This window comes from Oncorhynchus kisutch, linkage group LG21, assembly GCF_002021735.2.
Source record: "Oncorhynchus kisutch isolate 150728-3 linkage group LG21, Okis_V2, whole genome shotgun sequence".
NCBI lineage: Eukaryota > Metazoa > Chordata > Actinopteri > Salmoniformes > Salmonidae > Oncorhynchus > Oncorhynchus kisutch.
The window spans coordinates 8,798,020-8,870,108 of NC_034194.2; the positions used below are offsets into that span (position 1 = coordinate 8,798,020).

Consider the following 72,089-nt stretch of genomic DNA (forward strand, 5'->3'; position numbering starts at 1 on the left):
TCATGACTGACCACGAGAATCCAAATAGATCAGGTTTGCAATGAATAACTTCAATCAGACCACCTCTCACCCGTAGAGGGTGAAGCAAATAACTAGCACTTTGTCTTGATGGGTTCAGATTTTGAAACTTTAAATATTGTTAATCATCAGTTATAGTAGAGACATGAGGGCTGCCATAGTCTAGGGTCTACACCAGAAGTTAATGGTAGGACGAATGTATATGGTGGATACAATTAAGCTTGGAATGTGCTGAGTGAAGGAAAGATAATCACGTGGCAGGCACTGATAAGGATGGAGAGCTCTGGGTTAGTGAGGAAGAGGATCGAGGTCAGGTCAGGTCACATTAAGGGAGAAGGAACAGTTGATTGCCCGCGTCACTTAATTTCCTGCCTAGCAATAGAGATGTAATGTTTAGAGAAGAAGGACGTCACCCAAATTGGAGTATATATACTACCACTGGTGGAAATATGTCTTTGTCTGATCAGCTGGTTTGATCCTTTGGGTGAATAAATAATAATAATAATACATTTGGTTGGAGCTTTCATAGTGTCCGTCAATTTCTTACTGTTACAGACCTATCCATCCTGCCCTGCCTATCTAAAGTCTTTGAAAGCCAAGTTAATAAACAGATCACTGACCATTTAGAATCCCACCGTACCTTCTCCGCTGTGCAATCCGGTTTCCGAGCCGGTCACGGGTGCACCTCAGCCACGCTCAAGGTACTAAACGATATCATAACCACCATCGATAAAAGACTGTACTGTGCAGCCGTCTTCATCGACCTGGCCAAGGCTTTCGACTCTGTCAATTACCGTATTCTTATCGGCAGACTCAATAGCCTTGGTTTCTCTAATGACTGCCTCGCCAGGTTCACCAACTACTTTGCAGACAGAGTTCAGTGTGTGAAATCGGAGGGCATGTTGTCCGGACCTCTGGCAGTCTCTATGGGGGTGCCACAGCGTTCAATTCTCGGGCTGACTATTTTCTCTGTATATATCAATGATGTCGCTCTTGCTGCGGGCGATTCCCTGATCCACCTCTACGCAGACGACACCATTCTGTAAACTTCTGGCCCTTCCTTGGACACTCTGCTAACTAACCTCCAAACGAGCTTCAATGCCATACAACACTCCTTCCGTGGCCTCCAACTGCTCTTAAATGCTAGTAAAACCAAATGCATGCTTTTCAACCGTTCGCTGCCCGCACCCGCCCGCACGACTAGCATCACCACCCTAGACGGTTCCGACCTAGAATATGTTGACAACTATAAATACCTAGGTGTCTGGCTAGACTGTAAACTCTCCTTCCAGACTCATATTAAACATCTCCAATCCAAAAATCAAATCTAGAATTGGATTTCTATTTCACAACAAAGCCTCCTTTACTCACGCCGCCTAACTTACCCTAGTAAAACTGACTATCCTACCGATCCTCGACGATGTCATCTACAAAATAGCTTGCAATACTCTACTCAGCAAACTGGATGCAGTCTATCACAGTGCCATCCGTTTGTTACCAAATCACCTTATACCACCCACCACTGCGACCTGTACGCTGTAGTCGGATAGCCCTCGCTACATATTTGTCGCCAGACTCACTGGCTCCAGGTCATCTATAAGTCTATGCTAGGTAAAGCTCCGCCTTATCTCAGTTCACTGGTCACGATAACACACGTTCCAGCAGGTATATCTCACTGATCATCCCTAAAGCCAACACCTCATTTGGCCGCCTTTCATTCCAGTTCTCTGCTGCCAGTGACTGGAACGAATTGCAAAAATCGCTGAAGTTGGAGACTTTTATTTCCCTCACCAACTTTAAACATCAGCTATCTGAGCAGCTAACCAATCGCAGCACTATATTCCAGCACATCATTAGCCTTTTATCAATTAGATTTGCTCGCCTCCTTTTGAAAAAGGTCAAAGGTCAAAGGTAATCGAGGAGGGTCAGCGACGAGAGTGAACCAAGGGACCAGGGTTCCGGTCGAGAAGCAATGTTTTGGCTCCTCCTACAGTTTTGAATTCAAAACTCTTCCACGGTAGGTTACACATGCGTGTCCTCGGTGAAAGGTCCCTGTCGAGGAGGGGAGGACATTCTTCCGTTTGCCTACTAACGAAATGTCACAACCACTGGACCACTTATCTGAGTCAAGCCTCACGTTATCTCTGGCCAATCAAGTAGAATATATTAATGATTGGTACCATGATTCGTCCTATGAAATGTCAACCTAGACTCTCATCGAATAAGACAACGTGCTAGGCAATACATGCCTACAGCCGTCTCGTTTTGATTATTTTTGTAGTGGCTGTGAGTGGGTGCGTGTATGTTGTCATTATTTTATCAACCATGTAGACGTCGGTTCATATGAACCTATTGCTGTATAATTGTGATGTAAAAAACGATTTCATGTGGATTATGCTTTTGTTCAATGTAGGACTTAATCTGGCAGATCCTGACAATAGCTAACCGGTAGCTACACAGCGAATATAACGTGAACTAAATGAGCCGTGTTAGCAAGCTAGATGCGTTAGCTAGCTGGGAGTGGGAGCCAGGGATCTGCGTCTGTTGAAGTGCAGTGCTTGCTATAGCAAGTCGTATTTCCACAAGGATTCTAAAGAAGTCTACTAATACGGAGCTGGCAACATCAGTCAAGTTAACTAGGTAGCGTTACCTAACTATGATAGCCATTTTAGATGGCAAACTAAATCAAAGATAGTGGATAAATGATAATTGAATCAGGTATTTTAACAATTGTCAGTTCCGGTCTACTTAACTGGGCGTGTCTCCCATACACTAATTCAACAGCAGTGGGGTCTGGTCTACTTAAAGTTTATTGACTTTCATTGAACCAGAAAAAAACTGTGAGTGGAGTGTCTCGCTTCCTCTTCCGTCTTTGGCTAAATTATAAACCAATGATTGGGCCTTGGTACACTAGCTCTGCCTGGAAAGGAGCACTAATTATCTAGTTTATTCTGAATGAATGTCTAAAATAAGTGGTCAGGTAGCAAGTCCTATCAAGTGTTGTGAGCCAAATCAGTTTCAGCCCTGTTGAAGCAACATAGCTAGCTAAATTCAACTTGATTTGAGAGCGAACCTCAGTCATTGAAATGTAAAAATATCCGTGGTGGCAATGAAATGCTTTGTTGTGTGTATGTAACCGTATAGCTTCCGTCCCTCTCCTCGCCCCAGGGACCCTCTGCACACAGACAACAGCCACCCTCGAAGCATCGTTACCCATCGGGAACAACTACTTCAAGGTCTCAGAGTGAGTGACGTCACCGATTGTAACGCTATTAGTGCGCACCCCGCTAACTAGCTCCCCGTTTCACATCCGTTACATGTACAATACATTTTAGTCACCTGGCAATAATGCATGAAGCCTTTGAGTCTACAATTTGTCTGTCTTTGCAGCAGGCAGCAAAGTCTGACATGATGTCAGAGGGAGAGGGGAAGCAGGCATTGAACCCTGTCCAGGAGAGGAAACCAGAGTCTATGGTCTCTGCCTCCAACGAGCAGAGTGTGTCCCCTCCAGTATCAACTGTGACACACCCCCCTGCCACAACGCCAAGAGGATGAGGAAGAGGAGAGCGAAGATGAGTGAGATTCTGGAGGAGAGCCCATGTGGACGCTGGCAGAAACGGAGAGAAGAGGTATGCAATGAACATGAGCTGGAGACAGGAAAATGGCTTACTGCCCCCAAAATATTTAACTTGATGTATTTTGAATCCGATGGAGATTATTTGTTTAATTTGACACTTTCTTTCTCGTTTTAGGTGAACCAGCGTAATGTCCCTGGAATTGACAATGCCTACTTGGCCAGGGACACCGAGGAGGGCGTGGAGGTGGTGTGGAATGAGGTCATGTTCTCAGAGCGGAAGAACTTCAAACTGCAGGAGGTGGGTTGGGTTCTCAGCCAGGGCTGAGCTACAACAGCACCTTGTGATGTCATAATAATCAGTTAGACTCCTTGACACCTCACAATGGACACATTGACAGCTCACAATGGAAAGGATGCTGTTTGTGATTACATAATGATCGATCATCACAGTTTGACAGCTCACAATGGTAGGGCATTATGTGATGTATAATTACAGGCCATTATGATAGTTTTCTATGTAAAAACTGACACTGGCATTTTCCAGCCCTAACACCAGGTTTGGCAATTTACCTTTCTATCATCTGCTCGCTTGCACTAAGTTGAGAAGAGTGGCAATATGTGTCCTTAAAAACACGCGCAAAAGTGACTCATGCAGAGCTAATGGGATGTTTTAAGACTGACAAAAAGGTATTAACGGTAATGCAGTTGATAATGGCATGGATTGAGTGTGGAAACGCAGCCTATCCAGCCTATAACTAATTGTTCCCATTGAACGACAGATGCGCCTGTGAATCTTGTATTTAGAAACATAAGAAATATTGTGCCCCAGATTACCAGAGACCTGTTCCTCCAAACTATTAAATCACCCTATAATGCCATATCAACAGCAGATTTATGGGAGAATTTGCCTCCCACCTAGGCAATGATGCATTTTAACGAATGCGAATGTTATACGTAAACACAATTAAGCCTACGTATGTACACGGTGCCATGGAACAAGATAATCCATTTATAATACCATGCTTCTGACTAGGGCTGTTATGGTGACCGAATTACCGCCACACTGTCTGTCACAAGTCATGACTGCGTTCAAATTCCATGTGACTGTTTAGTCAGGTAATTAGGCTACTTCTAGCTCTGATGCTGCTGATGGTCATTGGTTGCCTACCAAACTTGCTAACTGCCTGGTACTCAGCAATCCGTTGTCCCTCTGATCACTCTGACATCTATGCAAATGTTTGAAAATCTAATCACACTTAATGAGAGCCCATAAGCTCATGTTGCGCAACATTTCTATAGCCTATTCAATTGCGTGAGAGATCCGAGTTATGGCCTCTACTTAAAAGAGGATCCCATCAACCTTCTATAGACTAGGCTTACTATTTATTAACTTTCCTAATATTAAGCACATTGCTTCTCTTTATAAAAGGAGTATAGGCTACCTGGCTGGCATGAAAATGAACCATGGGAATAGCGTCCTCCATTAATTTTTTTCATTGAACCTTTATCCCGAGTGGCATAGCGGCCTGGTTCGAATCTAGGCTGCATCACATCCGGCCGTGATTGGGAGTCCCATAGGGCGGCGCACAATTGGCCTAGTGTCGTCCGGGGTAGGCCGTCATTGTAAATAAGAACTGACTTGCCAGGTTAAAATTGACATAGACTAGTGCTTTTGCTGTTCGTTAGGCTTACTCATCTTGTTTGCTGACAAAAAGTAAATGTGGATAGTTCTTCCAACATCTTCCGTATGTGGTTCGGAATTCGATAAGGACACGCACAGTTGAGTCCCCGACATGTCTGTCATCACTTGTAGCCAGTGAGGACCTGATCACATGATGGGCATTGGCTAATAAGAATTGACATCTGAGAGAGCTATTTGAGTAGGGTTGCACATTTTGGGGAATATTCATAGGTGGAAACCTTCTGTGGGAATTAACAGGAATATATGTGAATTAATGGAAATATATGCAAATTAATATTAATACCATTTAAATATAGATGTTTTTTGCATTGGATATATTTACCAAGCCATATGGAGACAGAAACATAAACCTTTTACCTTATCATAAGTAGACATAATTGCAAATTATTAAATCCTTCCAATAGAAATAGAAAAACAATTTAGTTACAAATTGAACTTTAATTATTTGAGTTGACTTTTCACATGGGATGATTTCACTTAACAACAAAAAGGGAATATTGAATGATGCCCAATGATCCATCGCCTCTCCCAAATCTGTACAATGATAGTCTAGAAACTAAAGCTTTGGTTGTCTTCCTCTCAAGCTGCCATGTCTTTTCCCTGGACCTCCTCAATATCCACTCTGAGGCCTCAACTTCACTGTCACTTTCCAACCTTATTGAGGATGGCTTGTTGTCAGGCTCAAAAAGTCTCAAATTTGCCCGGATAGGTCAGCCCATTTGCGTGCTTTGTGTGTGTTCCCAAAAGAGGACCAGTTGCGCTCTGAGGTGGCTGATGTTGGTGGGATTTGGAGGATGATGGCGGCAACAGGGGAAAAAGCCTCAGATTCACTCTCTTGTTTAGTGTATCCATTGTTTTCAGTGCCACGATGTCCTTGAGGAGTAGATTCAATGCATGAGCAGCACAGCCAATGGGTGTGACGTGAGGGTAGGACTCCACTTTAGACCAAGCAGCCTTCATGTTCACAGCATCGTCTGTCACCAGTGCAAATACCTTCTGTGGTCCAAGGTCATTGATGACTGCCTTCAGCTCATCTGCAATGTAGAGACCGGTGTGTCTGTTGTCCCCTGTGTCTGTGCTTTTGTAGAATACTGGTTGAGGGGTGGAGATGATATAGTTAATTATTCCTTGCCCACGAACATTCGACCACCCATCAGAGAGGATTGCAACACAGTCTACTTTCTTTATGATTTGCTTGACCTTGACTTTGAATTTGCACCTGTCTAGGACTGGCCGTTCTGCTAGTGGAACCCCTCGCCAACAGCCAATGAAATTGCAGGGCGCCAAATTCAATCAACAGAAATCTCATAATTCAAATTTCTCGAACATACAAGTTTTAGACACCATTTTAAAGATAAAATTCTCCTTAATCCAACCACAGTGTCCGATATAAAAAAAGCTTTTTGGCGAAAGCAGAATATATCATTATGTTAGGTCAGCAACTAGTCACAGAAAGCATCCAGCGATTCTATAACCAAAGAGAGGAGTCACAAAAAGCAGAAATGGAGAGAAAATGAATCACTAACCTTTGATATTCTTCATCAGATGACACTCCCGGGACAACATGTTACACAATACATGTACGTTTTGTTCGATCAAGTTCATATTTATATCCAAAAACCTCAGTTTACATTTGGCGTTGCCTCCAAAACATCCTGTGAATTTGCACAGAGCCACATATATTTACAGAAATACTCATAATACACATTTATAAAAGATACAAGTGTTATTCACAGATTTAAAGATATACTTCTCAATGCAACCGCTGTGTCAGATTGCAACCGCTGTGTCAGAAAAACTTAATGGAAAAAGCTAACCATGAAATAATCTGAGTACGGCGCTCAGAGACCAACACAACACCAAAAGATATCCGCCATGTTGGAGTCAACATAGCATTATAAATATTCACTTATCTTTGATCTTCATCAGAATGCATTCCCAGGAATCCCAGTTCCACAATAAATGTTTGATTTGTTCCATAAAGTCCATAATTTGTCAAAATAACTCCTTTTGGTTCGCGTGTTCAGTACACAATCTAAACTCACGATGCGCGGGCAGGTCCAGGCAAAAGTTCAGTCATATTACAGTCCGTAGAAACATGTCAAACAAAGTTATAGAATCAATCTTTAGGATGTTTTTAACATAAATCTTCAATAATGTTCCAACCAGAGAATTCCTTTGTCTTCAGAAAAGCAATGGAACGCGAGCTACCTCTCATGTGAATGCGCGTGACCGGCTCGTGGCACTCTGCCAGACCACTGACTCAAAGAGTCCCTCCTTTATAGTAGAAGCCTCAAACAAGTTTCTAAATACTGTTTACATACAGTGGAAGCCTTAGCAAGTGCCAAATTACCCCATAGTCAGTGTATTCGATAGGCCAAGAGTTCAAAAACTACAAACCTCAAATCAAACCAGGAAGTGGGAAATCTTTCTCAGGTTTTCACCTGCCATATGAGTTCTGTTTATAACTGACAGACATCATTCAAACAGTTTTATAAACTTCAGAGTTTTCTATCCAAATCTACTAATAATATGCATATATTAGCAACTGGGACTGAGTAGTTGGCAGTTTACTCTGGGCATGCTTTTCATCCAAATGTGAAAATGCTGCCCCCTAGCCATAAGAAGTTAACTCTGTTGAACTCTGCATCCAGCAAATGAGTAGATAAAACATGTCTGGTTGGAGGGGTGTGTGCTGGGCGAAGAACATTCAGAAATCTCTTCCAATACACATTGCCTGTGAGCATCAGGGGTGAACTAGTTGCATACACAGCTCGAACAAGACATTCATCAGCATTTCTGACTACGTTCCTCCATTGAGTCAAAAGAACTTCTGATTCCAGGAGGACCATGAGCTGTTGCTATCGATAAGGTGTCTGATTCATAATTATCACCTCGAATAGTAGAGGGACTTTTGTCAGAGGTTGCTTGTTGTGAGTGCTGAGGGAACTTGCCAGATGATTCTGCATCTTTGTTGCATTCTTCACACATGATTTGGTGTAGTATTTGCAAATGTACACAGCTTTTTCTTCTACATTAGCTGCAGTGAAATGTCTCATCAAATGGCACATCAGATAGTGCCCGTGGCATTTTCCTGTAAAGATCAGAAAAAATGAGTAAAACGTTTAAAATATATATTAAAAAAATACAATTCCATGTACAGATAAATAGTTAAGCAGTTAGATTATACAACTCCTTTGTAATCTATATGTTTTAAAATGAAACATGTATGGAAACAGGTGAATTAACACTCCTAAAATAACAACCCAATGTTTATATCCCAGGACAAATTTGCTAACAACTGCAAGCTAGCTAAAATGGCAATGAGTGTCATGCATTTCGACCTGTCCCCAAATGAATATAATTGGTTCAGGGTTAGTTTTGGTAGTTCAACATGCGTGTCCTGACCGCCTCTGGTGTGGATGGACAAAATCAACTAGACCATGCCCGGTTGAAACAGACATGGCAGGGAGAGCTGTTCTGCTAATTACCGTCCTTCACAGAAATGTATGTTAGACTGTTAAAGATGAATAGGACTATGTCAATTGATCAGTTCTTGATCTGTCTTCTTGGTGTAGCTGTATGTCAACAGGAGCTCAAATAGGCCTAGTTGTTTCATATTCCAAATAGCCTACTAGACTACTACATTGCATCCAGTAATTGATTTACTCAGAATTTTCTCCCTAAACAAAATTAAGAAGCCAGTTACATTTTCACAAGGCTATCCACATAAAAACACATATTAATTAGAATAATCATTACCCCTAAATTTAACCGAGAGAAATGTGAATGTCATTAAGACCACTTAAAATAATTTAGGATCAAACAATACTTCTGTGTTGGCTACATTGTTTGATATATTTTAAGAGACTGGGCTCGATTTTCAGCTGCCGTTAAGGCGGCGCTAGTGTCAAACGCACGTTAGTTTCCAATTTCATCATGTAAAAACTGTCCCACTGGCATTTTCCAGCCCTAACGCCAGATTCTGCAATTCACTGGTCTTATCAGCTCACTTGCGGTCAGATGGGCAGGGTGGAAATATTTGAGGTGTGTCCATAACATGATTCCTAGTGCTAATTTCAGACGGCGCTAATAGGGATATTTAAGACCAACCAAAAGCTGGTTTAAGCATGAATTTTGATAGCGGAAACGCCAGACATTTCGCACAATGCCCAAATGCGCATGGAACAAGAGTAGCCTAATAGTAGGCTCATGTGCATTTGGTGCCTGTATATGTTGTATTTAGAAATGTTTTTTGTTTGCTTAAAAACCAAGCATAGCCTCCCCTCCTCAAAGGTTTAAAAAAATGTTTTTTTAATTGACTGCCCAATGCAATCGCAAAGACGGTTGATAAAGGGTTTGGCTCTTGAAACCGCCAGGAAATAAATCGTAATCACCAATGCTTTACTAAAAAATCAAGTTTGAGAGGTGTAAAACAGTGAGCTGACATACACCTTTGTCTATGCATTGTAGGCAGGCCCAAATTATTTTAGCCTTGCAGGTCCTGTTTTGGACATATGTAAAACCCCCTTCATGATGTAGGCTACATGTCCATGCCTATCGTGAAACGAGAGATGATTACCTCGGCGAATATCGGTGAAACCCGTAGTTAGAAGTTATCTGTAACTTGTAAAAATGGCTTGTTTTCCGTTTCATATGTTCAAAACACAAGCCCTCCCTTAGGCCTAATATACGAAAGCTGGTTCAACCGCAATGCTTGTCATTTTTTTACGACATTTTACATGTAGTTATTGTTTAAAAATAAATGATTGCTTATTTTTTATTTTATTAGAACCTAACTCATTAGAATGATTCACCTTCCTGGTTTTCTGATGACAATGTCCATGGCGCACTTGCAATGCAACTTCTGGAGATGGTTCTGATTATGTTCATAAAACACAGGCCTATTTGGGAGCAGTGTAACAGTGAGTGGACATTCTCCCTTTTCTATTTACCTTCTTTGTCCAGCTACTGTGAAACATTTGGATGTGCATAAAACCCTCCAGTCTGCAGTGTTTTAATATTATATGTCCACGGGGAGAAACTGTGGTGCCTGTAAGTGTGGCATAGCCTATTTAAAACAAGTAGTTTTGATCATTATTTATCTTTTTTTGGGCCTTATCAATAATTTTAATTGAATCTTGCTTATTGACAATGTTTGGCATGTCCATGCTCAGCCATAATGTAATTTACAGTAGGCCTAGCCCCTATATCAGTGAGAATGCTATTGAAGCTATGCAATACTTAGAACAATATGGACTGCAAATGGGTTCAATTTAAAATATTTAGCAAAAGTAGGTCTACATTTTATTTAGTTTCTGTAAGCCATTTAACAAACTGTAACGGACTAACATTGGAATTGGAGTTGATTCCAAAGCAATACATAAAATACACATCTTGAAGCAACCACATTATTTTGCCATGGAGCATGTTCTGATTGGCCAGAGAAAGGCCACGCCTCACACGCCCACAACTTGTTTATTTATCAAAACCACTGCCAGCGCCAGGAAGTGCGCCGATGATTGTGAAAATAGCTGTTCTCAACCCTCTAGAGACAGGAGCGGTAGAGATACTCTGAAGCCAACTGACATATATTTTATCTTCAAATCAAATTTATTTATATAGCCCTTCGTACATCAGCTGATATCTCAAAGTGCTGTACAGAAACCCAGCCTAAAACCCCAAACAGCAAGCAATGCAGGTGTAGAAGCACGGTGGCTAGGAAAAACTCCCTAGAAAGGCCAATACCTAGGAAGAAACCTAGAGAGGAACCAGGCTATGTGGGGTGGCCAGTCCTCTTCTGGCTGTGCCGGGTGGAGATTATAACAGAACATGGCCAAGATGTTCAAATGTTCATAAATGACCAGCATGGTCGAATAATAATAAGGCAGAACAGTTGAAACTGGAGCAGCAGCACAGTCAGGTGGAAGTTGAAACTGGAGCAGCAGCATGGCCAGGTGGACTGGGGACAGCAAGGAGTCATCATGTCAGGTAGTCGGGCATGGTCCTAGGGCTCAGGTCAGTTGAAACTGGAACAGCAGCATGGTCAGGTGGACTGGGGACAGCAAGGAGTCATCATGTCAGGTAGTCCTGGGGCATGGTCCTAGGGCTCAGGTCCTCCGAGAGAGAGAAAGAAAGAGAGAAGGAGAGAATTAGAGAACGCACACTTAGATTCACACAGGACACCGAATAGGACAGGAGAAGTACTCCAGATATAACAAACTGACCCCAGCCCCCGACACATAAACTACTGCAGCATAAATACTGGAGGCTGAGACATCTTGGCCATGTTCTGTTATAATCTCCACCCGGCACAGCCAGAAGAGGACTGGACACCACTCATAGCCTGGTTCCTCTCTAGGTTTCTTCCTAGGTTATGGCCTTTCTAGGGAGTTTTTCCTAGCCACCATGCTTCTACACCTGCATTGCTTGCTGTTTGGGGTGTTAGGCTGGGTTTCTGTACAGCACTTTGTGACATCAGCTGATGTAAGAAGAGCTTTACAAATACATTTGATTGATAGTGTGTTAGGCTCACACAATGTATTTCTTTGTAGGGTATAGCCTTGAAATATTTGAAATTATAGCCTAAATAATTTTGTTCCTTCTTTCTGACCATACGCTGTGCCTGACAGATAGTGAGTGTAGGTCTACAGTTATCATGTGTTCACCCCCCTTTGATTTTTTTTATTTTGAACCTTTTTTTAGCTCTACTACCGCCTGTGCTTAGATTTAACATTGTGTTAGGGTTGTTCAATTTTGAGCCCTCTAGGTTTCAGGAAATTGCTGTCACAGGTATATTTTTATCTTCCCACTACCCAACCTCAGGCCTACATCAGCACTACCTTGTCAGAAATTCCTAGGTAGAGCCCTGATTTGTATATTTGGGTGATTTTGCAACTACTGGCACTTCCATGTCCTCGTTCACACTGGAATCACCCAATATTTTCTTTAACTCCTCTCTATCAAGTGTTTGAGCTACTTTATACCTCAATTTCACTATTTTGCCCTTGACCCTGACCTAGACTTAAGCTTCTACAATGTTTTTCTATGAGAGAACATTAATTACACATTATATAATGTCATGTACTACAGAAAGAGTCAAATAAATAAAATCTATATCAATATGTATTGTGAGTATGCCCTTTTATTTTGTTTTTTTTACACAAAATATACTTGTCATTTCCACCACAGGAAAAATTCCTTATTAATAAAGTTTTTTCGAGAGAATTTTAATTTAGTTACCATGGAAATATATTGTGACACTGAAGCACATGGCTGCAGTGGACAGTTGTTCCAGATGTGATGTCTCGAGGTAAATATTGCTTGTGTAGAGAATATTTTAATTGTCAGTCATTTCCAAACAGGCTATAATTTCTTTAATTTGTGGTAGAACTTTTGAATTTTTTAAATATTTTATGTATTTAATGTAAACGAGCTGTAATACTATTCAAAGCAATGCTAAGCTGTCTGTCAATTTTCTCCAGAAACTGTAGAAATGTCATTTCCATCAGTCATTTCCATCACAACCTTAAGTGTGGTGGAAATGACACACATCCATTATCTTGTTTGTTTTCACTTTACTTTTTTTTTTTTTACTTAAAAAAAAAAAACTTATTTAATCATGTTTTAAATTAATTTTATCTAGAAAATGCTCCAAGGTGTGCACAAGTTGAAAACTAAGTAGTATTTGTCTTTATTTTTAGAAGATGCCACATAAAACAGCACAGAGGTCACAGACGTATAGAAACAAAATAAAAAATGATCCTATACGATACCAGGAACATCTGCAAAAAGACAGGGAGAGATACTGGAAGGAAAAAGAGAAGGGAGAAGTGAAATCTATCTCTGAGCTTACAGAGCGAGAACAAAGAAACAAGAGATGGAAATGTAACCAATGGAATAGAAGACAGACTTTAAAGAGAACAGTTGCAATGGAGACCTACCTATCAGGCAACACACCACCTCGCTCACCATGACTTGCAGCCAGAACATGAGGCTAATATACCTGCCCCTAACTTACCTGCCCCTGATGCACACCCTGGTACCCCTTTCTCATCGTCTGCAACAAGAATGAGAAGTCGAATACTTGCTGGAAGGAAAAGGGTTGGAAGAGGTCGCTCAAAAGCATACAGAGATCTTAGTATGACAAATGTCAAACTTGATCATGCTTTATGGAAAGCTGAGAAATACAAAAGAAGGTATGATCGACTGATGAACAAAATGAAGAGACAAGATTCCCCAAAGACAAAACAGCAAATGAAGGGAACTCCGAAGAACTTGAAGGATTTTGTTTCAAAATTCCATCATTGCAGAGTTAAAACAAAAGTCAATTTTCCTGTCCACCTGGCCGTGCTGCTGCTCCAGTTTCAACTGTTCTGCCTTATTATTATTCGACCATGCTGGTCATTTATGAACATCTTGGCCATGTTCTGTTATAATCTCCACCCGGCACAACCAGAAGAGGACTGGCCACCCCACATAGCCTGGTTCCTCTCTAGGTTTCTTCCTAGGTTTTGGCCTTTCTAGGGAGTTTTTCCTAGCCACCGTGCTTCTACACCTGCATTGCTTGCTGTTTGGGGTTTTAGGCTGGGTTTCTGTACAGCACTTTGAGATATCAGCTGATGTACGAAGGGCTATATAAATACATTTGATTTTGATTTGTATAAAAGTATGTCTAGTGCCAAACAAGTGGCATCAAAAATGCTCAGAGGCAACATCCTGAGAAAGTATGGCCTGGTCAAAGCCGGAAACAGAGAATTTGGATTTTCAGCAAAAGCAAGGAGGGCAAATGAGAACAGGCCATCAGGTCTTCAATACTCCAGGAAAATATCAGTGTAACAGAATTAGCACTGCCACAGAAGAGAAAATCACTAGATTCTATGAACGTGATGACAACTGCAGAGCAACAACAGGGAAAAAGGACACTAACGAGGAACAATAAGAAAAAGCACTTCTTGAATGGCACAATTCAGAACCTTTATCAGAATTTTGAGGGAATATTCAAATTTCCTACTGTGACTTCTGCAAAAGACACGTTTTTTGGGTTGTCAAGCCAACAGTCCAGCATAGGGACACATGTCTCTGCAAAACCCAGGCCAATCTCCAGTTCATGGCGGACAAACTACAGCATCACAAAGTGATCAGCTGAAGCAACATTGAGAGTTTGAGTCTTTGTGCTGTGAGAACCTTACTGAGTCTTTGTGCTGTGAGAACCTTACTGAGTCTTTGTGCTGTGAGAGCCTGAAGAAAGAGTGCATGTACCCAGAGGTCTCCCTTCGCCAAGCAAAAGAGCTTAAAACATCTGACTTTGATGCTGGTGAGCACCATGTCGGTGGTTTGAGTGGAAAAACAAAGCTGAAGAAAAACAGAGGGAAACATGGTGATGTTCACTGTACATTTGACATTAAAATAAAAGGTATGTGGCACACTGCATATTCTAATGGAGGACTTCAAAGGATTGGAAGAGATGTTGGGGAAACACGTGTACAACATTAGACACCAATACTCCAAACTGAGAATTAAGAGAATCTGGGGAAAGAGGATATCATTGTGCGTATTGACTTTGCAGAGAACTACCTGTGTAAATACACCAGTGAAGTCCAGGCAGTTCACTATGGTGATTCTCACAAGTAGGTGACCCTCCACACCTGTGTTGGATATACCACAAATGCGAGGTTTCACTTTGCTCACTGAGCTCTTCTATGCAGCATGACCCCTCTGCTATCTGGGCCCATCTCTCAAAAACACTGGCCTACTTCCTTGAGCTCTGCCCATCAGCTACTGCTGTAATCTCACAAAAAGGTTGGGTGGAAATGTCTTATTTTTCATGATAAATGTTTTCAGCTGTCACCAAGGCAAGTTTATGCATTCAGGCATCATGTTGAATTATTAATATTAGGAAAACCTTAAATCACTTTAAATAATATTCAATACAAGTTCATGTACAAATGTATAAGAAATCAATTATATGATATTTCATTTTCAACTAAAATGGATGTTTAATGACGTGATGGAAATTACATTTGTCTATGGCTGTCTGGGGAAAAATGACATATATAAATTCCTGAATAGTATGATTGCAGCCATAATCAGATATAGTTTCTAGACAAATCAAAAAACAAGTACCGTACTGGTAAAATGGTGTTTGATTTAAGCTTTAATATCTGAAAGTTGGCACGGCCAAAGTGCCCGAAGTTGCATAATCACCCACTTATTCATCGTCAATTACCAAGCCACTCATAAGTCTATAGGCTATCGTTCCTACTGAGACCGCCTTCTGTCAACATCATTATTAGGCATACATTATTTATTTATTTTACTATTGCCTGTGATTTGAGCAGTGTGGGTGTCGCACGTGCGCTGTCATGGGGTCTGCGGGGACGGGGTGCTGCCGCTGTGCTGAAGTGGTAGTCCTAAAAATTGGTCAAGGTTGGCAGGTCTGAAGTTGGAGCTTTGTGTTGTAGTGCTTTCCAACATAATGTGAAAGAACATTCTTGGCATTCCTTAGAAAGTCAGGATTTTCATCAGTTGTCAAGACATCTAGGCCCTAGTCATTAAACATCTCCTGAGCACCAGGTGATCACAAATATGGCCACAATCAAATAAATCTAGACCTGGTTAGCCAGAAACGTAACTGAAAGCCCATTTGAAAAGAAACAGTGAAGCAGATTACATTAACCCAGGCTAAGGGCTTTAGTTTGTAATAATGAGCTTAATTGGGGTTAATTGTTAAACTGCATCTGTTAATACCTCTCGATTACAAGAGGGAGAATGTCCAAATTTACAATGGTTGAACTCACACGTTATTAGTTGATGATTGAGGTATGATTGATTGTAAAATAAAAAGTATTTGCTTTCTCACTCATGTCTGTCCATCAGGAGAAAGTCAAAGCGGTGTTTGACAACTTGATCCAGTTGGAGCACTTGAAACATTGTCAAGTTTCACAAGTACTGGGCTGACGTGAAGGAAAATAGGGCCAGGGTAAGAGATCTTCTCAATGCAGTAACATAACTACATATTAATATTAAGAAATAAACTGAAAGTATTAATCAGGAATTGAATTATTTGTCTTTTTTACCTTCTCAGGTCATTTTCATCACAGAATACATTTCTTCGGGAAGCCTGAAGCAGTTTCTGAAAAAGACCAAGAAAAACCACAAGACGATGAACGAAAAAGTACGGGATTGATTGCTAGCGGTATTGATATTAAAGGGGCAAACAGTGGTGCTACATACATTTTTAGACTTTAAAATGAATGATAAATACCCATTGTTTCTTTAAGAATATAACGTATAAATAAATGCCTAATGATCTTAGTTCAACAGTCGTACCCCATCAAAACCCCAAATATAATAATATAATATCCTTCAGCTGTTTACCTAAACAGTGGCAGGATGTATGCTTTTTTTTTAAACTGCAGATGTCCCCTTTTCAAGAACTGATCAAAAAAATAAAAATAATACAATTACAACCAGGACAGGCTGAAACTAGACCCACCCAAGTGAAACTATAAGCAGAATGTCTGTTGTACTGCCTTGGTTTCCCAGGGTTCAGTTAAAAAAATACCCATTTTCTGTTGGCTGCAGAGGGAGGAGGGGATTAATTGCAGCCTAATCTGGTCATTTAGGTCAGGGTTTCCCCAAACACGGTCCTGGGGCCTCCGTAGGTGCACCTTTTTGTTTTCCCTAGAACTGCACAGCTGAGTCAAATAAATCAAAGCTTGATGAGTTGGTTATTTGAATCAGCTGTGTAGTGCTAGGGCAAAAAAACTAACCCAGGAGGGGCCCCAAAACCGGATTTGGAAATGCTGATTTAGAGAATTAACACAGAAGAGCATGCATACGATATTCACATTTCAAATAGGTTTGAAAGTCATACATTGTAGCCCAAAGATTTATTAATCTCTGTGCTGTCTGTTGTCCTTCACTTTTGTCAGGCCTGGAAGCGCTGGTGTACACAGATACTGTCTGCTCTCAGGTCAGTCACACACGCACATATCCAGCAGGTTACTTTTATTGTATTTCTCTTTCCAGACTGAGGCCCCTGGAGTCAGTTCTGTGCTCTAAAAACTCACACACGTTTCTCTCCTCTACCCAGTTACCTGCACTCCTGTGACCCTCCCATCATCCATGGCAACCTGACCTGTGACACAATCTTCATCCAGCACAATGGCCTCATCAAGATTGGCTCAGGTGGGCCTCCGATCCATCAATCACACTAAATGTCAACCTTCTCAGAAAAGGGACTTTCTTGTATCTTCAAAACCAAGACCGTGGTCTGTAGGGAAAAAACATTTAGAAACCGGGGAAAGTATTGGCTGAACACAGATTTGTCATTATCTGTTACGAAACATTTTGTGACGTTGGGCCCTACTGAATAGACCCCAGGCCTGTCCCAAGCTGAAAGTTCCACATTCCCTTTGGGCTAATTTGTCACTTGTCTATTTATGCTTGCAAAGCTACCAGTAAATTACTATTTGGGTATTTAACAGGTCATTTATAGCAGTCTATTGCAATTTTGGTAATTTATATTTGAATAACTATTATATATTTTTTTTCATATAGTATATATAATTTTGCACGCCCAATTTTTCAGTTTTTGATTTGTTAAAGTTTGAAATATCCAATAAATGTCGTTCCACTTCATGATTGTGTCCCACTTGTTGTTGATTCTTCACAAAAAAATACAGTTTTATATCTTTATGTTTGAAGCCTGAAATGTGGCAAAAGGTCGCAAAGTTCAAGGGGGCCGAATACTTTCGCAAGGCACTGTATCTACCTAATCCCCATACTGTCTTTATTTATTTTGCTCCTTTTGCACTACAGTATCTCTACTTGCACATCCATCTTTTGCACATCTACCATTCCAGTGTTTAATTGTCATATTGTAATTACTTCGCCACAGAGAGAATAAAGTAGATGTCACGGGTCAAAATTTTGATTGATGACCCTATGTGAACCTATGTGAACTCTATGTGAACCCTATGTAGTGATGACGTGTGCATGTCTTCTGGTCAGGCAAGCCTGGTTAGGTGGGGGCTATGGGGTGAGTAAGGGTCCATTTGACAGGCCGTTAATGATTGATGACCCAAGCCTGATAGGCAAGCCTGGTTAGGTGGGGGCTATGGGGTGAGTAAGGGTCCCTTTGACAGGCCGTTAATGATTGATGACCCAAGCCTGATTTATGACCCTATGTAATGATTTATGACCCTATGTCATGTAGAAGGGTGCATGCCCAGGGTTGAGTAAGTGACCATGTGTCAGGTCAACCTGTTACTGTTTCTCACGGTTTGGGTTGGTTAAGGCCCCTTATAAAGCCGCTGAACAATACCTGTTTAAGACTGTACATGATAACCCCCCCTGAATATTAAACAAAAATGACACCTATGCCAATTTTAGGGATGTTATGCTCGGCTTGTCATGAACCCAGTGACCAAAGCCTTGAAGAAGTTCTGTGTGAAGCTCCAGAATGTTTTAAAGGATTTTTGGGTACGAGTGAGGGCCACATGTCTTACATATTCCACCCGGAGGATTCTACGGTAAAGATATTCACAGACCGTGGACCCAAACCCCTTTATCCTGCAAAACCTGGGAGTTTTCCCCCGGCTCTGGGGATGAGAGAATGGCTAAACATCAGGCTGGCTCTTTGTAAAATTGAACAGGTCCTAAGTGTTACAAATGTGCCAGGATATGCGTTGGAAGAACAGGTCTGCGGCCGCAGTGATCTCAAGGCTCTAAGAATTGCTTCAATGGACTATAGCCCTGACAACAAAGTGACAATTTTAGCCTGTGACCTTTATGATAAGGCTAATGCTACAAAGTCTGTCAATTCTCCGGTAGCTTCCAGAGCACGCAAACATGTAAACTTTTTTATTCCTGTGTTTAGTTTTAAATGGGTGGATTATCCAATTTTCATAACACTTATGAATAAGCTGGACATTCTCTTCCAAAATGGGGAACAGTTAAAGCGCTGGGCGAGGCTTTCCTTGAGACAGAGTCAAGACCAAAAGGCCCGACGGAGGATCTACCCCTGGAGTGAAAACTTACCATGTGTTGATGGACATAGCAAGAGAGCCTTGCCTTTTGAGGGTGAACTCGACACGGACAATGGCGGTTGGTTGCATAAGCTCCCAGGATCTGTAAGAAAGGCATCGTAAAATACCTTAAGAATGTAACGATATAAAATGTATGTACTAAATATTTTGAATGAAATAAATGGTTTTAAAATCAGAATCTCACCACGTTATGAACTCTCGCGTTTGTTCACTCTTAGCGCAGTCTGTCCCTGAGAAAAATCTTGCGGAAAAAGCCATGTGCGCGCGCATGTGCGTGAGGGAGTTTTCTGTAGTGGCTGTGTGTGTGTGTGTGTGTGTGTGTGTGTGTGTGTGTGTGTGTGTGTTTCAAAAACAGAAAAAGGGGGGCGGGTTGTTTGTTAAAAAAATACCATTGCATGCCTGGTGGGTCGTTTGAAACCAAGGTTTACACTAGCCTGCAAAACAGATGCCTACCCCCCAACAATAATATTGTGTCTTACGACTCCTAATCTTAAAGGCCTTTCATAAAACTATTTTTTTTAGGTGGGCTAAAAAAGTCATTCATCCCAGCGATGTCGAGAACAACACACCCCATGCATCTAGGTGCTAGCACCCCGGAGATTTTAGAAGCTCCAAAAGGATCCTAATGTTTAGACACACCCAATACCATGTGTTTGAAATGTGTCAAATATACCATGGGCGGGGGTATAGCCCGAAAAAAACGACAAACCCCAAATGCTATGTAAAAAAATCATTCAGGGGTTTTTCTCTAGGTCGTAGGGTACAAAAGCGCTAGAAACCATGGGCAATGTTAGCAGCGTTTTAGTTCCGATGCAAACAGCACCTCCAGAAACTCCAAGAATCGTTATCGGACTGAAGCGTTAAAAAAGATAATCGGGGAAAAAAGTCTAATGGATCTATCGCAAGGTGAGTTCTTGAAATAAATCTTTATTAGATTTGGTTGTTGTTGGGGAATTGTTTGAAAAGCGTGGGATGTTATAGAAATATTAAACAATCATTAGGATCAGTATGCTTACCGTATAACAAGGCAATATTAGCTAAAGTGATTATAGCTTTAATATTGTCGAATGTTTTATAGATTCTGAAGCATTCACGCAGATACTCCGAGGTATAACTGAGCTCGAACCATCCAATGGGGCTCCGAAACAAAGTGCCGACAAACAAACGCCTGCCCTGAATTGTCAACGTAAGTAAGCTCCAAGAATTCCATACATAAAAATATTTATACCTTAAAAACAAAAAGTGTGGGCATCTTATATTAAAAGTTATTTTATATGTTTACAGAGGACCTAAAGCCTAGAAGGTTAAACGATGCCCTATGGAGCCTGAACGGTTTCTGCGAAGCATATGACTACGAGACAATTCTGCCCTACTCCCAGGATGTATTTACACAAAAGCAGCGAACAGAGACTTTAAACGGCAGGTCAACTCCCCTTGGCCAGGACAACGTTGTCCCCCATATTTCTAAACACCAAAGGATAATTAGTGCTCAGATCCACAGTTCCGCTTCACCCGAACAATTCTACTTGGCCGATATTCACGAGACGTCGTTCCAAGGACTAGGTATGAATCAATTATATATTATTATTTATATATATTATTATTTTAATATTTATATATTTTTTTTATGCCGGAATATGTTAAAACAAGGCCTAATGCTGTTTTTTGTTTGTTTGTTTGTTTTTTTCAGGCTCACCATCTACCGGACCTGCAGATGCTGTAATACAGGTTGAACAAAGACATCAGCCCATGGTTTCAGAGCTTCTTCAGAACAGCCCTCGTCAAAAAAGCCGAGGTATTTAATTAATGTATTGTTAATATATAGGCTTATATCTGAAATGTATTTGGCATTTTTAACATATTTTAGGGTTAATAACCTATTTGTGTATGTATTATTTTTATTTCAGACTCCTCACCGGCTTATGAACACAACGCACAAACATCGGAGGATGCCCAGACAAGCATCCCCGAGGAGGCTCCAAAGACACCAGCGAAACCTGATGATGTCAAAGATTTAAATGACATTTCTGAGGTAGACGATTTGATGTTCTGTGAAGCTGCCAACCTTCTTGAATCGGCCAATTCTGTGGGGGAAACAGCAGATTCTGAAATAGACCAAGAACGTTTTTTCAAAGCGTTTACCCTGGGTTTAAAATCACGAAAGGCTCTACTCCAGAGGCGCATGTGTATTCTACTCGAGCATCAATACAATCAGGATGTGTCATTCTGGCGTAGCGAGCTACCCCGTATGTTAAAAAACATTAGGGCTAAAACAAGCAAATACCGCCGTTAAAAAACACACATGTAAACACACACACACACACACACACATCCTTAATTAGACAGATGGCGCCCCCTATAGACCAAAGTGAGACAATTGAAACCCTCTTAGCCAGGATCCCTACAGAGCTCCAAGATATAGTTAACCATATGAATGATTCGGGGGTAATTGACATAATGACAATAGATGAAAATCTATTATCCCAGATTCCCTCCGAACTCATAGACATTATTACACGTATGAATGAGTCAGGGCCTTCCGAGGAAAACATGTTAACACAGATTCCCGAAACCATCATATCTCTAATTACCCAGCTTAACGCGAGCCCTAGGTTTAATTCGGCCCCACAGACACCTCTAAGACAGCCTTTAACAACATTGTCCGAAGAGTCTGAAAGTCAATATGATGTTTTTGAACAGTTGGACAAATGTCTAGCAAATCTGGAGGGGGGCGGTCTTGAGATCAGTGTACAGAACGAGAGCGCTAGGTTTAATTCGGCACCCCAGACACCTATAAATCAGCCTTTAACACCAATGTCCGAAGAGTCTGAAACCCAATACGATGTTTTTGAACAGTTGGACAATTGCCTAGCAAATCTGGAGGGGGGAGGTCTTGATCGAAGTGTACATGTTTTGCGTCGAAATAAATTCAACAATATTGAGGTTCGCCAGTTTTTCAATTTCGCATGGGGGGGTCAGATTCGGGAATATGCTGTGTTTTACGTAATGCTTATGGACACTTTGAATGAACTGTTAGCGAGGATTAGAGATTATAGCGAACCTAGGGATCTCTTACAGTTGGAAATTTGTGGAGACAGTCTACAGAGCAAGGTATCGCTTATTTTACAGAATGGTGAAGCAGAGCTTGAACAATTTGTTAAACTGCTAGAACGCCTTGTTCAGTCAAATTTAAACGTGCTAGCAGATAGGACCCTCGAACTTGTAGTACAATTAGTACGCCAACCACAAGGGGGCGGGGGTCAGAGACGAAAGCTCGAGAGTTTAATGCAGTCCGAAATCATAAGCAATAAAAGGGCCTATCTCATAAACGTTCACAATCCAGGTAATAAGCTATGTTTTGCCATAGGTTTGGCCCACTTACTCAGCCCAGGATGTACGGATCAAGCCGCGTTACATAAAGCTCGAGAGCTACAAACTGCGGTGGGTCTCGGTATACAGGATGCTGTGGCTTTCTCAGACATAGTCAAATTTGAAAACTTTCTGAACATCAAGATTGTGGTTTTGTACCACAGTAGGGCTAATGACGCTCTCCTCAAGTTCCAAAATATACCCGAACCACATCCTAAGACTATGTACTTTTATGTGCAAAATGAGCATTACTATGCCGTAACTAACATCACAGCCTTTTTAGGCGCGCCATATGTCTGTCCAGCCTGTCATACCGGCTACACACGCATGGGGGGGCACTCGTGCCGTTACAACTGTTCAGTATGTCTGGATAAACATTGCCCTATGCAGCCGCTAAACTTGACCCCCTGTGCGGATTGTCACCGCACATGTCGTTCGGCCTACTGTTACGAAAAACACAAAACTGAAACATGGCATCCCAAGGCATGTAAATCTGTAAGCAGTTGTGACATTAACAAGAAATGTCCAAAATGTCATTGCAATTACAACCTTAAAATAGATAGCCCTAAACCTCATGTTTGTGGAATTATACACTGCCCAATCTGTAAAGGTCCTTTGAAAAGCAGAGACGCGGAAGCGGTTCAAGAAGTAACACATGAGTGTTACATTCAGCCCTTGGCTGAAGATGAACATACAGAGAAATATGTGTTTTATGATTTTGAGACAACTCAGCAATCAGGGGTTCATTTGCCTATTTTTGTGTCAACCATGACTTTCAAGGGTGAAAAATGGTCGGCCGAGGGACCCGATTGTGCCCGACTCTTTCTAAAACATTTTAGAAAAGCCCAGTACAGAAACTTCACGTTTATAGCTCACAATGCTAGGGCCTATGACTCCTATCTGCTTCTGAACCCTTTGATACAGCAAGGCGTGGCACCCAGTGTCATAGCTCAAGGGAGTAAAATATTATGCTTTGTTGACCCCGCCTTCAAACAGAGATACATTGACAGCTTAAGCTTCTTACCCATGAGATTGGCTCAAATGCCAGAGGCCTTGGGTTTTGAAAACTCTGTCAAAGGCTATTTCCCTCATTTCTTCACATCTGAGGAGAATCTACATTATATAGGATCTTATCCAGCCCCCGAAATGTACGGGTGTGATCAAATGTCTCCCAAAGAGCGTGAGAGATTCATGACATGGTACGAGACCGTAAGACATGGCACTTTTGATTTCCATAAAGAGATGGAATCATACTGTGACAATGACGTTGTTATACTTCGTGAAGGATGCCTCAGATTCAGAGAAGAGGTAATCAAAGATGCGGGCATTGACCCCTGGAGCTGTACAACTATTGCATCAGCGTGCATGAAAACCTATCGTACACACTATCTAACTCCTGAATCTATAGCTATCCCATCGCCAGACAACTACCGACGCCAATTCAAGGCCTACTCTAGTGGTTCCATTCAATGGTTGGAGTACTTGGCCCAGGATAAAGATATTTTTATCCAACATGCTTTGAATCGGGGGGAGAAGGCTTTTGGGCCTTACCATGTAGATGGATACACACAGATTGACGGGGTTGAGACAGTGTATGAGTACAACGGTTGTTTCTTCCACGGTTGTAAATTATGCTTTGTCCCCCACACCTTGTGTGTCCTAACCCAAAAGACTTTTGGGGAAATGTACCAAGAGTTTCAAGACAAACTGAATTCTTTAAAGGCTACTTACGGGTTAAAAGTTGTGGTTTTGTGGGAGCACGAATGGACAGCCCTCAAAAAGGCAGATCCTAGTGTTAAGGCCTTCCTTACCCATTATGACCCTCCAGAGCCCCTGGAACCGCGACAGGCCTTGTTTGGAGGCCGGACCAATGCTTTGACATTGCGTTATGTAGCTCAACCCGACGAGACAATAGGCTATGTAGATTTTACATCCCTATATCCTCATGTAATGAGTTCCTCATTCTATCCTATAGGGCATCCTGAAATTATTCACAGCGACTTTGACGAACCCCAAAATTATTTTGGTTTAATCAAAGCGACTGTCTACCCTCCTAGGGGGCTGTTTATACCTGTGTTGCCTTACAAGGGTCCTAAAGGAAAACTTTTCTTTCCCCTTTGTCGCACATGCTGTGAAAACCACAACCAGGAAAACCCCTGTGATCACACAGATCAAGAAAGAGCCCTGACCGGTGTATGGGTCACTGTAGAATTCTCTAAGGCTTTAGAGAAGGGGTATCGTGTGGCCAAAATCTTTGAAGTGTGGAACTTTTCCAGGAAATCAGACACACTTTTTAAAGAGTACATCAAAACCTTCTTGAGATGCAAGCAGATGGCTTCAGGCTATCCTGCATCGGTCACAGATCAAGAAAGTAAAGACCAGTACATTCAAGACTACCATGACAGAGAAGGCATACTTCTTGACCCTGACAGAATAGAGGTCAACAAAACCAAAAGAAATGTGTCGAAATTGTACTTGAACTCCCTTTGGGGGAAATTAGCGCAGAGATGCAATATGCTAACAACTTCGATCATTAAAGACCCCGAAGAATTTTTGGAATTTGTTTTTTCGGACCAATACGAAATTTCACATTTTTCCTTCTTGAGTCAAGACATTGCCTTGGTGCAATGGAGGCGCCACCAAAAGTGGGTTCTACCCCCGGGTAATGTAAATGTGTTTCTTGCAGCATTTACCACAGCCTATGGCCGCCTTGAACTGTACACCCTCATGGAACAGCTTCAGAGGCGGGTTCTTTACCACGACACAGACTCTGTGGTCTATGTAAGCAAACCGGGGGATTGGACCCCCCCACTTAGCAACTATCTTGGGGGTTTAACGAGTGAACTCGAAGAGGGTGACCATATTACAGAATGGTCCTCATGTGGTCCAAAAAGCTATGCTTTTAGGACTAAAGCCAATCACGTGGTGTTGAAAGCCAAAGGCGTGACTCAAAACTATGAAAACGCACCGCGTGTAAACTTGGAATCAATCACGCGCTTGGTCGAGGGGTTCGTAAAGGACAAGAATAGTGACTTGGAGATTTTGAGCTCCTACAACAAAATAGTGAGGGATAAAAAGGGGTTCCATCTAAGAAACGCACCACTCACTAAAAGATTCAGGGTAGTCTATGACAAGAGACAGCTATTGCCTGACGGTACCACATTGCCCTTTGGCTACTGACTTATGCTACAAGCCCCAGTGTGTCTTAAAGCTTAAGATATTATGACTGCTGTCGAGGGTTTTGACCCCCGGCTACAATTGCCTTTTTCAGCATTAATTGCAGGACCTTCAAACAGTGGCAAAACTTTTTTTGTAAAAAGTATTTTAGAGAATTCTGAACATGTGTTATCTCAAAAGCCTGACAATATTGTATGGTGTTATTCATGTTACCAACCTCTGTATGATGAATTATTGAAGACAATAAAAATCAAGTTTGTTGAAGGAATACCCGATTCTCTGTCTGATGATGAACTTCTCCCCCCACATGTAAATAATCTGCTGGTTTTGGACGATATGCTATTTGCTGGTAGCGAACACCCTGAAATTGCACGAGCTTTTACCCAATATACTCATCATAGAAACCTGTCCGTGCTTTACTTGGTCCAGAATGTGTTTCACCAAGGTAAAAATAGTCGGACCATTAGCTTGAATGCCAACTACATGGTATTGTTTAAAAATCCTAGAGACAAACTGCAAATTAGCACTCTAGCTCAGCAGATGTACCCTGGACGGAAATCATACTTTATGGAGAGCTATGAGGACGCTACCAAAGAGCCATTTTCTTATTTAATCGTGGATTTAAAAGCAAATACTCCAGAACACCTTAGGCTACGTACAGGGCTGTTTCCGGGGGAGAGGCCTGCTGCATACCTTCCTAAAAAGTAAACGCTATGTCTCTGCGTTTAAAAAGAAACCTCCCCCTCTTGAGAAGGCTAGTAGGTTCTACAGCTAAAGAACGGAAGGCCATCTTGGGTCGCTGTTCTTCAGATCTCATATTAGCCCTATGTGAGATTGCTTTGAATCTTCTCAAAGGACGCATTCCACTCACCCTGAACCAATTGAAAAAATTAAGGAGACAAAAGACAGCGATCAAACTCTTTGCCAATAAAAGGGCCAGTCTTCAAAAGAAAAGACATAGTATACAACAGTCTGGGGGTTTTCTTCTACCTTTACTCAGTATAGCCGTGCCCTTCATCACCAGCCTTATTGCGGCCAGACGTGGTGGTTGAACACGTGGTGTGATGGCCACTAAAATGTACTTGGTGCCTCAACAAGAGTTGGATAGACTTAAAAAACAAATGCAGGGTCCTGAAGATATCAGACAAACAGCGGAAAATGATTTGGATACGGCCATGAAGGATGTTTTGAACCGAAAAGGATTGAACCCCTATGATAAGATTCAAAAATACACAAACCTAATGCAAAGGTATTTGACTCGGGTAAAGCAAGGGGAGAGAGAGACTAACCATTTAACCCTTTCCCTACCGGACCCTTTAACAGATGTCGAACCTAACGATAGCCATGCCCCTGTAAGGCCTGTACCGTCGATCTTACCTAGTGGAGATAATATGTCGGGTGAAGCTCAAATGCCATTTGAAGATAAAGTTATGCATGACCTACTGACACATGTGCCTTTACGTAACAGGAAGAATGTTAAATACATTATGAACAAGATAAAAGACTCAAAGGGGATAGCTGCTTGGAACGACTCTGGAGAGTTTATCCTTCAGGGCTCTGTGGTTAGGGGGTCCCATATGCAGGACTTGCTTAAAAGTACCACGGCTGCCCACAAGGTTGCTGATGACCGAAGGCCTCCCGGCTGGCGTCAGTTTCTTAAGGCCCTGGCAATCCTCAACATCCCCCTCTCCGGTGTACCCAACCATAAGCTTCGTCAACAGATTCAAGCTTTAAAACAAAAGCCTTCAACGAGATACAGCACCCCTAAAGATGCCCCAACGACACCGGCCCCATATGAAAGCGATGATGCTAACTCATTTACTCCCATGAACGTCTCAGGACCTTTTCCTAAACCCGATCTCTCGGCGTGGTTAGACTTTTGAAAATGACTTTTGAATGACTATGATTAAATTCAATAAATTTTTTATTTGAAAAATAAGCAAGTTAACATTTGTGGCATTCTTGAAACATATGACGTGAGCATACGCCTTGATTACGCGTTCTTAAAGGACACACATTTGAACACTTTTGATATTTTCTAACAAAACAAGATACAAGGTTATCATTACTTCTTAAATCATCCTTATAAAGAGACATAACATCTTCAAAAGAAACTCCCCGGGCTCTTTGGCACAGGTAAAATACACAGTGGTGACCGCATGTAGTGGAAAGGTTATCTTGCACTTGTTTGATGTTGTAGTAGATCTTTGTACCGTTTAGGGTCAAAAAATCTTTAATAGATTTAGGGAAATGTGAAAAACCGGGGGGAAAGCCATAGGAATCAAAAAAAGTTGAGATTTTTCGTCCACCTTCCTGTTCTAATGTCATAGCTAGCCAATGTTCACCAGGCATGTGTTTAGGATGGGTATTGACAATAAACATTGCAGGCCTCTCAGACCATATCTCCATAGGTAATTCATCACAAGCCAACACTCCACAAAATTGTTTTCCAATCAAGCGGCTCATGAGCCCGTCCAACTCTTGGGTATTCATGTCTTTGTTCAAAGGTCCTTAATAATAATCCACTAAGACCTGTCTTCGGGCATTCACTTCCAAGATTGAATCAGAGCATGCGTAAACAATCATGCTAACTGTACAGGCTAAAGGTGTACGGAAACGCATTTCCAGCCTGAGGTTACCTTGGGACACCACAGACAGATTTCCTGAGGTGTCATCATCAGGTGATAAATTGAAAGCATACAATGTGTAACCCTCTGCAAAATCATTTCTGTCAATAGGTAAAGAGAGATCTTTTAGATGTCGCCCTGTAGCCAGGAATAGATTGTAAAATTCTCGCACAGATATGTTGTTATTAAATTGTGGTTGGAAAGCCTTCGCCGGAACCTGACGTCCGTCCTGACAGAGCGCTACATACTCTGCATTGAAGTGCTGAAAATTAAAGGGTTTTTTATCTAAACTGCCCGTATTAGAGGCGTGATCAACCAGACCTATAACCACATATCTAGGTAAAGGGCCTAGAAATAGGTTTTCTTGACTGCAGATTCTACTGCCCACAGGTATGCTAAAGGTTTTCATGGTAATTCTTTGGAGAGGGTAAAGGGCATTTCCTTTCATCAAAGCATGTGAGTGACCCAGGCGCACGGCCGGAGATACAGATACTTTTTTAATAAAAAGGGTTGCCCCCAACACTTTCAAACTAAAATCCCCGTCTTGGGGAGACATCAGGCAAAAATCATCCTTGGCCCTGGTTAATTTTAATCTTAAATCAACCGAATTTAAGAGTAACCGTTCTTGAAAGAAAATGTCAGAGTGTATAGGGCCTAGCAAATGAAACTCTCGAGATTCGGCGCAGTAGCGAGCTCGTGCCGCTAGTCCTTTGTTTGCACCGGTGGAAGGGTCTGTCGATTCCATAGAGGCTCCTGCAGTATCCTTGCTAAACAGCCCGGCGCTAAATTGGGTTTTGAGAGTGTCTTCGGAGTAGTTTAGTAAACACTCCATGATGGCTCTATAAGGGTATGTAGCGCTGCTTTGACTGATTAGGCGTTCACCCAAAGTCACATCAACTTGGGAGAAAATGGTGGCCAAGGGGTAATTAATGAGACTCACTTTGGCATCGTCTGCAATATTAGACCCATCTCTTTTGGTCACTTTTAGACGTAAATGCACCAAGGTGTTGTTGAGGTCCAGATAGTTGTCACCATGGCCTGGTATGAAAAATTCGATAGGCCCGTTATCGGTAATAGCAGAGAGAGGGGCTATCTCCACATAACTGGATCTATCTATTGAATGCTGCGTTAACGGTGCCGTGAAAAGATCAAGTTCTGTCTTTATAGCTTCAGAGGACATTCGATGTAAAAGAGCCATGTCACTTATTCTTTTAGAAAATACTTCCTAGTATTCTTTTAGCCTGTTTTGGTACAGACCTCCTCACTTTACCCCGTCTTTGACTTACTGAGGTTCTTTTAACAGTTAACCGCCGCTTTTTAGGTGCAGGTCTACGCCTTAAACCAGGGGGTCTCTTTTTTGGCCTTCGAGACAATATCATAAGCCCCGAGCCTTCTTGATGCTCCACCTCTGGTGACGCCCTTCGGGTCATAGCATTGGCTACAACCTCACTTACTATATTTTTAGCCGCTGATTTTAAATGTGGTTTGGCTATGCTGAAGCCTCTCTTCATAAACGGTAAAACCATCCTGAAGAGGTTACGGAATATACCTCCTATCCCCGAACCATACATTGTCGGCGCTCCATGATATCCTGGTAGTCCATTACCCACTTGATCCACATAGTATGAAACATAACGGTTAGGGTCGAGCTGATGGTGCTCCATAACCCTTTTATTTGTATTATGTTTATAAATATAATACAGCTATTATATATGTAGAGAGGTTTTGGTGGGTCTAAAGTGGAGTTTTACAATCGTTTTACCATAAGTAAATTCAATGTTTTCGTTCTGATCCGTTTTAAGCTCAACCAGAATGTTTTCAATATAGTTCTTGCTGACATGTACGTAGTGCGGCTTGTCATAATTGACAGTGACGATGTCCCCATCCTTGCCGTCTATATGAACTGTTCGCAGGAGGGGCACACAGCTGTCTCCGACCCTTTGATAGGTTATGATGTCGGTATAGACAAATATGTTGTAAAAGCCTGCATGTATATCCGCAGGGAATGGGAATAATTTATCGTTCACATACGTCCATTTATTGGGACCCATCCCCAACATGTAGGATAAATTACCGCTGGTCTTTATACCTCCGTTAGCAGGCCCTGAGATTTGTATCCTTTTATGGATTGGATTGTAGAATAGGAATATTTCCATCTTGTTCAGGGTTAGGTGTTCATTCAACTCTGAGACGATCCTGTCGACGGTTCTATAGAAACCTTTTTTAAGCTTAATAAGTTTCGCAGGTTCCGAGAACCTTTTGCAATAAAAATCACGGTCCTTAGCTTTGATATTATACCAACTATGGGGGTATGTAATCTCGCTGAGACCTACTTCCCAAGCCTCTGATAACTCTATAGGCTTTGGAAAATTGGTTGTATACTTCGAACTCTGATTATTACGATATATCTGTGCCGACGCATTACTGGGGAGAGTCAGGTAGAAGCCGCTGTGTTCCATGATGCCCAACTGTGTACACGCGAATGATGCGCTAGTTATCATGACTAGGGGTTTAAATTAACCCCCGTTGCCTCCACCACATCCTGCTCCAATACCCAACTGTTGAACTTTTGAGGCCAGTTTTTCCAGCGGACCAGCAACCATTTTTTACCCTTTTCTCTCTTCTGATCTAGAATCTCCTCCACGTGAAAGACTTTGTCTTTACCCAACTGGACCTTCTGTAATTCCTTCTCATAAAAAGATCCCTCTATAAGATCCCCGTCATAATCTTTTAATTTGTAGACCGGCGGAATGCGTGGCAGACATTCGGTAACGGTAAACAACTCCGAGCTAAAGCCTTGTTCGTATTTTTTGTCGAAAACACCCCTCAACTTTGATATACGCACCAAGTCACCCACTAGGAATTTAAAAGTCATTTTTTTCTTACGGCGAAGTGGGAACAAACCATACATATTTTTAAAGACTTGAAAAGAGTTTTCCGAAGAGACCTCCGAGGGCTTCATACGTATAGTCTTATGGTAGCTGTGGTTGTAACCGTTTACTAAATCCTGAACTATGTCTGTATATCGGTTGGTGTTGTGAGCTGTAAAATAGCGCCACATCCGCTCTTTCAAAGTCCTATTAAAGCGTTCCACAACCGAAGCTTTCAAATCAGAGCCTGTAGCAAAATGTACTATATTATACTTATTCATTAGCTTCTGAAATGTTTGATTAAAAAATTCTTTTCCGCCATCCGTCTGCACTTTCTTGGGGGCGCCTCCTGCCTTCAAGATCGATTCAAAGGCCCTGGTCACCTCTGCCCCGCTCTTATTTTTTAACACCCTTACATAGGCTAATTTAGAGAAAATATCTATAACCGTTAGCATGTAGCGATTTCCATCATTTTTATCGGCAAGGGACTGCATGTCACATAGATCCGCCTGAAATTGGGATAATGGATGCGTAGAAAAAACTCTATTTCTTGGAAAATGTTTTCTTACAGGTTTATGTAGAGTGTAGGCATCTTGCTCTGATAACCATTCATTCACTTTAGCATCGCTTAACAGACTACCTGTTTCTTCGACTATAGCTCTCTGTAAACGCTCTTTACCCCCATAAGACCCGGGGTTAGAGGGATTATAATATATGTTTTTCAACAGCTGCTCAGCCATCCTTCTTGCCTCTCTGAGGTACAATAACTGTAATGAGCCACTTTCATATAACGACAACATTTCAGTTTGTGAATTTTTATTTTAAGAATGCAACAATTATTACGTATACAGACAATTCAGGATTTGTTGCAAGATACAAGTCCCCGTTTTCTCAACAATCACAGCCTGCAACACCCTGTATATATTGTTTAGATTTACAGGTTTGTTTCGCTGAATTTTTAAAACACACACGTCTGATATATAAGTATATAAACAACAAATATGATACACATTCACATTAAAGGGTGGTTCAAACAAATAATGTAAAATCTTAGCCAAAGTTATTTCTAGTTCTTCAGAATCCTCAACAAGCCTTGATACCATATGTGACCATTGTAAACTCTCGCCCGTATGTCGGACATGTTTCATGATTTGCTCCATTTTTAACACACGCTCTACAATAACCCCTGTATTGTGGGTTGTGTAGAACTTTACATTGTTCACTTTATTTTCAATAATCTGATGCATAACATTTGTAAGGTCTCTCAAAAGAAAAAATGTATTTATTCGCTCAAACATCGTAGACACATAGTTACCCATAGCTCTAAATAAACAAAATGTCACTCGGTCTCTTGGGATTTATTGAGCCAGAAAAGCATCACATCAGCCATCACAGCTTCCCTGTATTTGTTGTCGTCCACCAGGGTGTGTCGGATTTCTTTGAGTTTCTCATGGATGAAGAGGGCCTCCTTCAGTTCATGTAGGAAGGCTTCGGTTACCCCGTAAACTCTAGGGATAGACGGCGCAATACCCATAGACTCCAGGGCGATGACCAGCGCTGGTATAAAACGGCAGGACCACAGTCTTTTCACCAGCTCCTCAAAATGATTGAAAAAGTAGTATCTAGGAGGGTCGTAGAGGCAAGGATGACGACGCTGGCTGGGATGATTGATCTCACAGCCGATGCATTTTTCTCGTATATATTCGCCAATCACCACGTTTAAAAGTGTAGCTACAGAGGCCTTGATTGTATCCACAAAAACAGTACTGGCCACCCCATCAAACACATCCTCAGGCTGGGTAAATGTCGGGGGTGTCACGGGTCTTGCCAGGGGTGCGTAGAGTGTAGGGCTTCGTGGCATAGAGTCTTTAGTGTCGGGCCCCCATGACGTAGTGGCTTCCTCGTAGATGGTCTGGAGATCCATGGTGTATGCTGAAATGAAGAACTGGCTGCTTTTTTTCTTTTTATTGTAGAACAAGGCCCTTGGGTATCTGGGGGGGCGGGGTTAAAGCATCCGCTTACTTCGTTTTCTTCTGACGCTGTATCTTCTTGAGGCTCTTTTGCATCGTAATCTTTACGATTCGTATATATTATGCACTTCTTTAAATGAACAAGGCTCTGACGCTGTTGGCTCTGTACAAAGAGAGCATCCAACGGTTGCAACATTTTCAATTCCAGTACATCCCAACTGTTAAAAGGAATAAGCAGACGCAGTCGGGTATCCCCAGTCAGGCCACCACCCCTAAGTTTGTGGTTTCGGATTGCCTCGGTGCCGATATAGAACTCCACGCTGCCGCACGGTCGGCCATTCTTTCTTTGTATTTTCACCCTGTGAAATATTTGTCCTGAGGAGTCCGGGGTACCTTCCCAACGGGTCTCGTGGCCCGTGAACACACTATACCCCTTGGTGATAAGGCTCAGTTCAGGACACACAACCTTGCGAAAAACCGACCAGTCTTCAACACCATATTCCAAGCCTACAGTCTGGTCTGTATATTCTTCTCCTTCATCTACCGTATAGAGGGTCACTCTACAGGCCAGGTAATCAAACCGATACCCCCACTGCTGGCCATTAGACATCAACACTTGATCTGTCAGAGCATTTGCTGGCGGTATTTGGGTTCTATACACATTTAAAAAACGTTTTTTTGGCGCATCATATATTGCTGGTTGATACTTTGCCCTTGCTCTATGGGCAACCCGAAGGCCTGTTTCAGTTGTTACAGTCATCACTGCTTTGGTACCGATCCCAAATTCCATGGTTATTCTTAAGATCTTGTGCACTCTTAAACAGGTATTGTTCAGCGGCTTTATAAGGGGCCTTAACCAACCCAAACCGTGAGAAACAGTAACAGGTTGACCTGACACATGGTCACTTACTCAACCCCACCAACCCCCCTGGGCATGCACCCTTCTACATGACATAGGGTCATAAATCATTACATAGGGTCATAAATCAGGCTTGGGTCATCAATCATTAACGGCCTGTCAAAGGGACCCTTACTCACCCCATAGCCCCCACCTAACCAGGCTTGCCTATCAGGCTTGGGTCATCAATCATTAACGGCCTGTCAAATGGACCCTTACTCACCCCATAGCCCCCACCTAACCAGGCTTGCCTGACCAGAAGACATGCACACGTCATCACTACATAGGGTTCACATAGAGTTCACATAGGTTCACATAGGGTCATCAATCAAAATTTTGACCCGTGACATCTACTTTATTCTCTCTCGCCACCGTGGCCTATTTATTGCCTTAACTCCCTTATTTGACCTAATTTGCACTCACTGTATATAGACTTTGTTTTCTTTTTTTTCTACTGTATTATTGACTGTATGTTTTGTTCGTTCCATGTGTAACTCTGTGTTGTGTGTGTCGAACTGTTATGCTTTATCTTGGTCGCAGCCTGGTCGCAGTTGCAAATGAGAACTTGTTCTCAACTAGCTCACCTGGTTAAATAAAGATGGCTGTAAGCAAGTCTGTATACAAGCCTAGTTTATCCTCTCTACATAACACTTACCATTGGCAAACATCTTGTTCTGTTCTCAAATTAGACTAGAAACATTTTAGTTTGATTCTTGTGTGTGATTGATTGGTTTGAGGAATTCTCTTGGTGAACAGTACTGTGCATTGACTTGGAAAATACATACATGTTGACTCAAGCGTCAAACTAAAAGTACACTTTTTTTTACAACTTCATTCAGAGAAGGAAAAAACATGTATCAAGGGCATTATTAGTTTGCAAGATTATGCAACGCCACATGCAGTCACTTTACAAGGACACAGCTATGTGTTGATAAAACGACTTGCTTTGGTATAAAGCTGAGGGAGAGGGGGATGGAGGAATGTAACCCTTCGCAACTGACAGTCCATAAGATCAACCTGATATTTTAACATAGTTGGAGGCAGTACAATGTTTGTTTACCAAGACTCAAATGATATCATGATACAACCTTTGGGGTATGATGTGATACTAAGCTCAGGACACATTTTAAAAGTTAAGTTCTCAAAGAAAACATAGGTATTCATTGAAAATACCGTTGGACAGCAGTAAATATCCCAGATTATGTTAAAAAGGCACAGAGGTGCAATGTTGTTCATTGGCCCAGAGAGGTCAATATTGTACAAGGTGAACTTGTTTGAATTATTTTTAAGAAGTTTCAATGAATTCAAGGAAAACCAAATTGAGTCATTAATGTGTTTTAAATGGTGTGGTTCTTCCTCTATACATTGTACATTTAGTATTGTCAGCCAATCACTATGCTCATAAAATGGCATAGAACATAAGCTTAAAGTATAGCTGTTGGGTGACTTGGTTGAGTGATTCTCTTGGGGGCCATATCCTACTTAGGAATGTATTGCTTTCCTACGCACCTTTCCTATGCACTTCTCAGTATTTGGTATTCAGGCTTACCTTATTATCACATAACGTGCTCTGTAGGTGTAGCTACCTTGGTCGCTCTGAATACATTTTATTCACCGCTGAAAACCCTCCAACTTGCTGGCCAACAGATTTTCTTGCGTAGTTTTCATTCAATATGGGTTTCAGTACATGTATCTCAATCCATCCCTTTAATTAAATACGGTGCACTTTTTTGTTAGATTTTTTTGTCTACAGACTAGAATATATTGAGGAAAATGGGTTCAGAATATTAGCTTTCTTTCATTGATCCCTATCTAAATATATGCATATTTGTTGCTGTTTCAGCACCAATCGGTCTGATCTTGCAGATTTATTTTGGTTTAGGAAAGTATTTTTGAATCATAAAAAGGTTTGGAAGAGCCTTTGCGCACAAAAGGAAAAACGGTGGTTTGATGCATTGTGAAAATGAGTCTTTCTATATTATCAAGCGTTACTAATGATCCTCAGCAACAACCACACATCTGTGATGGCATCTACAGAGGAAGCAAATGAAGGTATACAAAACAATGGGATTACATGGAATGATAATGTAGCCTATACCAACTGAAGAGAACTAATATTAAATTGTCAGTTGAATATCTGTGGTTATTAGGCTTTCTGACAGTCGATACTGATAGTGGCTAATATTTAACAAAGTAGGAGACAGAAATCCAGGGTTACATATAATTAAGACATACAAGATTGCAAGTTTAAATGACGTACAATATAAATTCTGCATAATAGCACAGCATTTCATAAACTTTACCGTGGGGAATGTGGATATGCTTCAGTTTGCTGCCATATGACTGGTTTCACGTTCATCTCCAGCGATTTATAAGGTAAAACAGATCTAAGTCTGATTTATATTTACAATTCCCTTATCCACACGGATTACTCCTTTACCTAGCTCTTATCAAGTTGTAAATTACAGTGCATGGAGAATGGTGTAATTTCTATCGGGAAAAAATAAAGTACATGCTTTTTCCACTTGGAACCATAGGGTCGCTAGACCTTATTCATGGTTTCTTCGCAAGTAAAGATGGTGGAATTAAGGAATATATGGCATATCTGTAGACACACCTTCATTTATTAGATATCCACCCAAAAAGAATAGCGAGTGAATTGCGTGCCATTCAGTTCAAGGTCAGAATAGAGAGAAGTGCATAAAAACTTCCATTCCAATACTTATTTTCCACCATAATTTGCAAATAAATTCATTAAAAATCCTACAATGTGATTTTCTGGATTTTTTTTCTCATTTTGTCTGTCATAGTTGAAGTGTACCTATGATGACAATTACAGGCCTCTCTTTTTAAGTGGGAGAACTTTGGTGGCTGACTAAATACTTTTTTGCCCCACTGTACATGTGAGATGAGTAATGCAAAATATGTCAACATTCTTAAAGTGACCAGTGTTGCATTATTAAAGTGGCCAGTGATTCCAAGTCTGTGTGTGTATATAGGGCAGCAGCCTCTAATGTGCTAGTGATGGCTATTTAACAGAATTTAACAGTCTGATGGCCTTGGGATAGAATATGTTTTTCAATCTCTCGGTCCCATGCACCTGTACTGACCTCACCTTCTGGATGATCAGTGGCTCGGGTAGTTGTTGTCCTTGATCTTTTTGACCTTCTTGTGTCATTGGGTGCTGTATGTGTCCTGGAGGGCAGGTAGTTTGCCCCCAGTGATGTTGGGCAGACTGCACCACCCTCTGGAGACATATTCTATGTGTTATCACAGTCTTTTCCACAAACATTTCGAGGACATGTGGTGGTGATGACGAGGGAATGGTGTATTCCTAGATGTGGCACAATCTTTCGTTTATCTGAAATCTGCATGTGTGGTAAATCCACGTGTCAGCGGGAGCTGAGGGGTGTATATAGTTTAATGTCCAACACACTGAAGACTGTTCTGAAAGCTTCCATGTCCATGTTTAACTTCCTGTTTGCTTTGGGTCTCCTTGTTGTTCTACATGTGCCACCTGGGTGGATGATGTGGAGGACTCTTCAACATAAAGTGGGCTGTTCTGTAGGCCAGGCAGTGCTTTAGCATCAACACAAAACCTATATTTTAAACATCATATATCAACATCTATATTATCATTACATCTAGCCTAAATCAAGTAATGTAACAAAAAATGTTTACTATGGATGAGAATAAAATGATCAGACAAGGAATTTTCGACATTACTAGATCACAAAAACAATACTTTTTCCAATATATAAGATGCACTGAGTGTACAATTAAGTGATTTATGCCTGAGAAGCCGTTGTTTGGAGGATATATTGGCATGTATGTTATATATTGGGGCGGCAGGGTAGCCTAGTGGTTAGAGCGTTGGACTAGTAACCGGAAGTTCAAACCCCCAAGCTGACAAGGTACAAATCTGTCGTTCTGCCCCTGAACAGGCAGTTAACCCACTGTTCCTTGGCCGTCATTGAAAATAAGAATTTGTTCTTAACTGACTTGCCTAGTTAAATAAAGGTAAAATATATTTAAAATAAAAATATCCTCCGAACACCGGCTGAGGGCATTATCACAGGTATCACCACAAGATATAGTCCCGACACATCTAGGGTTGCTAGAGACGCGACCCAGTTCTTCAGTCTTTCTGTTCTGTATCCCACGGACGTAACCCAGTCGTTCTAAATGTTAGCCAACTACGGCTAGCCAACTACAGCTAACTTACGGTCACGTCGAAAAGTGCAGCCAGAATAACAGCAAAGTAGCTGCATTTGCATTTGTTTAAGCCTTTTTCAAGTACCATTTTTTTGGATACATCCATAACTATAAGCTAATGAGGATTAATTTAGCATGGCATAGAAAATGTGCTCACTTGTCAGGCCACTGTTGTAGAGGAATAACAATAGAGTTAGGCAATCAATTCAAACTCAAGCTGGAAAGACTGCAAATTAGCTGCATTTCATTTGACTTTTTTCAATGTACTTTTTTTTGTACATATCCATAAAAATGATGCCAGCTGAATCATGATTTCGACTGGCTGAAAAAACCTGCCTGCCTGGCTCGTCCAGACTCATGACACGTTCATTACTATGGGACAGCAGGATAATTTAAATATTGAAACAATGTTGCAAATGTCAGACAGCAAGGTTTATGCAAATCTCCGCTGTTGAAAACTAAATGCTAGTCTAAAAGAAATTAGATAATGTCTAGATGCTTTTTATTGTGGTGATCAAAGTTTATAAATTGCTTGGCTGAGCTGATGTAACAATGGATGCGCAGTCAACCGGTATACATTGTGGATTATAGACTGGGTGGTTTGAGCCCTGAATGCTGATTGGCTGAAAGCCATGGTACATCAGACCGTATACCATGGGTATGACAAAACATTTATTTTTACTGCTCTAATTACATTGGTAACCAGTTTATATTAGCAATAGGGCACCTCGGGTGTTTGTGGTATATTGCCAATATGCCACGCTAAGGGTTGTATCCAGCAACGCGTTGTGCCTAAAAGCAGCCCTAAGCAGTGATATATTGGCTATATACCACACCCCCTCTGGCTTTATTGCTTAAATAGACCCCAGCTGGAATGTGGTTTTAACCAATCAGCATTCAGGATTAGACCCACCCGTTGTATAAAACATTAAGAACACCTACTCTTTCCATGACAGACTGACCAGATGAAACCTATGACATCTGTTATTTAGTTCAGTCAGTGTGTAGATGAATGGGAGGAGACCAGTTAAGGAAGTATTATTATAAAAAAAAATGCCTTGGGACATGGATTGTGTATGTGTTCAGACAAAATATTTATAGCTGCAATATGTAACTTTTTGGACAACCAACCAAATTCACATAATGTGAGTTATAGATCTGTCATTTTTTCTATGCTCCCGTTCCTAAGTTTTAGCATCTTTTACTTTCAGTTTTGTACACCAGCTTCAAACTGCTGAAAATGCAATTTGTGGTTATGGAACACTATACATGCTTGTTTTGTCACAAACTGAAATTAGGTGAAGGATTAACATTTTAGAAACCAGGAAATGGCAGAGCGATTTCTGCATATTGCAGCTTTAAGTGCTTTCGAACGGGGTATATTAGTAGGTGCCAGGCGCACTGGTTTGAGTGTGTCAAGGCTGCTGGCTTTTTCCCACGTAACAGTTTGCATGTTTGGAGAATGGTCACCACCCAAAGGACATCCAGCCAATTTAGCACAACTGTGGGAGTCAACATAGACCAACATCCCTGTGGAACACTTTCGACATCTTGTAGAATCTATGCCCGAACGAATTGAGGCTGTTCTAAGGGCATAAGGGGATGCAGCTCAATATTAGGAAGGTCTTCCTAATGTTTTGTACACCCAGGTCTATTACAGATTTTTGATTGAAATGTATTGACATTCTCTCTTGTCTATCTTGACCAGAGTATATGAGCAGAGCTGGAGTGGAGTGAGGAGCGGAGCGTGCCCAATTTGAGTAGTTCCAGTAGCCTCACTTCACTTCAGGAGCTCAGGGCATGCCTGGCCCAGCATGCATTTGAAGGCTACTTATGTGCTGCTATAGCCCCTTGTTGTATCTACTGTCATGGAGTTCGCAAAATATTTTCATAAAGAAACTGATAAAACACTCAGGTGAAAAATCAAGGCACCTTACAAAGATGAGGTGGACCTAGCGCAAGAGGGAGTGCGGTGATGTAGTGTCCACAAATAATCATTGTGGAATCTGAAAAGACATGTATCCTGAAAGCATGACGTGTACTATGTGCACATGCTAACAGAAAGGAAGGAGGTGGGTAGCTAGCTACAGTGTCATTGCATCAAAACATAAAAGCATAAACAATCTGTTCTCTTAAGTTCAATTCATTGTTCTTGGACTACCTGGTCAGATGACTCCTTGCTGTTCCCAGTCCACCTGGCCGTGCTGCTGCTCCAGTTTCAACTGTTCTGCTGCGGCTATGGAACCCTGACCTGTTCACTAGACGTTTTACCTGTCCCAGACTTGCTGTTCTCAACCCTCTAGAGACAGGAGCGGTAGAGATACTCTGAAGCCAACTGACATATATTTTATCTTCAAATCAAATTTATTTATATAGCCCTTCGTACATCAGCTGATATCTCAAAGTGCTGTACAGAAACCCAGCCTAAAACCCCAAACAGCAAGCAATGCAGGTGTAGAAGCACGGTGGCTAGGAAAAACTCCCTAGAAAGGCCAATACCTAGGAAGAAACCTAGAGAGGAACCAGGCTATGTGGGGTGGCCAGTCCTCTTCTGGCTGTGCCGGGTGGAGATTATAACAGAACATGGCCAAGATGTTCAAATGTTCATAAATGACCAGCATGGTCGAATAATAATAAGGCAGAACAGTTGAAACTGGAGCAGCAGCACAGTCAGGTGGAAGTTGAAACTGGAGCAGCAGCATGGCCAGGTGGACTGGGGACAGCAAGGAGTCATCATGTCAGGTAGTCCTGGGGCATGGTCCTAGGGCTCAGGTCAGTTGAAACTGGAACAGCAGCATGGTCAGGTGGACTGGGGACAGCAAGGAGTCATCATGTCAGGTAGTCCTGGGGCATGGTCCTAGGGCTCAGGTCCTCCGAGAGAGAGAAAGAGAGAAGGAGAGAATTAGAGAACGCACACTTAGATTCACACAGGACACCGAATAGGACAGGAGAAGTACTCCAGATATAACAAACTGACCCCAGCCCCCCGACACATAAACTACTGCAGCATAAATACTGGAGGCTGAGACATCTTGGCCATGTTCTGTTATAATCTCCACCCGGCACAGCCAGAAGAGGACTGGACACCACTCATAGCCTGGTTCCTCTCTAGGTTTCTTCCTAGGTTATGGCCTTTCTAGGGAGTTTTTCCTAGCCACCATGCTTCTACACCTGCATTGCTTGCTGTTTGGGGTGTTAGGCTGGGTTTCTGTACAGCACTTTGTGACATCAGCTGATGTAAGAAGAGCTTTACAAATACATTTGATTGATAGTGTGTTAGGCTCACACAATGTATTTCTTTGTAGGGTATAGCCTTGAAATATTTGAAATTATAGCCTAAATAATTTTGTTCCTTCTTTCTGACCATACGCTGTGCCTGACAGATAGTGAGTGTAGGTCTACAGTTATCATGTGTTCACCCCCCTTTGATTTTTTTAATTAATCCCCCCCACACACATTTTGTTGCCGTTACAAAGTGGGAGTGAAATAGATTGAATAGTGTTTTTTTGTCATTGATATACATAAAATACTCTGTCAATTTGGCTTAACAAACCACAATTTACATGGATTCACTCTGGGGGAAATAATGCCCCTTCATCTGTACAGTGTGTGTTAGATTTCAAGAACAGACTCAACCACAAAGACATGGGAGAATTCCAAAAGCCTAATAAAGAAGACCATTACAACTGTATTACAGTGCATTCGGGAAAGTATTTTGAGCCCTTCCCTTTTTACAGATTTTGTTACGTTACAGGCTACCCTGCCTGGGGGCAGCAGGATAGCCTAGTGGTTAGAGCATTGGACTAGTAACCGGAAGGTTGCGAGTTCAAACCCCCTGAGCTGACAAGGTACAAATCTGTCATTCTGCCCCTGTGCAGGTAGTTAACCCACTGTTCCTAGGCCGTCATTGAAAATAAGAATTTGTTCTTAACTGACTTGCCTGGTTAAATAAAGGTAATTTTTATTTTTTATTTTTTTAAACAGCCTTATTTTAAAATGTATTTCAAAACAAAAAAATTATCTACACACAACACCCCATAATGACGAAGCGAAACAGCTTTTTAGATACTTTTAGATACTATTCAGACCCTTTGCTATAACACTTGAAATTGAGCTCAGGTGCATCCGGTTTCCATTGATCATCCTTGATGTTTCTACAAATTGATTGGAGTCTACCTGTTGTAAATTCAATTGATTTGACATGATTTGGAAAGGCGAACACACCGGTCTATATATGAGGTCCCACAGTTGACAGTGCATGTCAGAGCAAAGACCAAGCCATGAGGTCGAACGCAATTGTCCATAGAGCTCAGACAGGATTGTGTCGAGGCACAAATCTGGGAAATGGTACTAAAACATTTCTGCAGCATTGAAGGTCCCAAAGAACACAGTGGCCTCCATCATTCTTAATTGTCTGAACTTTTTAACCACCCTACTCTGTTATTGGAGCATCCTCTAATCTACTCTCTCTCATTGCAGTTTGTGCCCTCTGCCTACCTTATAACCTGTGGTGCACCTGTGTTCAGGATCGAGCACCTCTGTTAGGGCAATGCGAGGAGCACGTCCTTGGCGCTGGTGTACAAGATGCAAGTTGTCTGTCCAAACTACAAAGGTCTGAGCTGTGGAGCGGTGAGCTTTACACCACTCCAGCCGATGCTTGACATTGAGCATTTTGATCTTATGTTTGTGCACGGCTGCTCGGCCATGGAAACCCATTTCATGAAGCGCCCGACAATAAGTTAGCTCGAAGTGGCATCTGTCCTTGACATAGTTTGCCCTGTGTTAGCTGCGGCCAGGGAAAAATTGTGTTACCAATCAGGTCCCCGGAGTCTGGAGTTGCCCATCACTGTCCTAGGTATTTATTTTTCTGAGTAGCGTGATACTGGCTTGAAGAAAGATTGCCAGTTGGTTTTAACCTCTAACTGAAAAATATCTTTAATCATTTTTTTTATTTTTATAAAGTGTTGTCTGGTCCATTTGTATTGCTCATGACCCAACTCAAAGGTGGCCTGTCACAAACCCGTGTGTCTTATGTACTGGTTGAGAGATCCCCCCCTCATGTAACAGGAACTGGCGTAGTTGAGCAATTTTAGGTAACTCTAGTCGTCAGGTGTTACACATATCCCACAAGACATGCTACCAGGGGTCTCTTCAGTCCCCAAGTCCAGATCAGAGGCTAAGAAACTAACAGTACTGTATAGAGCCATGACTACATGGAACTCTCCCACCTCAGATAACAATCAAGCTAGCAATAAAATCTGATTGAAACAACCCCTCACGGCACAACGCGGACTGTGACGAGACGAGCACAAAAACACACACGCATGTTCTACTATCCTTGTGGCGACCAAACAATTGATTCCCATTCAAAATCCTATTTTCCCTGAACCTAACCCTTATTCTAAACTTAACCCCTAAGCCTAAAATAGCATTTTTCCTTGTGGGGACAGGTGAAATGTCCCCACTTGTTCAAATGTTCCTTGTTTTACTATCCTTGTGAGGATCCCAGAAGGACAGTAAAACCACACTCATTATTCTTAGAATCTAATGTAGTATCGTAAGCATCTAATGTAATGTATCAATGTAAATGTTTATGTTTTTGTATGATGCAATATTTAATTTCTGGTTGGAGCTAATGGGGATCCTAATAAAATACTAAATACTTATGTTCTGGTTACGTGCTCCCTGTTACATGTAATCCACTACTACCCAACCCTGCTAAGTGTATTGTATTGCCATGAACACTGACTCCACTAAATAGTAGTAGTACACACGATAAGAGTCGTTTTTAAAAACCTCTGTAGTATGTACTATCTATTATGGAAATAGCTTAGCCGATGTCTATTGCTTTGGTTGGGAGAAAAAGGCCACAAAAAACAAGCAAACATTTTTATCTGAATCTAGCCTCTCTGTGAACTCTATGAACACATTCCAGGAAAGCCATTAAGTCATTTATGTCTTCACTGACAAGCCACCGTAAAAACGCAGATTTGTGGAAAATAAATAAGTCATTAGCCCGAAAGGCGCATCATTAGAGCCCCACATGCCGTGACATTACGCAAGTTACAATGCACAGACAATTTTCACATTGAAGCCTAACATTTAGTTGATATACCTAGTTTACTCAGTACGGTATATCTCTCTAGGAGAGATCGCTTGGCCTAGGAGAGTGAAAGTGAAAATGTGAGGTGGTTTGAGGGGAGATGATCGGGCTAATTGATCAAAGAAAGATGGATGATGGAGGATTAGCCTAATGACTATCGTCTTCAGGGTCATGACAGACATACCTTTACAGCTGTGATGTGCTTTCAGTAAAAGAGGTTAACCTGGGATCTTTGTAAGTTTTACAGTTCCAAAATCTATGGCTTTAAACAGAAATCTACAGATTCCAATGTGTTTGTTTACTACCGACTATTTACTACCAACAGTGCCTTCAGAAATTATTGATACCCCTTGACTTATTGCATTACAGCCTGAATTCAAGAATTTATTAAATGCATTTATTTTCTCACCCATCTACACACAATACCGCATAATGACAAAGTGAAAACATATTTTTAGACATTTTTGCAAATGCATGGAAAACATTCTGAAATATCTAATTTACATAAGTATTCACACCCCTGAGTCAACATGTTAGACTCACCTTTGGCAGGGATTACAGCTGAGAGTCTTTCTGGGTAAGTCTAAGGGCTTCGCACACCTGGATTTTACAATATTTGCACAAATTCATCAAACTGTCAAGAGTTGGAGTTGCTAGACAGCCATTTACATCTTGCCACTGATTTAAGAGAACTAGGCCAGTCAGGTACATTAACTGGAAGCAACTCCAATGTATATTTGGCCATGTGTTTCCGGTAATTGTCCTGCTGAAAGGTGAATTCGTCTCCCAGTGTCTGTTGGAAAGCAGACTGAACCAGGTTTTCCTCTAGTATTTTGCCGGTGCGTAGCTTAATTCCGTTTCTTTTTATCCCAAAAAAGAATCCTAGTCCTTGCCAATGACAAGCATACCCATAACATGATGCAGGCACCACAATGCTTAAAAATATGAAGAGTGGTGCATAGCGATGTGTTGGAATTGCTCCATAAGGCTTTGTATTCAGAACATAAGGTACATTTCTTGGCTCAACATGTATTTTTTAGCAGTTTTACTTTAGTGTTTTATGTTATTGACCGTTTTATTCTGTACAGGCTTCCTTCCTTTCACCCTGTCATTTAGGTTAGCATTGCGGACTGAGGGACATTACAGGTATGTGTGGGGTACAGAGATTTAGTCATGCAAAAAAATCATGTTAAACACACCTCTATGAAGAGGGAACGCAACACCCTGCTACAACTCAACGTGAACTGAAAGAGGTATGGACCTTAGGTGTGAGTAAGGATGACAAAGGATGACAAAAGGCTGAGATTTACCGCTTACTAGGAACGGTAATATGGGGAAAAGGGGCTGGTCGGAACCAAACCTAACCACTACTTACCTAATTTAGCACCACCTGGTGCACTAACCAAAATACAGGGGGTGGTCCGCCCAGGTCTTCCCTAGTGTGCCTAGACAGTGAATATACTACGGGTATATGTATGCCTGTGGGCCTCTTGCCTAAGCACTCCCTAGGTGCCTTCCCCTTCCCCCCTGGGAACAAATTAAACAGAATATTAAACAATCCACTTCACAAAAAAACAGAGAAAAAACTAACTCAGGCCATTAAAGAAGCTCTGACAAAGCAACAAACAGAACATACCAAAGCTGCTACCAACAACAACTAACATGGTACATACCAACGACCAACATGCTATACCCCTCAGCCATCAACCTCCTCTCTCAGCAATGATCTATATCACAATCAATCTCTCCCCTGATCAACAGAACATTGGCTTTTATAGCTTCAGAAGGCATTGGAAATTGGAGACAGCTGCGTCCTGACGAGGGGGCGGGGTCAGCTCTCCAATTAATCGTGGAGTCGATTATACCAACTACAACACAGAAACTGGGGAACGTAAAACACAATTATTGCACACAAAGTGAGTCCATGTGTTTGTTTTCTGGGGGATTCGTGTGCTGAGCGTTGCGTGGTGGTGCCCGAGGCCCTTAGTACAAACAAGAGATCCCGTTGCAGTGATGGAAAAAGACCAGGCCATCTTGCCCCTCTTTACTCAAGGCAGTGTGACGCATCCCACCGATGCCTTCTTTAGGAGGGCGGGAGGTTATGGTGCTCTCGCCTATAACGGTCTACATTCCACACTCCTTCCCACAGAAACCTCTGCCTGACATTGTTTCTTTAGCTCCTCCCGGAGAGCATAACCCCTATGTCTGTTTTTGAGTAATCCTGTGTGATTCATGAACCCCATGTTTGGTGGAGTGAGAATGGACAGGAGGAGTGATTCACAAGTTGCACACCCCACCCTACTCCGCAGAGCATTGTGCTTTAGCTAGTGGAGATTCTATAGACTCTAGTGGTGTGTTGGGAGACTAATGACATAAGGCAGGGCTCCAGACAGAGTTAAACATTTAATTGGTCGCACTGGTGCAAGCTGCACAATTATACCTGGTCACCTCAAACAAAACGTCCTATTTGTTGGGCCGATAAAACCGTGAATTTGTTCAACATCCTCATTATTCCTGTAATAAAAGTGTCTGCCCTGGCACTGTGCCTGCCTGTTTCGCTGGGGCCGACTTCTGTAATGAGCTAGCCTCTCAGAGTGCATCTTAACTGAAGGTGGGCGATAAAACTATGGAAAGCCATTCAACTCAAATGGAAGATGAGCAAAGTGGGCAGGGGACCATTGGGTGATGTAAGCATTGGCGAGGGACGTGAACAGGGCGGGACCAATGTTTTTTTTAGGACATTACATTTGCCGTTAGATTAATACATGGCTACTAGCAGTAAGTGTTATATTTAGAGTTAGCAATCTAGCTAATGTGTTTTGAGTTTCCACTTCCTCAGGTGATGAATTAGCACCAATTGAACTAGGCATACAGTGGCTTGCGAAAGTATTCACCCCCCCTTGGCATTTTTCCTATTTTGTTGCCTTTACAATCTGTAATTAAAATAGATTTTTGGGGGTTTGTATCATTTGATTTACACAACATGCCTACCACTTTGAAGATGCAAAATATTTATTGTGAAACAAACAAAGAAATAAGACAAAAAAACTGAAAACTTGAGCGTGCATAACTATTCACCCCCCAAAGTCAATACTTTTTAGAGCCACCTTTTGCAACAATTATAGCTGCATGTCTCTTGGGGTATGTCTCTATACACTTGGCTCGTCTAGCCACTGGGATTGTTACCCATTCTTCAAAGCAAAACTGCTCCAGCTCCTTCAAGTTGGATGGGTTCCGCTGGTGTACAGCAATCTTTAAGTCATACCACAGATTCTCAATTGGATTGAGGTCTGGGCTTTGACTAGGCCATTCCAAGACATTAAATGTTTCCCCTTAAACCACTCGAGTGTTGCTTTAGCCGTATGCTTAGGGTCATTGTCCTGCTGGAAGGTGAACCTCGGTCCCAGTCTAAAATCTCTGGAAGAGTGAAACAGGTTTCCCTCAAGAATTTCCATGTATTTAGCACCATCCATCATTCCTTCAATTCTGACCAGTTTCCCAGTCCCTGTTGGTGAAAAACATCCCTACAGCATTATGCTGCCACTACCATGCTTCATTGTGGGGTTGGTGTTCTCGGGGTGATGAGAGGTGTTGGGTTTGCGCCAGACATAGCGTTTTCCTTGATGGCCAAAAAGCTCAATTTTAGGGTCATCTGACCAGAGTACCTTCTTCCATATGTTTGAGGAGTCTCCCACATGCCTATTGGCGAAAACCAAACTTGTTTGCTTATTTTTTTCTTTAAGCAATGGCTTTTTTTCTGGCCACTCCGTAAATCCCAGCTCTGTGGAGTGTACTGCTTAAAGTGGTCCTATGGACAGGTACTCCAATCTCCGCTGTGGAGCTTCGCAGCTCCTTCAGGGTTATCTTTGGTCTCTTTGTTGCCTCTCTGATTAATACCCTCCTTGCCTGGTCGGTGCATTTTGGTGGGCGACCCTCTCTTGGCAGGTTTGTTGTGGAGCCATATTCTTTCCATTTTTGAATAATGGATTTAATGATGCTCCGTGGGATGTTGAAAGTTTTGGATATTTTTTTATAACACAATCCTGATCTTTACTTCTCCACAACTTTGTAGCTGACCTGTTTGGAGAGCTCCTTGGTCTTCATGGTGCCGCTTGCTTGGTGGTGCCGCTTGCTTAGTGGTGTTGCAGACTCTGGGGCCTTTCAGAACAGGTGTATACAGTGGGGCAAAAAAGTATTTAGTCAGCCACCAATTGTGCAAGTTCTCCCACTTAAAAAGATGAGAGAGGTCTGTAATTTATATCATAGGTACACTTCAACTATGACAGACAAAATGAGAAAATAAAATCCAGAAAATCACATTGTAGGATTTTTAATGAATTTATTTGCAAATGATGGTGGAAAATAAGTATTGCATAGTACATATGCACGCACCACTTTTCCGTTTAGTATTTTCTTTAAATTTTTTGAAACAAGTTATTTTTTTCATTTAACTTCACCAATTTGGACTATTTTGTGTATGTCCAAATACAAATCTATTTAAATTACAGGTTGTAATGCAACAAAATAGGAAAACGCCAAGGGGGATGAATACTTTCGCAAGGCACTGTACACTGTATATAATATTACTGCAATTAAAGATGAAAGCAAATTAATGTGTATAAAAAAACACACCTGGAGCCCTATTTTGACAGTAAAATTCAAAAATAGCCTCATTGTCAACCCCAAATCATGACAATCACTGGATTAGCTTTTTTTTTTTTTTTAATTTATTTCACCTTTATTTAACCAGGTAGGCTAGTTGAGAACAAGTTCTCATTTGCAACTGCGACCTGGCCAAGATAAAGCATAGCAGTGTGAGCATACAACAAAGAGTTACACATGGAGTAAACAATTAACAAGTCAATAACACAGTAGAAAACAAAGGGGGGGTCTATATACAATGTGTGCAAAAGGCATGAGGAGGTAGGCAAATAATTACAATTTTGCAGATTAACACTGGAGTGATAAAAGATCAGATGGTCATGTACAGGTAGAGATATTGGTGTGCAGAAGAGCAGAAAAGTAAATAAATAAAAACAGTATGGGGATGAGGTAGGTGAAAAGGGTGGGCTATTTACCAATAGACTATGTACAGCTGCAGCGATCGGTTAGCTGCTCAGATAGCTGATGTTTGAAGTTGGTGAGGGAGATTAAAAGTCTCCAACTTCAGCGATTTTTGCAATTCGTTCCAGTCACAGGCAGCAGAGTACTGGAACGAAAGGCGGCCAAATGAGGTGTTGGCTTTAGGGATGATCAGTGAGATACACCTGCTGGAGCGCGTGCTACGGATGGGTGTTGCCATCGTGACCAGTGAGCTGAGATAAGGCGGAGCTTTACCTAGCATAGACTTGTAGATGACCTGGAGCCAGTGGGTCTGGCGACGAATATGTAGCGAGGGCCAGCCGACTAGAGCATACAAGTCGCAGTGGTGGGTGGTATAAGGTGCTTTAGTGACAAAACGGATGGCACTGTGATAGACTGCATCCAGTTTGCTGAGTAGAGTGTTGGAAGCCATTTTGTAGATGACATCGCCGAAGTCGAGGATCGGTAGGATAGTCAGTTTTACTAGGGTAAGCTTGGCGGCTTGAGTGAAGGAGGCTTTGTTGCGGAATAGAAAGCCGACTCTTGATTTGATTTTCGATTGGAGATGTTTGATATGAGTCTGGAAGGAGAGTTTGCAGTCTAGCCAGACACCTAGGTACTTATAGACGTCCACATATTCTAGGTCGGAACCATCCAGGGTGGTGATGCTAGTCGGGCATGCGGGTGCAGGCAGCGACCGGTTGAAAAGCATGCATTTGGTTTTACTAGCGTTTAAGAGCAGTTGGAGGCCACGGAAGGAGTGTTGTATGGCATTGAAGCTTGTTTGGAGGTTAGATAGCACAGTTGCATATAAAAATATGTTGAATCATGCATTCCTGTTTAGACATGTTAGCTGTAACAACGTATCTATTGAATACCACCTCAGTATTATAATACACTTCGTAAGAAAGCATTGTGAATTACTTTATAATGTCTTCATAAGATGATGACTCAAATGTATTATATTGTGTGGTGCTGCATATATAACATTTTTGGGTGCCACCGAATCATGGGCTGGTACCACCAACTAAAAAAGTTAGTGGCACCATGCCACCAGGGGAAAACATTCGTCTGGAGTCCTGTAGAGAAATTGCAAAAAAGGCTAATCTAGATTAGCATTGGAGTGGAGCTGCAGGGGTCTATGTTGTGCATCAGCAAAATATTACGACTACTGGTGCTACTTTTATATTGTCGTTGAATTAAGAACATGTCTACTACTTCTGCTGCTTCTCATATAATTGTTGACTCTAGCACCATAGAATTACTACATGACCTAAAGACTCTTACAATTACTCCCAATACTATTACCACTATATACATGTACCATACTGTGGATATAACTGTTATTAGCATTTGACTGAAGAGTGGAGTGGAGAACTGTGCAGCCCCCTTAACAAGCACACTGCACATTTTTAAATAATAGTCTTATGTAGCTTCATGTTGGAGTTAAAGCCTAGTGGCTGGGGCTACCAGTGTGAAAGAAGTGTGAAAGAAGAAGGAGCATGTCATGAAGATGGCCCATATTGCTGCTGCCATAGGGCTGAGAAGACAATGGACAGATAGAAAGGGTTTTATGATTTAGAAACTTCAGAGGATGGACATTTAAAACGGAATATATGCTTGACGTTCCACATTATCAACGATATACTTAACCATGTTAAGTTAACATTTACAATGACCTGGGTTAATTTTTCACCCTTATCCCTTTGTACCTATTAGAGATGGAGGGAGAGAGACATGTAGGTTCAAGATTATTTTGCTACCAATTAGTTACCTCTTGCAATGTCTCTTATGGCCATACATACATTTATGCAGTGTGAGTATTGAGAGGCCATAGGCATATGACATCTCCTCGGCATATGACAAATATATCACTTTGAGCTCTGCTCTGCACTGTATCTGAAGCAGGTCTATAAGGGGAACGGCTTCGACCCAGTCCCTGAGAGCAACCCCAAGTCTATCCATCACAAACCAGGCCTTCTCTTGCACGCTCAGCATGCTGATGATGCTTCACAGAGTTACCTTACCATCAACAGGACCAGTGCTAAACCCTTTCAGCTGAGATATGACCAAGGACTACAACTATATGACTACGCCCGAAAATGAACGTGTATGGTAGGCTTATATGTGGGCTTGAAGGTATGTCGATGCCTTTCTGTTTCACTTGGTTTCCTTCTGTAGAAATTAGGCCACTTTGCAATGACGTGCTGTATAATGTATGATTTTGGGATGCTGTCCATAGTTTGATAGTGGTGAAGGCTGTACTCCAGACGCATGGAGTACGTACATTTTGTTCAAAAGAGTGATTGTAAAGCATACAGGTATAAATGTGTGGTATTTCGAGGGGAAAATAGGTTATATCATTTGATAGGTTATATCATGATAGGTTATATCATTATCATCTTGCCTCTTCAATGAACTCCTAAACCCCAGAAAATTCCTTGCATTGTTTGAGGGGCCATGTTTTTTCCTAGAAAGACTACAAGGAGTCCCGCATAACCTGTGGAGGATAGTAATATCCCGGGCCCAGCACGCTTTCCTCAGAATGCCTGTGATGGAACAAGAGAGTGGCGTGCACTGCGGAAGTGATGCGGAGGACATACTGGCGTGCCTCGGAGCGTAAAGATTCCCCCTGCCCTCCACTCACTGTCCACGCACACACAAGACCCCACCCCCGTTAAAGGTGACGCCAGCCCTAGTTTCCTGTGGCCCAGGCTGGAGCGGAGCAGTAGAAAACCTGATATGGGTCTAGGAGGAAGGCCTATGCAGAAGGGGCAATCATCATGTTTGATGTTGGTAATCAAGAACAATCGAAAGCCAGCATCTTGTTTATATAGCAGCGGACATACACGCTATTTACAGTGCCTTGCGAAAGTATTCGGCCCCCTTGAACTTTGCGACCTTTTGCCACATTTCAGGCTTCAAACATAAAGATATAAAACTGTATTTTTTTGTGAAGAATCAACAACAAGTGGGACACAATCATGAAGTGGAACGACATTTATTGGATATTTCAAACTTTTTTAACAAATCAAAAACTGAAAAATTGGGCGTGCAAAATTATTCAGCCCCTTAAGTTAATACTTTGTAGCGCCACCTTTTGCTGCGATTACAGCTGTAAGTCACTTGGGGTATGTCTCTATCAGTTTTGCTCATCGAGAGACTGAATTCTTTTCCCATTCCTCCTTGCAAAACAGCTCGAGCTAAGTGAGGTTGGATGGAGAGCATTTGTGAACAGCAGTTTTCAGTTCTTTCCACAAGATTCTCGATTGGATTCAGGTCTGGACTTTGACTTGGCCATTCTAACACCTGGATATGTTTATTTTTGAACCATTCCATTGTAGATTTTGCTTTATGTTTTTGATCATTGTCTTGTTGGAAGACAAATCTCCTTCCCAGTCTCAGGTCTTTTGCAGACTCCATCAGGTTTTCTTCCAGAATGGTCCTGTATTTGGCTCCATCCATCTTCCCATCAATTTTAACCATCTTCCCTGTCCCTGCTGAAGAAAAGCAGGCCCAAACCATGATGCTGCCACCACCATGTTTGACAGTGGGGACGGTGTGGTCAGGGTGATGAGCTGTGTTGCTTTTACGCCAAACATAACGTTTTGCATTATTGCCAAAAAGTTCAATTTTGGTTTCATCTGACCAGAGCTCCTTCTTCCACATGTTTGGTGTGTCTCCCAGGTGGCCTGTGGCAAACTTTAAACAACACTTTTTATGGATATCTTTAAGAAATGGCTTTCTTCTTGCCACTCTTCCATAAAGGCCAGATTTGTGCAATATACGACTGATTGTTGTCCTATGGACAGAGTCTCCCACCTCAGCTGTAGATCTCTGCAGTTCATCCAGAGTGATCATGGGCCTCTTGGCTGCATCTCTGATCAGTCTTCTCCTTGTATGAGCTGAAAGTTTAGAGGGACGGCCAGGTCTTGGTAGATTTGCAGTGGTCTGATACTCCTTCCATTTCAATATTATCGCTTGCACAGTGCTCCTTGGGATGTTTAAAGCTTGGGAAATCTTTTTGTATCCAAATCCGGCTTTAAACTTCTTCACAACAGTATCTCGGATCTGCCTGGTGTGTTCCTTGTTCTTCATGATGCTCTCTGCGCTTTTAACGGACCTCTGAGACTATCACAGTGCAGGTGCATTTATACGGAGACTTGATTACACACAGGTGGATTGCATTTATCATCATTAGTCATTTAGGTCAACATTGGATCATTCAGAGATGAGTTTGCTGCACTGAAGTAGGGCTGAATAATTTTGCACGCCCAATTTTTCAGTTTTTGATTTGTTAAAAAAGTTTGAAATATCCAATAAATGTCGTTCCACTTCATGATTGTGTCCCACTTGTTGTTGATTCTTCACAAAAAAATACAGTTTTATATCTTTATGTTTGAAGCCTGAAATGTGGCAAAAGGTCGCAAAGTTCAAGGGGGCCGAATACTTTCGCAAGGCACTGTAAGTGAGGTATACATGCAATTTGCTACTATATAACATCCTATAGTGTTTGGCCCTGTCCGGGGGTGTCCTCGGATGGGGCCACAGTGTCTCCTGACCCCTCCTGTCTCAGCCTCCAGTATTTATGCTGCAGTAGTTTATGTGTCGGGGGGCTGGGGTCAGTTTGTTATATCTGGAGTACTTCTCCTGTCCTATTCGGTGTCCTGTGTGAATCTAAGTGTGCGTTCTCTAATTCTCTCCTTCTCTCTTTCTTTCTCTCTCTCGGAGGACCTGAGCCCTAGGACCATGCCCCAGGACTACCTGACATGATGACTCCTTGCTGTCCCCAGTCCACCTGGCCATGCTGCTGTTCCAGTTTCAACTGACCTGAGCCCTAGGACCATGCCCCAGGACTACCTGACATGATGACTCCTTGCTGTCCCCAGTCTACCTGGCCATGCTGCTGCTCCAGTTTCAACTTCCACCTGACTGTGCTGCTGCTCTAGTTTCAACTGTTCTGCCTTATTATTATTCGACCATGCTGGTCATTTATGAACATTGAACATCTTGACCATGTTCTGTTATAATCTCCACCCGGCACAGCCAGAAGAGGACTGGCCACCCCACATAGCCTGGTTCCTCTCTAGGTTTCTTCCTAGGTATTGGCCTTTCTAGGGAGTTTTTCCTAGCCACCGTGCTTCTCCACCTGCATTGCTTGCTGTTTGGGGTTTTAGGCTGGGTTTCTGTACAGCACTTTGAGATATCAGCTGATGTACGAAGGGCTATATAAATAAATTTGATTTGATTTGATTTGATATAGTGCACAATAGAATGTGACTCCACAGCACTTCGTCGGCAAGAATACCCCAGGCAGCTGGAGGGAATTTGAGCACATCTGACCCAAGTCACGTACAATATTAAACCATTATCCCAAGACAATATTCCAGCAATGGCAGTTCTTACATGGTAATACAGTACCAGTATATCCAGGGCCAGATGAATGCAGGGGCTTAACTGAAGCCCCTGGGCCCAGGCACATGGTGGGACCAAGGAGGCAGTAAAAAATACAAATAAAATTATTAAGGAAATATATACTGTATATATTATACATGTAGTCTATATCTATATATACACAGTGGGAAGAAATAGTGTGTGAACCCTTTAGAATTACCTGGATTTCTGCATAAATTGGTCATAAACATTTGATCTGATCTTTATCTTGATAACAACTATAGACAAACACAGTCTGCTTAAATTAATAACACACAAACAATTATAATGTTTCATGTCTTTATTGAACACACTGTGTAAACATTCAAAGTGCAGGCTGGAAAAAGTATGTGAACCCTTGGATTTAATAACAGGATGACCCTCCTTTGGCAGCAATAACCTCAAACAAATGTTTTCTGTAGTTGCGGATCAGACCTGCACAACGGTCAGGAGGAATTTTGAACCATTCCTCTTAAACAACTGTTTCAGTTAAGCAATATTCTTGGGATCCCATTCTTCTTGTTACTTTGAAGTGTGCACTTGAACAGTAGTAAACTACAATATTTGTTTTCAGCTCTTTGCGTAGCACATTCTAAGACTACCTACTCAGCACAGACGTCAGTTTAACGTATAGTTATGATTTACATTTGGCTGAGGTGTCAACTAACATAAATCCAATTTGAAATCCAAGATGACCATGTTCATGTTACCATGTCATTGGATTTAGGTTAAAAGTTGGGTAAAAAAAAAAAAAAAAAATCCCCTATGTTGATTACTTTTTAGAAATCCAAATCAGTTTTCCACCTTGATTTAATGTCATCACATATACTTTACTTGGTTGAAATGACTTGGAAACAATGTCGATTCAACCAGTTTGTGCCCAGTGGGTAGTGTGTGTTTGAGTTGATGTTCATCCTTGCTTTATCACTTTTTATTTCAGCTAAGAATGATCTCTTATACATCCACCTCGTTAAATGTTGCTTGCTCTTTATTCTAATATTTGACTGTGAGATAAAACATTCACTCCATCAAACAGAAACAAATTTAATCCCACTGGGCACACACTGGTTGAATAAAAGTTGTTGAAATGACGTTGAACCCGTGTGGAATAGACGTTGAATTAACTTCTGTGCCCAGTGGGAAATTATTCTTGGATCAAAGACCATAGTGGCTTTCACAACAGCTTCCTCTGTTGTGGATCCTGATGCCGAGACGCCTCTTAAACAGAAGCCTCCCTGCAGCGATGTTCTAGTTGCTTTAACTAATGCAGGCTTCTTTAAATGAGGCCTAATTGAGGGTTCTTCACTCCACCCTTTCCTCATGCGGCTCCATGCAGCAATCAATCTGCGGCCTTGCTGCCTTATCGGCACATCTTAATAAAAACTATAAACGATTGGGCCGCAACCCAGGAATTCCCATAGAAATCGGAAAGCCAGGGAGAGAAAAAAACAACAAGGGAAAAAAACATCCTGACTTGAACGACATGGGGAGTGGGCTTTTAATGCACAGGATGTAGAGAGATTTGTTCGAGTAGCATGTCGGTAGTGGAGCAGTATGGTAATCACCATATTTAAGGGAGAAAATGTTTGTGTCAATGTCATAATTAATGGGCCGTGTTAAACCTCCAACGAAAGTATGTACAGTACAACAATGTTGTCTTACACTTTGGAGTTTGGGTTGGCCTGTGAATAAAGTAGGTTAATTCCCTGCTGAATGCAGAAATTGCGGAAAACATACCATTTTTTATAGATTGTCAGACATAAATCATTTGTTTAAATGTTTTTCCAGATGTAAGTGATTAGGCGGTATGCTAATTGCTAAATAAGGCAGCACTCGGATGTACAGTATACATATGGGCCCTCTGTGATCTCTTGGATAAGGATGGAGGCCCATAATGCTCTCTGCTTTGCTTCAAATCTTCTCACCGAAATCTCAGGACTGTCAAAATGGCTCTAGCCTTGCATACTAAGCTGCTGAGAAAAATCTTTGCATCAGTCTGAACAATGGAAATTAATGGAAATGTCCAACTCAAAGTCAAGAGAAAGTTGGGAAGTGTTGTTGTCTCATTATTATACCAACACATATACCCTCATCTAATGAAACGTAATTACAGTAGAAATTATATGAATATTGTATTTTGTATGCATTGTATTGGTTTTCATCAGCAGTTGAATAGGATTTGTTAAAAACTGTCTGGAGGACAAGGAGGAGCCAGAGGTAATACATTACTGTTGCCATTCAATACAAACCTCAAATTCAGACAAAATATTTCAGTAAATTAAGTGGTTATTCTTACTGCATGCGAAGGTTGCTAATGAGAATTAAATGGCAGTTAGCCTAGGTTTGCTATGAGAAAATGTCAGGTAGCTTTACTGAAAAACAATGGGAAGACCTTCCACATACCATAATGTATATCTGGTGACAGAACCATCAATTATGACAATGTAATGTTATCCCCCCCCAAAAAAACATGTTTACAAAGTTCAGTAGACTATGATGCAGGGAGGAGTGGAATCATTTTCCCACAATGCAAAACTCAAAGTGTTATGTAGTTTCAAATCTATTCTGGAAATGATAGAGTAAACGTTTAAATACATGTTTATTGTCTACCACAGTGTGAATCAATTTATAGAGATCTGTCTGTGTTGTCTTGCCAACTCCAATGGTCATTGTCAGGAGTTGGCAAGACAGCACAACCATATCTGGGACCATGCTATCAATTTCTGCTCTGATGTCCAGAGTGTGATAATCCTTGAGCTGATCGTATGCTCTTCCATAGAGGGGCCCACCCTGCATACGCTCTCTCACATCAAAGACCACGGTTCCCAGAATGCAGTGCTTGCCATGCCACCGAGATACGACAGCATGAGTGATTGACCTGTGCTTGACCAAGCCATTCCTGAGTGAAGTGTATGGATTTAGTTCCTGGGCCAGAAAGAAACAGTGTAATGGCAAACAGATTTATAGGTATGAAAAAAGGAATGCTGACCCCCCCCCCTAATTTTTTCCATATGACTGTCAGGCCTGGTGAGCGACTGTGTCAGATTACCCAGAGAGCCTCAGATAAGACGATGTAAAGACTCAGTGGGGCTTATTCATTATTGCGGGGGGGGGGGGGTCATAGCGCTGCAGCGAGAGAAAATTACATGCTCTCATGCGATATCTGGAATGACATTAGGCATCTCTCATGTGTCCACATATCGGGCCTGACATGTTTACGAATTTACCCCTTCATGCACTTTCCAGATGTTTTTGTGGACATAACAATTTGCACTCACTCGCAGAATCTGAATGCTGTGTTTGCATGAGAAACTAATGTTGTCGAGAAATGTGCCTTTACACTTGAGCCATCAATAGGCCTATTCCTCACATGTAAGTAGAGAAACAGGTCTCCGACAACAACACGAGAGGGTCTAGGCTTTTAATGTATGGTTGAGTAATGAAGGCAATGAAATTATTCTGATCATAAAGATAAAGAACTTGACAATGTGTTGACACGTGACTTGTTCATCAGAGTGACATACATACATACCAGTTAACATTTTAAACAGGTTGTCTCGTCCCAACACTGCCAATGCATTCTTGAAATTCTGGTGAAGCCAAGAATGTTCACTCTGCGAGAGATGCTAATTGTTGCTTCACTTGATTACACTCAGGGATAGGGGGGAACGCCTGGCAAAGCATCGTGTTTAGATTCACTCCCTCTTATACAATTTCCTCTGTTGTAGGATTTGGAACATTATCTGTTTGTCTAATGTGCACATTGTCAAGGGGCATGATTGGGTATGGGCAGTCTTTTTAAAGGGTCTCTCTCGTAGGGAAATGGAAACATTGTTTTTACGTGAGCCCCTGGTGACTTTTAGACCCTTAACATCAATATTAACTGAAATCTTAGGTGAAATCCAGAACTCTCGTTGCTGAACATTCCTCCTCCTCCTATTTCTTCCATCTTGGGGCTGAAGGTTGAGCTCATATCCATCAATCTCTCTCAGAGAACAATGGCCAAAGAATGGCTCCCACTTCCACTCTTGGGAAGCGCAGGTCAAACACAATGAAACAGGGTGCCCAGATATACTGTACAGGCCAAAGGGTTTGAGGTACCCCAGACATGACAATGTAGGGAAACGTAGTGGTGACATAGGACACCACTGTCTGTGATCCCCCACCCCTCCAGATTGGAGAAAGTGCTCCCCGTGTTTCCACCTCTCCTTCCTCTATCGTTCAGAGTGATATACCACTCCCTGACATAAGGTGTAGGACATTGGCAAGTGACTGTTATTTGAGGGGCCTAGTTTGCGTGAGGCCTGATGGATACCTCGACGTGCGATGAGAGCTTGAGAGCCCAGAAAGGGTATCTGTTAGCAGTTTTTTTTATGCAATCTCAGACCTATGAATGAAAGGAAGCAAGTGGCACTGGCCCCACTTTATGCTTCCGTTGCAAACTGACTGGGGCTCCATTATGGAATGAAAACCTATGGAATGAGTGTTTGTAAAGGGATCTACTCTGATTGTGATTTGGATCATGTGCAAGAGTAAACAACTACCGAATTATAACTTTATTTTTGCACTTTATTTGAAGTTAGGCCCGATCAATTGGATCAAAGTCAAACCCGCCTTTGGCATCCTGCATGCTAACTGTTTTCTAGGATCTTCCTGTTATGTGACCACCACTAATGAGTCAGATGTGACATGAACCTGAATGACCTGAGCAAATCTGAGCAACCTGATCAATCTTACTGAGAACATTTTCATGATTTGTGACACATTTCAAACTTTAGTGCCAGCGGATTAGTCCAATTTTCACACAAAAATACACGAAATACAGTTTCAAAAAGATTATGCCGACAGTCTTTTTCCCCCTACAGTCTCCTGTGTTTAGTTTAGCTTCCTGTCTTGCTGTCGTAGTAAGACTATGATGTGTTGTGATAACAACGTAGACTAAATGAAAGGCCTGTCCACCGTCTGGTCAGACAGACAGTCTGGTCAGATATTTCCCACCACTGTCTAAGATGTATCTACAGTTGAAGTTGGAAGTTTACATACACCTTAGCCAAACACATTTAAACTCAGTTTTTCACAATTCCTGACATTTAATCCTAGTAAAAATTCCCTGTTTTAGGTCAGTTAGGATCACCACTGTATTTTAAGAATGTGAAATGTCAGAATAATAGTAGAGTGAATGATTTATTTCAGCTTTTACTTCTTTTATCACATTCCCAATGGGTCAGTAGTTTACATACACTCAATTAGTATTTGGAAGCATTGCATTTAAATTGTTTAACTTCAGTCAAACGTTTCGGGTAGCCTTCCACAACCTTCCCACAATAAGTTGGGTGAATTTTGGCCCATTCCTCCTGACAGAGCTGGTGTAACTGAATCAGGTTTGTAGGCCTCCTTGCTCGCACATGCTTTTTCAGTTCTGCCCACAAATTTCCTATAGGATTGAGGTCAGGGCTTTGTGATGGCCACTCCAATACCTTGACTTTGTTGTCCTTAAGCCATTTTGCCACAACTTTGGAAGTATGCTTGGGGTCATTGTCCATTTGGAAGACCCATTTGCAACCAAGCTTTAACTTCCTGACTGATGTCTTGATATGTTGCTTCAATATATCCACATACTTTTCTTTCCTCATGATGCCATCTATTTTCTGAAGTGTCCCTCCTGCAGCAAAGCACCCCCACAACATGATGCTGCTAGCCCCGTGCTTCACGGTTGGGATTTTTATTTTTGTTTCATCAGACCAGAGGACATTTCTCCAAAAAGTACGATCTTTGTCCCCATGTGCAATTGCAAACCGTAGTCTGGCTTTTTTTATGGCGGTTTTGGAGCAGTGGCTTCTTCCTTGATGAGCGGCCTTTCAGGTTATGTCAATATAAGACTTGTTTTACTGTGGATATAGATACTTTTGTACCTGCTTCATCCAGCATCTTCACAAGACTCCTTTGCTGTTGTTCTGGAATTGATTTGCATTTTTCGCATCAAAGTACGTGTATCTCTAGGAGACAGAACGCGTCTCCTTCCTGAGCAGTACGATGGCTGCGTGGTCCCATGATGTTTATACTTGCGTACTATTGTTTGTACAGATGAACGTGGTACCTTCAGGCATTTGGAAATTGCTCCTGAGGATGAACCAGACTTGTAGAGGTCTACAATTATTTCTCTGAGGTCTTGGCAGATTTTTTTAGCATATCAGAAGCTTCTCAAGCCATGACAGAATTTTGTGGAATTTTCCAAAAGTTTTGAAGGCACAGTCAACTTAGTGTATGTAAACTTCTGACCCACTGGAATTGTGATACACTGAATTATAAATTAAACAATCTGTCTGTAAACATTTGTTGGAAAAATTACTTGTGTTATGCAAAGTAGATGTCCTAACTGACTTGCTAAAACTATAGTTTGTTAACAAGACATTTGTGGAGTTTTGAAAAATTAGTTTTAATGACTCCAACCGAAGTGTTTGTAATCTTCAACTGTATATCTCACACACATATCACATGCACCTCCTTTCTATCTCTCTCTCTCTCTCTCTCTCTCTCTCTCTCTCCTTCTAAAAATGTCTAACAAGCAAGCTCAAGGGAGAGGCATCATCTCTGCATATCCTCATCTTGCCCACTCTACCCGCTTGCCGAGAATCTTGAGAAACCCCTAGAAACTTGGAAAGCAGATCCCATCAGGTTTTCCACTTTCCTCATCCCAGATTCCATGTCAGTGCCAGGGAAGCCCATGTGAGTTCAATGCACACTATGTGGCTGTTCCTATACTATTGCAGCCACACTTACCCCTCAGAACACATGACCAAATGGTGTTCAAATTATTACCTCAAATCAATTAGGTTTAGTTGACATTAAGGGGTCTTCTGGAAATCAAGCAAATTAATAGAATGTTTTAAATACATATCCCCCGTAATTGACACACACCAACACAGTTTAAAATGCAGGCAGACATGCTGACGCTGATGTCATATTAAAAACTCCTTTGGCATAGGACTAACTATCGAGGCATGCTGGTATGCATGATAAGGCCCACAGAATGGCATGGATGGGCTTATCATGTGTGGCCAAGCCCGGTTCCCCTTCTCCTATCGCTGGGCCCACTGGCACAGGAAAGACTCATCCCCCTTATCTTCCCCCAGCTGAAGAAATAACACTTGACTATTGCCCTCTCTGTAGCTCCCCTGCTCAGAAGATTCAGATGGGCTCCATTTCTCTCCTTCTCAGTCTCCTTATTTTACTTCATGGGAAAAGGGTTCTGAAAACACTGTCTGGCCCACCCTCAGGTGTTCTGGGAAACAATTTGATTGAGAGAGTCCCAAAAAGTTTCCGTTTGTTAATGTGTTAACATTTGTTTTGAAAATTCTGCTGATTTTGGTCATACTTTTTGGTCTCCAACAGCACTTGAGTTTATTTATGATTAGTTTCAGTCAGCATAGTCAGCCAAATTTCTTTCTATTACACATCAGCATGTCTTATTATTTAATCATGTGTGCTGTGTGTTGTTTACAACGATTGCTTTTCACTTAGTTCCTTACATTCTCACGCGTGAAATCGAATTGAATCGCAAGGACCATTTTGCTTGCCCGTATGATGTGCTTTTCCCCCACAGATTTGCATGGACTAAAGTGACATTGAAACAGCTGTTGCCAATTCCCTATCACCTCTTCCCTCCCCAAATTAATTGCTAAACTCGCCCCAGAACTAGAGTTAGAAGGAACTGGAAGTTGTCCTTAGCACGGCCTTCGGACAGGGGACCTCTCGACCAAAGGACATCCACCTTGTTGCTGCTGCTCCTCTCCGCTGTTCACCTACTGTGGGAAAAAGACACAAATCACAACGCTATCAACAGAATTGCTAAAGGTAATTGCTTATTTCCAGTGTGTGAGTATGACTCCAATTGTTGGCCAAAACATACAATTGTTTGTTTTGTGATCCCCGTGACTACAGACACGGGGGACACGCCCGATGCAGCTGCATGATGCTACAACCCAGCAGGCCCGGCATAGCGTGAGAGACAGCCCAGCAAGCAGCCATCACAGCTGAACCCTGCTCCGGTAGAGCTAAAGGAAAGAACACTGCTCGGAAAGAGCCGAACGAAAAATCAAACATTGACCTCCATGAGTGAATCAACTGCTGTGTTAGTTTGCCCCGGTGCTCATAGTTAGCCTTTAGCCTAAATCCTAGCCCTTTTATTTTTCCAATAGGGCCGTAGTGATAGTGTATTGTCAAAACTGAATTTATAATAAAGAACCTTTGATTGTACTTTGGCCTGCCTCTGTGGTTGTTTGCTGTTGGATTTCTGCTTTTGACACATGCACACATAATGACAGAGGAGCAAGATAGCTTACTTCAGGTCCATTCCCACTTGAATTAGTATGACAACTGGGCAAATGAAGTATGGAACTTAATGAAAACACTTCTAAGAGGGTGCAGACAGAATACTATTGAGCTCTGTAAAAGAAAACATTAATAAAAACGGATCCAGACTAGACAAACACAAATCAAGCAAAACCATAGAGTCAGCTGTACCTTTCTTAACATGGTTTTAAATGGGCCTTACTCAAACAAAGCCTGATTTGAACTTGGACACTACCCACTGGGCACAAACTGATTAAATCAACATTGTTTCAATGTAATTTGTCAATGTATTTTAATGTGGAATCTATGTAGAAAATACATTAGATTTGTAAAATGTAATCAATGTAAACTTGTTTTGAGCGTTACATTTCAACCACAAGATTGTCAACAAGCAAACCTTGGGTAATATATGTTGAATTTGTACCTTTAAAACAATGTCAGATCTTCAACTTTATATCTACTATCAGGAAAAAAACATTTGAAGGAGATGTATCTTCTGCTTGGATAGTTCCATCTGCGCCACTGACTTAATAATTTATATGTTGGATTCGCATCTCCATCTCAACCAAAAATGTACAGTAAGTCAAAGAATAGGACTAAATCAAATCAAACTTTATTTAAAGTGCATTTAAAGTTGGATTTGATTTGGTCTAATCTTTAACTTAGATTTCTGGATGAGATGGAGATGTGAATCCAACATATCAATAATTTATTTACTTACATTTGTAAACAAAGTGAAATTAAAGTCAGACTAACATGCTGACCACACCGCCCGAGTTGCGTGTGTGAGCACTGCAAAATAAATGTATACATACGCACGTGTCAATGAGCATCTGCGTAGCCAAGTGCTTAAATAGCACTTGGTTCTATTTTTGACGCTTGACGTACTGCAAGCACCACCTCTCCCATCTCCTCATTGGTTTTTAGGAGCATATACCCATGGGGGTGATTGAAAGATGAACTGAGGTTCACATTCCAGGTAAAGTTGGTTGTCAAACGCCATATAAAGTCCACAGCAGATGACTAGAGGAGAGATTAGAAATGAACTAGGTTTCCCATTTTATCTGTTGATTAATTGTTGGAGTAGAAAACACACAATTTTGTGAGACTCAAAATGTGTCAAAATATTACAAAGACCCAGAAAAAAAGGACCTTGTGCATTTCAGGTAAAATAACAACCCAATGTTTATATCCCAGGACTAATTAGTTGGCAACAGAAAGCTAGCAAGCTGAATGTTCATGGATGTTTCGACCTGTCCCCAAATTAATATAGTTGGTTTGGAGTTTGTTTTGATACTTCAAAATTGCGTGTCCTGATCGCATCTGGTGTGGATGGACAAAATCAACATGCGCGTGCCCAGTCGAGACAGCACGTAAGTCAGTGGCACAGATGGAAGCAGAAGATAAATACAATAAATTGCCTATTAACTTGTTGACAAGTTAAATTATTTGTTGGTTTCACCTCCCCAACAGTGACTCGGATGGAACTATCCAAGCAGTAGACACACCTCCTTTAAATGTTGATATTTGGTTTCATTGTCAATCAAGCACAATTCAATATTACTTTTGTAATACAGTAGTAAATAGCCTAAAGTTAAGGCTATCTTGCAAACTAATTCAACCTTAAAATGAGTAACACATCCATGGCCACATTTTGAGGTTTCTGTAACTATGAATGTCTTCTCATGTAATCATATAAAGATAGCATGCATAGGTCGTTGCAGGTCTGTGGAGATCTTCACAATTGCTGTTCAAATCTGTGAAGAATCTTGAACGGCATTGATCACTTGCACCATGTACTTTTAATGTAATCTCAACTCCAATCCAGGTCATTTGATTCTGCTATTAGTTGAAGCACAGTGATAACACATTAATCTGTTGTATAAATTAACTTAGCTGTGCTTAAACGGTTGAAAGCGCAGTGATAGACATTTGGGTGACAACTAAACCAAAAATCCTGGTTTGTTTGGTTGTACTTTTAGATGGTTGAAAGCATAATGATAACACATTGAAAATTCAACTAACCTTTGGCTCTTTTTGAGTAGGTGAATATACGTACACTGAGTGTACAAAACGTATCGAACACCATCCTAATTTTGTTGCAAGCCCCCCTTTGGCCCTTAGAACAGCCTCAATTCATCGGGGCATAGACTACAAGGTGTCGAAGGAGTTCCACAGGGATACTGGCCCATGTTGACTCCAATGCTTCCCACAGTTGTGTCAAGCTTGCTGGGTGTCCTTTGGGTGGTGGACCATTCTTGATACAGACAGGAAACTATTGAGCGTAAAAAACCCAGCAGCGTTGCAGTCCTTGACACACTCATCTACTAACATACCCCGTTCAAAGGCACTTAAATCTCTTGTCTTGTCCATTCACCAAAAATCTAAAGTTGTTTTTCTTAAATATTTTGTCTTGTCCTGTTCACTCTCTGAATGGCTCACGTCTCACATGTCTCAATTGTATAAAGGCTTGAAAATATTTCTTTAACCAACTCCAATTCCTCATTTACACTGATTGAAGTAGAATTAACAAGTGACCTCAATAAGGGATTATAGCTTTCACCTGGATTCACCTGATAAGTCTACTGTATGTCATGGAAAGAGCAACTGTTCCTAATGTTTTGTACATTCAGTATATATCCTGTTGTATCCGTGGGCTGCCACTCAAAAGAAAAACAAAAGTAAGAAATACACATAGCGGAATGATAATATTGATCACGCTAAATGCCAGCGGACAGGACGTCCTCTCCCCAGCTTCCTTTGTTACTGAGGCACTTCTCTCTCAGTTACTGTCACTTAGTCTGCTTTGCCTTGTTTTCACTAAGAAGGTGTTGAAGTATAAAAAGGTGTGTAAAAAGTATACATTCAAAACCTGATGATGTCGACGATTAAAAGTGCCAGTGACACATTTATACCTACTTTGCAGAAATGTTAACAGTGATCTAAGACACTGCATCTCAGTGCTAGAGGCGTCAGGACAGACAACCTTGTTCGAATCCAGACTCTATCACAACTGGCTGTGATTGGGAGTCCCATAAGGCGGCGCACAATTGGCCCAGCGTCGTCCGAGTTTGGCTGATGTAGGCCGTCATTGTAACTAAGAATTTGTTCTTTAACTGATTTGCCTAGTTAAATAAAAATAAATAAAAAACAAACACTTTGTTAGATCTCATCTGACTCTGAGCCAGGGCCAAGTTCAGTAGGCAATTATTGTGTGTAGCAGATACACAGTACATGTTTGTTCTACATAATATATTTATATCTGAATGATCCACAACATCGTGTCCTGCTGAGCACAGCACAGACTTATTTGTTTTATTTAGTGAATGCAAAGTCCCCAAGCCAATCAGCTGCTTCCAATCATGCTGTGTTGAGCACCGACTGATGAGATGCGCCAAAGGGTGTGGATGGTGAGCGATCATCATTTCTGAGATAAGGCTGTGTTGCAGTGCCAGGGGAGGTTGTCCTCCACTCCAAGGGACAGATGTGGACCTGCCTGGCAGTGACCACCGGATGTTGCTCGGTCCTGCCATTTGGCCCAGGTTTCGGGGGGGGGGGGGATCCATTGTCTGCAGATGCTTACTTTTCCATCTTGGACCCTGCCAAAACCAGACACATATCAGTTGGTTCCTCCCTCCCCCTGACATATAACACCTCAGATGTAGTCATCAGGTACATGTTGTCCCTTTGGGTACTGTTCTGCCAAGATCATTGCGTGCCAGAGGGGAATTTACTATGGGCTCTTTACCCTACCTGACCTGAAAACAGTTTGGAAAAGACTGGGAGAGAAGCAGCCAAAGGCCTGAAAGGGAGAGAGTGAGTATTGTCCCTTAAAGCACATCCGTTTCATTCAATTTCTTCATTGCATAGTTGCATAGGTGTAGCTGTAGTTTCCACTGTAATAGGTCAGAGCATAATACATTAAACAGCTAACACATTATCTGAGCCATAACATTCCACAGCATAGTAGGGATAGGTAACTAGAGACTGAGGAAGACTTGACATGTGATTCGGTGGATCATTAACGTCTTATTCTGTATGATCCTGTAGAGAAGGACTTAAGGAGAACAGTTGTGACAGACGTAGAAGTACTTGTAGTTGGAGTTAAGGCAGTGTGCAACTAAACACAGGCTCATTCACAGGCGTAGGATACTTTATTTAAAAGTAAATACATCTAAATACAGGTGTCTTTCGTATGTTAATGATGCACTGTGAGAAGGCTAAATACATAAATACATTTTCACAATGAGCACGTCTCTCAAATATATAATTACACTTGTTGGTTAGCTAGCTAGCAATTTTTTTGACATCAGTCAAAACAAGACATGGTATCAAGAATCAGATAAAACGAGCTGAAATGAGCCACCTACGATTCCCCTCATGGCATCTTCATGACATTGTTGCTAGCTATCTGGCCATCCAGAATCACAACACAGACTTCTGCCCCATGGTTGAGAGTGGTCTTAAAGTTACTGTCCTGCTGAAAGGTGAATTACTCTCCCAATGTCTGGTGTAAAGCAGACTGAAGAAGGTTTTCCTCTAGGATTTTGCTTGTGCTTAACTCCATCCCGTTTCTTTTTATCCTGAAAAACTTTGCCGATGTCAAGCATACCCATACCATGATGCAGCCACTACCATGCTTGAAAGGGCCAGCCAACGAGAGCATACAGGTCGCAGTGGTGGGTAGTATATGGGGCTTTGGGGACAAAACGGATGGCACTGTGATAGACTGCTTTGTTGAGTAGAATGTTGGAGGCTATTTTGTAAATGACATCGCCGAAGTCAAGAATCGGTAGGATAGTCCGTTTTACGAGGGTATGTTTGGCAGCATGAGTGAAGGATGCTTTGTTGCGAAATAGGAAGCCGAATCTAGATTTAATTTTGGATTGGAGATGCTTAATATGAGTCTGGAAGGACAGTTTACAATCTAACCAGACACCTAGGTATTTGTAGTTGTCGACATATTCTAAGTCAGAACCGTCCAGAGTAGTGATGCTGGACAGGTGGGCAGCGATCGGTTGAAGAGCATGCATTTATTTTTACTTGCATTTAAGAGCAGTTGGAGGCCACGGAATGAGAGTTGTATAGAATTGAAGCTCGTCTGGAGGTTAGTTAACACAGTGTCCAAAGAAGGGCCAGATGTATACAGAATGGTGTCGTCTGTGTAGAGGTTGATCAGAGATTCACCAGCAGCAAGAGTGACATAATTGATGTATACAGAGAAGAGAGTCAGCCCGAGAATTGAACCCCGTGGCACCCCCATAGACTGCCAGAGGTCCGGACAACAGGCCCTCCGATCTGACACACTGAACTCTGTCTGAGAAGTAGTTGGTGAACCAGGCGAGGCAGTCATTTGAGAAAGCAAGGTTGTTAAGTCCGGCAATAAGAATGTGGTGATTGACAGAGTCGAAAGCCTTTGGCCAGGTCGATGAATACAGTTGCACAGTATTATTGTCTCTTATCGATGGCGGTTATGATATCGTTTAGGACCTTGAGCATGGCTGAAGTGCACCCATGACCAGCTCGAAAACCAGATTGCATAGTGGAGAAGGTACAGTGGGATTCGAAATGCTCTGTGATCTGTTTGTTAAATTAGCTTTCGAAGAGCTTAGAAAGGCAGGGTGGGATAGATATATATCTGTAACAGTTTGGTTCTAGGGTGTCTTCCCCTTTGAATATGGGGATGACCGCGGCAGCTTTCCCATCTTTGGGGATCTCAGACGATACGAAAGAGAGGTTGAACAGGCTAGTAATAGGGGTTGCAACAATCGTAGTGGATAATTTTAGAAAGAGAGGGTCCAGATTGTCTAGCCCGGCTGATTTGTTGGGGTCCAGATTTTGCAGCTGTTTGAGAACATCGGCTTTCTGGATTTGGGTGAAGGAGAAATGGGGAGGCTTGGGCAAGTTGCTGTGGGGGTTGCAGGGCTGTTGAACGGGGTAGGGGTAGCCAGGTGGAAAGCATGGCCAGCCGTAGAAAAATGCTTGTTGAAATTCTCAATTATCGTGGATTTATCGGTGGTGACAGTGTTTCCTAGCCTCAGTGCAGTGGGAAACTGGGAGGGGGTACTCTTATTCTCCATGGACTTTACAGTGTCCCAGAGCTTTTGGGAGTTTGTGCTAAGGATGCACATTTTTGTTTGAAAAAGCTAGCCTTTGCTTTCCTAACTGCCTGTGTATATTGGATCCTAACTTTCCTGAAAAGTCTGATATAGCGGGCGCTATTCGATGCTAATGCAGAACGCCACAGGATGTTTTTGTGCTGGTCAAGGGCAGTCAGGTCTGGAGTGAACCAAGGGCTATATCGGTTCCTGGTTCTATTTTTTTTGAATGGGGCATGTTTATTTAAGATGGTGAGGAAAGCACTTTTAAAGAATAATCAGGCATCCTCTACTGACGGAATGAGGTCAATATCCTTCCAGGGTACCCGGGCCAGGTCGATTAGAAAGGCCTGCTTGCTGAAGTGTTTTAGGGAGCGTTTGACAGTGATGAGGGGTGGTCGTTTGACCGCAGACCCATTACGGACGCAGGCAATGAGGCAGTGATCGCTGAGATCCTGGTTGACGACAGCAGAGGTGTAGTAGGAGGGCAGGTTTGTTAGGATGATATGAGGGTGCCCGTGTTAACGGATTTGGGGTTGCACCTGATAGGTTCATTTGTGTGATATTGAGGGCATCTAGCTTAGATTGTAGGATGGCCGGAGTGTTAAGCATGTCCCAGTTTAGGTCACTAACAGTACGAGCTCTGACGATAGATGGGGGGCAATAAATTCACATATGGTGTCCAGGGCACAGCTGGGTGCAGAAGTTGGTGTCATGACTGTCCTGATCAGGTCAGGAGACCACAACCCTACAGATGATCTCTCACCCCCAACAGAGGAGAGATCTAGGTGTATGAAGATGTGACAGACAAAATTCCTTTGTCCTCCCACTATGGAGATCCGGCCTCAGAACCTTAAACTTTGGAACAATGGTTTCCGTCAACCACAATGGTGGTAATGATGATAGATGGAATATGAAAATGTATGTAATTTTTGTTTTGTTATTAAAAGTTAAAGGACGACTTTATTATGAAAACATTGTAACTTTAAGAGTTTTCCTAGTATATGCTTGATGTTTATACATTGTAAGTTGTGTGGAAAATGTCCAAATCAAAGAGAATGTTTTGGTAAAGATGAAATTAGTTGTCTAAAATTGGATTTGAGTCAAATCTAGACCTTGCTTCTTAACTTGGTACACCCAGAGAATTGCCCTAAAGGCGGTCATGCCCACTTCTGACCCGAGGGTATAAGACATGTGAGTTAAGAATTAACATATCAGACTAAGTGACCCGAGCTGCAGCAAAGGTCTGAGTAGTCAACGAACCCAAGACACAACGCGAGATTGAAGACAAAGGAACCTTATTCTATCCATGCTACGCAGGAGTAGCTGCGTCTAAGCGGGTGAATTCAAGCCGGGCCACCCTGCCTCCGCTCCCCATCGAATCGTATCTACACTGTTTCATCCCTATGCTGGCTGTCCTCAGAAGACCCCTTTCAGAACGAGAGTGAGGAATCAGACTATTAAGCCAAAAGGACACGGACATTGTGAGGACAACCAGAGAGTTGCACCAGAGAAGTGCGCCATCCGAGAAGACGAAACGGTCCACGCAGAGACCCACAGCGGATACCTTCAACACGTAATTACATAATTATATTCTGACCCATAAGAGCGGCAGTTCGGGGCAAGGCAAAAAAATAAGCATAGCTGATAAATGCACCCAAATGTATATTTCTCTCATGTACTTTCTCTTTTTCTCTCACTTTTAAATCCCTAATTTTGGGTAACACGTGTGATAGTGTGAGTAGGATACTAAGATATATATCAGGATATATCAGGATACTAAGTTCTAATCAATAGCCTAGACTGTGTTTTTGTGTATGTGTATCTTTTATTATCATTTTACATTTCTAGTAAATAAATAATCAACTAAAATTGGTGCGGTACGAACTCATTGGTGGGACTCGGGTTTGTGCAGATTCCCGAATTATGCGACGTTCAGAATGACTGTAGAGGAAATTCATTCATTAGCGACTGTTGTAAAATCGATATTTTGATATTCTTTGAGTTAAATTGGTGAAATAGTAACTCAGTAAAACTAATTTTCCCATGGTGCCCCAGGTTAATGAGTTAATAATGATTGATTTAATCATGCAATTATAAACCTTTAATCATTCGATGAGCAGCCGTAGTCACATTAACTAATACGGCAACGGTGAGAGACTTCTTTCTGGAAAGGTGGATTTTTAAAAATAGACACTCAAATTGTTTGGGCACAGACCTGGATAGTATGACCGAACTCTGCAGGTTAACTCCGCCCTCTTTGGCAGTTCTATCTTGTTGGAAATGGTTAGCTAGGGAGGGACATTTCAGGGTTTTGGGTGGCTTTCCTAAGCCAGGATTCAGACACGGCTAGGACATTTGGGCTGGCAGAGTGTGCTAAAGCAGTGAATAAAAGAAACTTAGGGAGGAGGCTTCTAATGTTAACATAATGAAACCAAGGCTTTTACGGTTACAGAAGTCAACAAATGAGAGCGCCTGGGGAATGGGAGTGGAGCTAGGCACTGCAGGGCCTGGATTAATCTCTACATCACCAGAGGAACAGAG

The 72,089-nt window shown here is 41.8% G+C and overlaps 1 long non-coding RNA gene and 1 pseudogene across 1 annotated transcript; both read left to right on the top strand.

Annotated features, from left to right (window-relative positions):
* The first annotated feature begins 3,524 nt into the window (after nucleotides 1–3,524).
* On the top strand, nucleotides 3,525–57,972 carry LOC109866168 (nuclear receptor-binding protein-like; annotated as a pseudogene).
* Nucleotides 57,973–62,259: 4,287 nt separating this feature from the next.
* Nucleotides 62,260–63,351, top strand: LOC116356219 (uncharacterized). Its single transcript, XR_004204704.1, has 2 exons — nucleotides 62,260–62,949; nucleotides 63,037–63,351. It is a non-coding gene; the product is annotated as an uncharacterized LOC116356219 (long non-coding RNA).
* Nucleotides 63,352–72,089: the final 8,738 nt, after the last annotated feature.